General features: G+C 43.7%; 1 pseudogene; it reads left to right on the top strand.

The window, feature by feature from the left end:
- Positions 1 to 36,974: 36,974 nt before the first annotated feature.
- On the top strand, positions 36,975 to 71,500 carry LOC121282441 (annotated as a pseudogene).
- The last annotated feature ends 589 nt before the right edge of the window (positions 71,501 to 72,089 follow it).

Genomic DNA, 72,089 nt, shown 5'->3' with positions numbered 1-72,089 from the left:
CACTGTGACCCCACCCCCTCTCCTCAGCTGATGAATCAGCACTCCACCATGTTGAAAACCACTTGGAGGAAGCACTGAGGGTAGCAAGGGCGCAAAATGTACTCTGGGTGGGGGTCTTCAAGCCCATCACCAAGAGTGGTTCGGTAGCACAACTACAGACCGAACTGGTCGAGTTCTAAAGGACAAAGCTGCTAGACTTGGTCCACAGCAGGTGGTGAGGAAACCAATGAGAGGCAAAAACATACTTGACCTCATCCTCACCAACCTGCCTGCCACAGATGCTTCTGTCCGATGACAGCATCGGTGGGAGCAACCACCACACAGTCCTTGTGGAGATGGAGTCGCACATTCACATTGTGAATACCTTCCTTCGTGTTGTGTGACATTACCACTGTGCTAAATAGGATAAATTTTGAACAGATTTAGCAACTCAAGACTGGGCATCCAAGAGGTGCTGTGGGCCATCAGCAGCAGCAAAATTGTACTCAACTACAATTTGTAACCAAGTGGCTATTATATCTCCTGCTCTCCCATTATCACTAAGCCAGGGGATCAACCGTGATTCAATAAAGAGTGCAGGAGGCCATGCCAGGATCAGCACAAGGCATACCTAAAAATGAGGTATTAACCTGTTGAAGCTACAACACAGGGCTACTTGTGTGCCAAAAAACATAAGCAGCAAGCGATAGACAGAGCTAAGCGATTCCATAACCAACAGATCAGATCTAAGCTCTGCAGTCCTGTCACATCCAGTCATGAATGGTGGTGGACCATTAAATAACTCACTGCAGGAGGAGGCCCCACAAATATTTCCACCTTGAATAGTGGGGTAGCCCAGCACATCATTGCAAAAGATAAGGCTGAAGCATTTGCCATAAGCTTCAGCCAGAAGTGCCGAGTGGTTGATCCATGTCAGCATTTGACTGAGTGTGGCATCAAGGAGCCCTAGCAAAACTGGAATCAGTAGGAATCAGAAGGAAAACTCTCCACTGGTTGGAGTCATATCTAGTACAAAGGAAGATGGTTGTGGTTTTTGGAGGTCAACTATCTCAGCTCCAGGACAACACTGCAGGAGTTTCTCAGGGTAGTGTCCTCAGCCCAACCATCTTCAGCTGCTTCATCAATGACCTTCCTTCCATCATAAGATCAGAAGTGCTGATGATTGCACAATGTTAAGCACGATTCACGACTCCTTAGAAACTGAAGCAGTCCATGTCCAAATGCAGCAAGACCTGGACAATATCCAGGCTTGGGCTGATAAGTGGCAAGTAACATTCATGCCACACAAGTGCCAGGTAATGATCATCTCTAACAAGAGAGAATCTAACCATTGCCCCTTGACATTCAATTACATTCCCATCGCTGAATCCCCCATTATCAGTATCCTGGGGCTGCCATTGACCAGAAACTGAACTGGGCTAGCCATATAAATACTGTGGCTACAAGAGTAGTTCAGAGGCTAGGAATCTTGTGGCGAATAACTCATCTCCTGACTCCCCAAAGCCTGTCCACTATCTACAAGGTGCAAGGCAGGAATGTGATGGAATACTCTCCACTTGCCTGGATGAGTACAGCTCCAATAACACTCAAGAAGCTTGACACCATTCAGGACAAAGCAATCTGCTTGATTGGCACCTCATCCACGAACAATCACAGTGGCAGCAATGAAGTTGCACTCCTGGAATTCATCAAGGCTCCTAAGGCAGCACCTTCCAAAGTCACAACTGCCATCACTTAGAAGGACAAGGACAGCAGACACATGGCAACATCACCACCTGGAAGTTCCCCTCCAAGCCACTCACCATGCTGACTTGGGAATATATCACTGTTCCTTCACTGTCGCTGGGTCAAAATCCTGGAACTCCCTCCCTGTTAGCATTGTGATGTACCTGCACCACTTTGACTGCAGGGGGTCAAAAAGGCCACTCAGCACCACCTCTCAAGGAATGGGCAATCAATGCTGGCCTGGCCAGCGATGCCTACACCCATAAATGAATAATAAAAACACACCACAGCCAAACACATGCTGATCAGTAATCTGGACTTGTGGTTAACATTCAGATGCTCTACTTCACCCTCAATTTTCCAAAGGTGCCAGCCTCACAACCAGCTCTTACTGCTTTTAGCTACTTAATTATGGCAGGCTCATTAGTCAACTATATTCCAAAACATTCAGGCGGCTGATAACCAAAGGTAGCAGCAGAGAACTGGTGGGGTACCGGCATGCCTACATTGATGGTGCCCTCTAGAGGAGGCAATGCTCAGCATTGCAGGCCGAGCTGTTCCTAGGGCCATTGCATCTGGCTTTGCTGACATAGGAATTAAGGGTGTCAGTGACATTGGTGGCCACAGGCATCATTGTCCTTACCCTGCTGTGAGGCAGAAGGTTGGATTGTAGAGGTTACATAGTTCAGTGCCCACCTCCTTGAAGAAACACAGGTATCTCACACATTGGTCCTGGCTGACATGGAGGTAGGAGAATTGTTCCCTAAAGACCCTTTGGGGATAGGGCCTCTTATTAAGAGCCCTCCTTCCTCTATGCACCACTTCCCCTCTTTGTTGCCAGTGCTCCTTTTTCAAATTATACTGCAACCCAAGAGGGCCTGCAACTATAGTTCCCATCACTGAGAAGCAGACTTTTCCTGACAGGCTCATCCCTCTGACCTACTTAACAAGATCCAGTACCACTCTCATGAAAATCCAAAGTTAGTAAAACTCCTTCAAAGACACAGAACACAGTACTTTCATTAACTCTGCATCAATATAAGGAAGTCAAAAACACCTGACCTGGACGTGGGTTAAAGTAGCAATATGAGGGGTCCCTCATGCATGTACAGCTGGAGGTGAGTAAGAGAGGACATTAACTGGACCTGTGCAGACCACAATGCCAGATTGTATGTCAAATCAGTTTTAGAGGCTGTTTGACATTTCTTTTCCCCAATTTTGTATGCTTCCATCGCACACAATGCATGCTATGGTAACACCCTATCGGTCAGGGAGCTCCATGCAGGGAATGCTGGAAATGTCTGGAAGCATTACAGCGATCACTTTGAGCTTGGAGCTTCCATAGCATGGGCATCAGCAGTAATGTAAGCCGAATTTCTTGGCTCACATCCACAAGCTGGAAGTAGTAAGTTTCCAAATATCCCATTCACAAGTTAAGACTAAGTCTTCCTCATGCACCACATTTATATGGAGGAACTAAACATTTCTCACATGCTGCATCCATACGCTTCAGAAAACACACCTCCAACATTACACACCTACTTATACACCAGGATTAGTTTCTCCTCATATACTACACTCAGACATCAGGAGGCAGATATTCAAAGGACTCAGGGTGAATGGTGAAATTGAAGGCAGCCTTGATTTGGGCCTTGCACTCATTTCCATCAAACTGCAGGGTGCAAATAGCTCACTGGTGTAATGTCAGCAAAGTTCAGGCTGCTGCTCAGTGTGACAATCTTCAATCGGTGAATCAACCGGCTGCGAGACTCCTAACACCTGTTTTAGACATGAGGCGTTGTTTCCCAATATGGCAGGGGAGACACTTCTGCCTGCTTTATTGGGGGCTTGGAAGGCCAGTTAGCATTTCTAGCATGGGTACTACACAACCGATTTTATTGATTAAAAGGAATAGCTGAAACTTTCACAGTGCATCCACACACCATAGACTAGTTAACTTTCACTCATGTCCACACACCGAGAGTTAATCACTTGGAGGCATTTTGCCTACTTGTAGGGCGACTAATTATTTCTCACACATGATATCTCTACTCCAAGAGAACTTCAATAAGGACTATATTCAAATAGAAAAACTAGTCATTCCTTTCACACTGTTTCCACATGCCAGAGGCTAATTTTTCCTCACAGGCTGTACTCACATATCAGGACTAATTATTTACTCAGCAGTGTATCCACATGCTGATGGAATAATCACTTCTAACTCACCATGTTCACCAATTAAACTATTGATTACCATTAATGTCTTGTATTCATACGTTGGGACCAATCTATCTTTACACATCATATCCATGTATTGGGGCTAATCAATCTTTATGCATCTGTTACTTGCATACTGCTGTGTGCTTCAATCACAGAGTTGAAAGACCCTGAACCTGACCAGAAGAACTACACCAAGTTCAAAATCACTCAGAAAATCTCTGTATCTTTTTACCCTCCAGTCTTTCTTGAAAATTTGGCTTTATTTGTAGAATTCAACAAGACATTTACAGAAGATAAAAAAGGAAAGTTTGAAATCAAAGACTTTTTGACATACCCCAGTCACCAGCCAGTCAAAGCCACTTAGAAAAGCAATAATTTGACCCAAAATGAAACATCCGACAGACTTCGAACCACAAAATAAAAGGGATACTGCTTATCTAAGATTGATCTAAAAATGTGGAGCTGTAGAGGAAATGGCTGCCTGCAGTGCTACCATTCAGTTCTTCCAGCACTATTAATTTCTGTGCACAGCCAAAAGGCAAAGTTTTCTATGAACTGAAACCTCAAACCTTATCCAAGTTGTGGAAGGGGATAGCAGTCCATTGGAGTAAATTGCCCTCTAACTACAGAATAACTCATCAGATGCCCTCCTATTTGTTCCAAAAGCTGGTAATCAATGGCACAAATAATTAGATCATAATAAGGATTGAGTTAGTCCACAAAAAGTTAAAATGGCATGGAAATATTGCCTGCTTGCCCGCCAATAAAACATTCCTCCCATCTCCTATGCCTCTGCCATCAGGCAATACAAGATGCTACGTGCCTCTTTTTGTGGGGGATCAGTTTGTTAATATTAGCCAATCCAATCATGGTGGACTTTTTCTCCCTGCATTGTGCATAGTATTTTCCACTCAAACAAACGTAGACAATATTTATTGTCTGCAGCTTTCTGTTCGTGGGTGAATTTGGCTGGGGACTGAGTAACTGCCTGAATAATAGAGGATTTATGACTTTAACAAGGAGGGAGGGCTGACACTGAAAGTTGTAGTTGAGGGTATGTTTGGGGCTGATGATTCAATCTTTTGCAATGATGTTGATGGAGTCATATGTGTGTGTGAGCATCAGTGCTTCAAAATATACAAACTGGCATGGTGAGAGACTGGTTGTGTCAAAAGGGCATCACACGTGGTGAAATTGCCAAGACCTTTGTTGGTGTTGGTGGTAGACTTACATTACTCATTCTGATCAGTCCTTGATTTTTTGGGGGCACTGAGCATCTGATCTGAGCTTATGAAGGTGGGACTCACTTCTTCAGCAACCTTGCTCCATTATGTCTTCACCAAACCCTGTGAGCCAAATAATCCTGATCACTTTGCCTTCATTTTTTTCCCCCAAAAGTAGCTCCTATGGTGCTTCAGAGAAATTGAAGGCCCTTCCTTCTTCAGGTCTTCCAGCAACTATAATTTTCAGTTTTCTTCTGTTTGAATTGTTCAGAACCCCTTTAAGCTGTTACAGGACTTTATATATTGCAGCATCATATCAGTCTTCACCCCAAAGGGCAAATTTGGCCTATTCTTTCTGGGTCTTCAACGGCTGTCCACTGACCGTTATGCAAACTGTTATGATCACCGCAGAGACCAATAACTTAAAAAAAAAAAATTGAATCCCCAATGACCAATTTAAAACTTCAAATGTCATATGGTTCTTTTAAGTCTTTTAATATAACAAACTAAAATCAACTTCAATTAAGCATTACTTGGTACACAACTAATACTCTGAACTACAAAAAAGATAATGCTTATTAGAGTCTCAGCATGAGTGATAACCCCACACCGCATACACATTCCTAGAAGAATTACAGTTTTTACAGGAAACAGCCCAAAGTCACTCTCAGCTTTTAATGGGTTCCCTTCTCTCCATTTTGCTGAGTCGTAATCTCTAGGGTCCTTCGAAGACCCTGTCCCTCAGTCTTCTGAGAATTCCAAAACCATCTTTCAGCAACAAGGTTCACTCTGGAGTTTAATTCTCCTGGCCTCACTAGCGTGAATCTTCCAGTGACCTTAAATCTCTGCAGTTTCCTTCTCTTTACCCAGAGGACAAGCTTTCACTAGCATGCTGCCTAGTAGCTAGCAGAAAACAGCTTTCTCCTGGCTGCTCACAATTGCTGCTGCTTCCCTGTCTCTCTCTCTCCCTCTCTCTCTCTCTCTCTCCCTGTGTCCAGGGTTTCTTTAGTCAGAAAGTTTGCACAAAGCAACAGCAGCTGTCTGCGGGTATGTACTTCTACCCATGGCAAAGCCAAATGCTCTGTTCTTTTGGATGTTAAACCTGGTACATAGGTTTCAAAGCAGTTGATCTGTCCCCATGGTAACTAGATCACATTAGTTTATTGCTGGGCAGAATTAGCAGGAGGTCACATGTCCCTTTTCATTACATCATTTTACCTTGAATTTAAAGAGACAATTCAAAACATAAACATCGAATAAAACCTTGCATTTGTGACAAAACTGGTTGACCATGGGAAATTTATCATATTCAGTTGCTTGACTATAGGGTGAACAGAAGTGCAAGTCTCCTGCCCTACCACCAATGGAAAGGAAAAGCAAGGAATCTCTGCCAATATTGTTAGAAGATTTTTCTTGATAATGTACAAGAATTTTTGGAGGAAATTTATAGACTTACTAATGCAATTGATAATATGATTTCATACATATTAATGACTTGGACTTGCATATAGAGGGCATAATTTGCACTTTTTAGCAGTTTGATAGTTGCTTGTATTTAAGAGTCAACCAGATTACTGTGGATCTGGAGTCACATGTAGCCCAGACCAGTTGAGAACAGAAGATTTCCTTCCCTAAAGAACATTAGTGAACCAGATGGGTTTTTATGACAATGGATTTATGGTCAACATTAGACTTCTAATTCCAGATTTTTATCCCACCATCTTTGAACCCAAGGTGCCTAGAGCATTACCCTGGGTCTCTGGATTACCAGTCCAGAGACAATACCACTATGCCACTTTCCAACCCCACAAATGCTACCATCTAGGAGGACAAGGGCAGCAGATACATGGGAACACCATCACCTGGAAGTTCCCCTCCAAGTCACTCACCATCCTGACTTGGAAATATATCACCATTCCTTCACTGTCGCTGGGTCAAAATCTTGGAACTCCCTCCCTAACTACTGTGGGTGTACCTACACCTCAAGGACTGCAGTGGTTCAAGAATGCAGCTCACCACCACCTTCTCAGGGCCAATTAAGGATGGGCAATAAATATTGGCCCCGCCAGCGATGCCCACATCCTGTAAATGAATAAAAGAATAATTTCAATGTTTTCAGATGACAAAAAATTCAGAAATTCAGTAAAAGTAGACAATAGTAATAGTGGACAGACATGGCAGATGAAATTTAGCAGAGAAGTAAATGGTACATTTTGCTGGGAAGAAGGAGGAGAGGCAATATGAATTGAATGGCACAACTTTAAAGGGGGTGTGGGATCAGTGAGACCTGGGGTGTATGTACACAAACCTTTGAAGGTGGCAGGACAAGTTGAGAGGCTGTTTAAAAAAAACATTGTATCCTTTGATTTATTATTATAGGATTAGAATGCAAAATCAGGAAGCTGTGCTATACTTTTTTAAAACACTGGTTAAGCCTCAGATGTGTTCATTTCCAAGCATAGCACTTTGACAAGCCTTACAGAGGTTGCAGAAGAGATTTACTAGAACGGAATCAAAGATGTGGGATGTGGAAAAACAAAAGAAGCTAGGGTTGTTCCCCTTAGAACAGAGAAGGGTAAGGGAAGTTTTGATAGCAGTGTTCACAATTATGCATGGTTTTGAAAGAATAAATAGGAAAAACTATTTCCATTGGCAGAAGGGTCAGTAACCATAGGACACTTATTTGAGGTAATTGGCAAAAGAACTAGAGGTGACATGAAGGAACGTGTTAGGGGGAATATAGGGGTACAGTAAGAATTTATTATAAGGGAATGATACTGTTGGAATCTCCAAGAAGCCAGTGTCTGCAAGTATACAAACAGTTAAAAAGCACCACATGAACCTTGTACACCCTCAGAGCCTGTGATCATCAGCAAGGTCCTGGGAACCAGGCTGGACATAGAGGAATGCAAATACAATAGATTAGGTGTCCTAGGAGCTATACTGGAGACTTGGGTTGTTAAAAAATAACTAAGATTGAGCCTGTTTACAGCAGATAGGGAAATAACAGATGGTCCTAGTTTAGGTAGGAGGGAAGGTCTCTGCCTGGGTGAAAATAGGGACATACGATGCATATACCTGTTACCAGAGATGTTTGTTTAATGCAAACCTATATGTTGATGGGATCAGAATCTGGAAAATGTTCTTGTACGTGACCAATAACGTATAAATATGCTGAACACTTGTAATTTAGCAGAGTGCTATCTCAAGCTGCCTTGAGATGGTTCTCTCCTTGCAATTGCTCGAATAGACAATCGTGACCTGTACCTGAGCCTCCTGTGGTCTGTTTGTCAAAGTTACCACAACAAACATACTGAGTTAGTCCACTATTGTGGTCAGGAATGCATCAACTGAAAGGATGGTCGAAGCAAATTTAATAGTAACATTCAAAAGAGAATTGGATTAATGCGTGAAGGGATTTTCTTAAGGAGCTATATGAAAAGATCAGGCAAGTGGAACTAATTAGACAGCTCTACCAAAGGACCAACACAGACATAATGGGCCAAAATGGCCACCTTCTGCACTGTGCTATGATTTTTGCAGTGGGGAAGCAAACTTCAAGTGCCACAAATTCAATAAAGCCCAAAATCGAGCATGGGCTTTGTGATGCATGATTCATCTGCACTTGATCCTGTATGTAAATTTCATGCTTCCTGCCCATTACAACAATTATAGCAGCAACCAGCATGAATTGCACTGCTGAGGAATTTTCTCTGAAATTTCTGCCTTGATGAATGCTCTTCTCCCTACATGTGGGACATTCAATTGCCTAGAACTAATTGTAGCCCCTTCCACGCTGGGGATGATCACACATCACAGAAAATATTTTTGGATTTCTCGCATAGATCAACTCATACGCACTATAGCCCCAAGCATTTGAAATTAATTCTTCACATGGACTGCCCACACCAGAGCAGATGTTAGCTTACAATTTGACTGGTCCAGCTCAGATCTTATGGAGTTTCTGATCAATCACTGTGTAATTCCCAGTACTCAAGGTACTTTCAGCTGCACTATTCGCCACTACAATGTTCATATTTCTGCACATCTCTAAATTTGTCAGGTGCAAATTCCCCCCCCAACCCGCATTGTCAGTTAGGAATTTAGCTGGTGCCCCCAGTCCAGTCGCTATTCATTTTTTCATGATTTTACCCACTATCACTCTTTTTGTTACCATGTATGACTGCAGAAAGACAGAATTGTGTTGCTTTGTCTATGAAATGTAAAATGAAAATGTTTCTGTCCTTGTCCCACACCTTTAAATCCATAGCTACTACTTCATTAAAGTCTCATGAAAATAGGCTGTTTTGGTGTCTTCTTTGTACATATCACATTTTTCACTAATCTCTGCAAAAAGCTTTGTGTACTCATCATCAGCTACCCCGGCATCCTTTAGTAGGATTTTTAATCTGTGACAAGAGGGATGAGCAAATTGTCGATGTAACTTTAAGACACTTTTCTTTTTTTCTCTTAAATTCCTATCACCTGATGACATTAACACTTTCTTCATATTCTTATTAGAGATGCTAGGTTTTGTTAAAAGGATGCAATAAAGCCCTGATTGGGTAAATTGCAAATCTACTGATTTTTCAAGGAAAATTGCTTTATCATATTCCATGCCTACTTTCATTTGTGTCTTTTTAATGGCTAGCTTGCTCAGCAGCAAGAGTATCTCACAAGATACAACATCTGTACCAATAGAATGGTTTACCTCAGCCATTCTACATGGAATCCCTATTCTTTTCAATGACCTTAACGTGTCATCCCTAAGCCTGAAGCAAATAGAACTTTCGTATACCTTGATATTACTTCAATCCTTACTACTGAATGAATCCATATAACATTTCAACTAATCCATTCCACATACTGTGAATGTGAAATCACTGCCTAACATGGCACAATTAAATGAAACCACACTAGAACAATCATTATTGAACTGAAATTTCTTGTGACCGGTACAATTATCTCAGATTGATCAATATTGTCATCTCCCCCTACTCAAAACTTCCATTTTGTGTGTCGCCTCAAAAACCCCACTGTTCCATTTTGGACAATTTACCGCATAATAATATTTTGACACATCTGAAACAACTGTTAATAATCCCAGGGCATTCCCGGGGTTCATTCTCCTATAATTATTACTCCATTCGTGTCATCTGCCAAAAATCTCTCCAACTTCATTTCTTTTGTCGGTGGTTCTTCTGATGTATTGACACATGCACCCCATATCTTGATGGTCTCAAAATGTCAAGAACTTTGAATTCTCCATCTTGTGAAACTGCTGAATGTTCCATTTGTGTGATGACTGATTTCCCAGGAACTTTTTAAAGCATCCAATATCTGTTCCACAAACCAGTCTTTTTCTGAGAATCTAACTCCAGTTAAGACCAATGCCAGGATTTCACATTGCCCCACTGTTGGGATTTTAGGTATTGGGGGTGGGGTAGGGGGGGTGGGTGGTGGTGTGGTGGTGAGGGGGGAGCAGGGTGTGAAATTGAAGGAACGGGATTCCCTCCAGTTTCCCACCCGTCCTGACCTTGCAGCGATTTTATGCTGAGACGGGCAAGGCCTCAGGTGGGAAGCCCACTCTTACCCCAATTGAGGCCTTTAAATGATCAATTAATGGCCGCTTAAGGCCATTTCCTGCCCACCCTCAATTTTTAGGCTGGTGGGAGTGTTTACCTAGCTTGGGGGAAGCACAAAAAAGCCTAGATCTCAGATGGGAAGAGGGTGGTGCCTCAATCAGAAGCCCCTTTCTGACTGTGGACACCCCCCTTAAGGTCCACTGGCTGATGGACTTCCCTCTGCCAACACCCACTACCCCCCCAAGTCTTTTGCCTGACAACCCCTTTGTGCCCCCCCTCCCCCAGGCCATCACTACTCTCCTTGCCCTGGGATGCCTTAAACTTGCCTCTTCATTCCGTCGTTCCTCTTGTCGCTGCAGGGACTGGAGAGCTGTTGGACAATCTAACTGGCGGCCAGCTCTCTAAGGCGGGCTCTTCCTCCAGTGTGAGGGTCAGAAGTCCTGCCTGCAACCACTGAATCCTCATTCGAGCATGAAATGGCTGCAGGGCACTCAGAGCTTGTGGGGATTTGTTCCCCGTCAACTCTTTGGATGGCAGGAAGGGAGACCCTGCATCCAAAAAATTCAAGCCCAGGAGTCAATCCACACGCGACACTTAGCACAATCCAACAATTTGAAAGCAAGCACTGAAAAAGGAATTTCCAAATATAATTTCTGTAATTTTTTTTATATAGTCTGTTAAATTCCATGATGTTTTCCTATATTGAATTACTGTTCATCTTTCTAAATTTGTCAAAGTCTGACCATGCCATACACGTATTTAATAGATCATCTTTCTTATAAACTTTATCCATAAAGCTTAATAGATTACCCAACCCACCCCCAGTGTCCATTAGGCAGGCCTCTAGCTCAGAAAAATACTTTGCATCTTATCTTGCTCTTGTTCGGAAGTGACAGTGCAAAGGCCATAATCCTGTTTTCTTTTTGGTAAGGACATAACTCATGTCCATACATCTACTTCATTTTCCATTGGTCATTCGGTTCAGATTCAGAGACCAATGGGGGAAATCATACCCTGACACTTTACACTTGGTTCCAGTTATTCTTCTCAAAAGTAACACAGATTACAACCTTCTGTCTGAAAATAAAATTCTTAGTTTCCAATCTTTACCTTTAGGGAATCATTCTCTGCTACGATGTTAAATGGAGCCAAGTCAGATGGTGAAGTACAAAGCAAGACACAGATATTTTCCTTGAGAGTAGGTTTAATCACAGGATGCAGCATTACAGATCCCTGCCTCCTAACTACCCACCCAGTGACCGGCAGCATCGGCGGAGAAGAAAAGAGTTGACGTTTCGAGTCTTCATGACCCAAGACTTGAAACGTCAACTCTTTTCTTCTCCGCCGATGCTGCCAGAGCTGCTGAGTTTTTCCAGGTAATTCTGTTTTTGTTTTGGATTTCCAGCATCCGCAGTTTTTTGTTTTTAACCCAGTGTCCCAGCTGACTCTCTTTATATGTACTCAGTCTTCAGTCAAACAATGCCCATCACCTGTGTACCTTTAACAATCTCAACAACCAAATATTAACACTAAGGGAACGCATGAAGATAATTAGTTGACTTTTGTATGAAATATTGAATGATTCGCTTTGTAAAGTTGTTTGGAGTTTTTATTTTGTGTTAGTTTTATTTCAGCACTATGGCCAAGAGGAGTAGCAGAGGAAAAGTGAGGTATGTGACTGTTGATAAATGTACAATTGGGGTTGCATTCACTGTACTGCAGTCAGATGAGCTGATCACAGACAGCCCATCAGAAAGGACCATATTGGTTGTCCCCTCTCTTCTTTCTCCTCCCAGTTTCCCTCCTCATGCTCTTCCTCCTCCTCAGCTAGTTGTCATACACCTGGTGGCAAGGGCTGTGCTCTCATGATGGTGAAGTTGTGCAGGATGCAGTAGACCATGACATGCTCATTCTGCCTGCTTCACTCGTAAGAGAGTATAAAATTTATTCATGGAGGTATCCAGAGCCTCAGTGACCTCGTTTACACAACAGTGAATGGCTCGCTAGGAGATGTTGGAAATATCGCCCGCTGCAGTCTGGAAGGAAGTTGGCACAAAAAAGTTAAGGGAAATGATCACCTTCACAGCCACTAGCAATGCTGTCCTCATCCTACTTTCTGGATGCAGGTCTGTTTTGCCTGCAACAGGTGGCAGATTTCAGTGAGCACCTCTTCAATGAAGCAGAAATGTTGCACACACTGGGTTGAATTTAACATTGACCGGGAGGGTGTGTGCCCGACCTGACCGGGTGTGAAATTGCATGAGATGATGTCGGGCGAGTGTTCCAACATCATTGCGCACTCGTGCGATATTTCACTCGGTGGGCACGCACAAAAGTCAGGAGTGCACCCGCTGACAATTAAGACGGCAATTAAACCCATTAACAGCATAATTGTCTGCTACTTTTCATTGCCCATCCAACCTTACAGATGGTGGACAGGCGAATCGGCCAGGCGGCTTTTACATCTTTAATGAGATCTCATCCAAGGGTGGGATGAGGCTTCCGTTGTGAAATATCATCCACCCTGCTCCCACCCCAGGCAGGAGCTGAGGTTTTCACGGTCCGATAGCGTACACGGTCCGTTTCCTGGCAGATCCTGGGCCTGCCGATCACGTCCACCTGCCGAGCCAAAAATTCAGGCCACTGCTGCTTGCTGAGGTTGAGATAGGAAAAATGCTCCTGAAGACCCTGAGTGGATATCGCTTGCTATAATAGCCCTATTCCCCGTCTTCCTTCTTCAAGCAGCTTTTTGTCTTCTGTGTCATCTCTATTCATTCTCCTTTCCACAATACAGGCTACAGGGAGTATCCAACCATCTCCCCTTGACATTCAATGACATTAATATCACTGAATCTCCCACTATTAACATCCTGGGGTTGCCATTGACCAGAAATTTAAGTGAACAGTTAACTGCCATATAAATACTGTGGCTACAAGAGCAGGTCAGAAGCAGGGGCAGATTTACAATGAAACACACTGTGCCATGGCATGGGGCCCCCAAGTGACAGGGGGCCCTAAAAATAGTAGGTCAGATTAAAATATAATGTTTAAAACACAGTGGAGCTGATATTTGCCAAGATACATTTGAAATATCAGAGCATTTTCCAATCTATATTTGAAGCACATTGGATGTTTAAGGTTTCACATGAACTCATTAATAAGGCATCATACTGTTCTGTACAGAGTGCAACATTTGCTTCTTACTTGTTTACTAGTGAACTTTTCCATCATGGCGCTAGTGGCAATTAGAGCTGTCATCACTGAAAGTTAAAGCTTCCGAGACCTAACAAAAAATCCACTTTGCATTAGAGTTCCTATTTTCAAAATGACAATTGCCTTGGGTTCAAAACTTCTGGCTATCTTAATTGTCGTTTTTCCTGTTTTATTAAATATTTCATCTCAATCATATCAGGATAGTTGCTAATCAGGTAGCCCATTGGAATGTGCTTCCAATACACTGGGTATTGATGTTTCCTGACTTCAAACATTATTGAAAACTGGAAGTATTTTGTTAGAAAAGTAACTAAAACTGTGACAACCTTTCGTAATATGTGCTTTGGTCATATTGATATATACAAGGGTTGATATCTAGATTGCAATTCCAAAATTTAAGTATTAAAGTTCAAGCATGATGCTTACCACAAGGACAGTGCTGAGCATTTTATTGAAAGTTTAGATCTTTACCTTATTGAAAACATACCAACAATTAGTTTTAAAAAAAATTTGATCTCATGAAGCTGTTTGTGGCAGGTTTGTGTGATGTGATATCAATAGTTTGATGGTAGAGAATACAGAATAGCTTTATGGTAGAATAGTCGACTGTCAGGTGCAGGAAGGACAAACAAGCCTTGTGGATTCACTGTATAGCCAAACATGACAATGATAAAAGTGACCAGGGCTGCTTGTCATTTAACATTGACCAGTCACGTTTCACCTCTTTTCCTAATATTTTTGTTACAATCGGATGATCTCAGATCTTTTTAAGTATGCAGTATTCTAAAATGTTGGATTTTTAAAATTCCTCAAGAGTAACTTCCCATGAATCGTTTCCATCATCAGTAGTTAAAGAAACAATGAGATAATGACCTGTTCAGGTCCTGGGGGCGTGGGGGGGAATGGGGTGCAAAAATGAAGCTGAGCGCAGGGCCCCACTAACTGTAACTCTGCCACTGGTCAGAGGCTGGAAATTCTGTGGGGAGTAACTCACCACCTGACTCCCAAAGCGTGTCCACCATCTACAAGGCATAAGTCAGGAGTGTGAAGGAATACTTTCCACTTGCCTGGATGAATGCAGCCCCAAGAACATTCAAGAAGCTCAGTACCATCCAGGACAAAGCAGCCTCTTGGTTGGCACCTTATTCACCACATACAGCATTTGTTCCCTCCACCACCAACACAAAGGGGCAGCAGTGTGTATGATCTGCAAGGTGCAGTGCAGCAATCCACCAAGGCTCCTTCGAAAGCACCTTCCAAACCTGCGACCTCCACAACCAAGAAGGATGAGGGCAGCAGGTGCATGGGAGCACCACCTGAAAGTTCCCCCCTAAGCCACTCACCATCCTGACTTGGAACTTTATCTTCATTCCTTCATTGTCACTGGGTCAAAACCCTGGAACTCCTTTCTTAACAGCACTTTGGGTGTACCTACACCACTTGGGCTGTGGTGGTTCAAGAAGGCAGGTCACCACCAGGTTCTCAAGGGCAGTTAGGGTTAGGTAATAAATGGTGGCCTAGCCAACCATGCCTACATCCTGTGAAAGAATAATAAAAAAAAACATTTGCAGGCGTGACTGGGAGCTAGAGGCTTGAACAGAATCCTTGAAGTCAGAACCAAGACCTTCATCATGTGCAACACCACTTCCTGTTGATGTTATCAACTTCAAATAGCACAAAAAATATTTACTAAGTCAACAACAGCTATTAGAAATCAAACAACTAACCTGAAAGTGATCCTGTTGGATAGTGTGAGTCCTTCCTGCTGCTGACTATATTTTCAGCTGTGCAAGGTTAAGAGAGGGCGTTAAATGGGGTCAGTTCAGCATTATATGATGACTGACATCACGATCTGCCTGCTCTGCACACTTCCAGCAAGTGCTCCCAGCACCCACACTAATGACATACCCAAAATGGTGTCCGGCATGGTCCAGTAACAAAAGTTTGAGCATAGCGCCAATGCCATTTTTGACCCAAAACAGCAGCCACAGAATGGAAAATACAGATTTACACAACCAAATATTGTGCCAAATGTTTAGCTATAGAAACTGAATCAAAATAAGTTGAAGATATTGAGAGAAACCTGCAATATAGATCCCAGTCCAAACAAATCTAAATATCTATCACTTAACCAGAAGCAATTCAAACTCACTCAGCACTTGCATTTTACTAATTTTTTGACTAAGTACAATTAGATGAAAATCTAAGGCCACATCCTGGCTCATAAAGGTATCTATGAAACTGCCCGCTTTGTTGCAAACAACTTGACATTGATTTTAATTCCAAACCCACCATTCATTGTGGATGAGGTGGGTGGGTCTAGGGTTAAAATTATTGCCAAGCTGTCTGCAACAAAGAGGGCAGCTTCTTTGACATGTGTATGAGTCAGGATATGGTAGTTCTACCTTAGATGTCAAGATTTAAGTGAGGGGGTAAGTTTCTGAAGAGCAAGATACTGCGACCAAGCCTCTGCTTTTCTGGCTGTCTCTGAGTCAGAAGGTTCTGGGTTCAGGCCCAGAAACTCTAATGCATAATCCAGGTTGGGACCTCAATGCAGGACAGAAGGAATGCTGCACTGTTGGAGGTGCCATTTCCAGATGAAATGATAAATTGAGATTCTGTCTATGCTTTCAGATGAACATAAAAGATTCAAGGCACTATTCAAAGAAAAAGTGGAGAGTTCCCCCCAGTGTCTCGGATAATATCTATCACTCAACCAACAATAGAACAGATGATTTTTGTTCGTTATCACTTTACTATTTGTGGGTCTTGCATCTAGGCTACTGCATTTCACACATTATAACTTCCTTCCTCCCTTCCCCTCCCCATCCTAGCTGAGAAGCTAAAGGAACGGAACAACTCCTTGTTCCATCCCCTTGCCTATAAAACATCTTCTGCTTGTACAATATGACAATAAAGTAATGTGCTATACATCCACTCATGCGAATGAGGATCCAACGTTGAGATCACTGCACCTACAATATAATAAAATGTACTCAGTCACGAGCTGCCATCAGATTTTCCAGGATTATCACTGTGTTCTAACTTCTCAGGTATTGCCATTAACATCTGTATTTTTTATAACAATAGCATTTTTCTTGAATTCTGAATTTCTGCAGGATCTGGGAGATAGCAGTGACATGATAGGATTGTTGTTAATATGCCCCATATTTATTTTTAAATATATCGAGACTGTCTTCTCATTAGACATGCCTGAGTAAAGTGTTTATTGTGGTACTATTATGCCATTTCTATGTACTGATTGAATCAAGGCTGGAATCACAGAACCTTGGTTACTGTGGCAACAACTCTCCTTCTAACTTCAGTGACCAGTTTTGGTCAGTAAACTGTGAAGCACATCCAGGAGTGCTACTTCCTGTTGGCAGCAAAAAAGTAGAATTTCCTTTTCACAACTGAATTTTTTCTCTTGTAGTTAAACTATCAGCCAATTAAGCTCATCTCTATGGCTCACTGACTACCACATGGCTCATAGATTGCAGGATGGGAAGGGAGATACAACTGCAATTGGAAGGTCAAGGTACTCGGGCCTAGCAATGGTCTTCAGAACTGAGGCAGCAGGTTTTTTTGAAAAAAGAACATCTTTAGCATACCTTTCATTAACAGAGTGAGGGGGCATTTAAAAATCCTAAACTGAGCAGAATCCCAGCCATCAGATACAGGTTTAACATTAGTGACCCTATTAACGAGCCAGGCTGGCTGGTCAATCATGAACAGTGCCCTTAGTACAATGACCCTGCCTGATTTAGGTTCTAATCTCTCATTGCTACAAGTGCATTCTTGGAGTCATCTTGATCCCACTGTAGAGTGCCACGTCCTGCATTTAACAATCGATCTGCTTTCCAGTGTGCAGACTGTTACACTCAAATTGTACTGCAACATATCTTTATAAATTTCATGAACTGAAGTATACTTTTGAAGCAAAAATACTATGCTGAAAGACACTTGGTGCAATCACCATAACTTACCTTATAAGCATGGAAACATTAGAAAATGACGGGCTAGAAACATGTCAATCAAGCCTACTTCAAACCAACCTCATGATGGCTCAACCAACATGACTAAACATACACAACAAAAACAGAATTACCTGGAAAAACTCAGCAGGTCTGGCAGCATCGGCGGAGAAGAAAAGAATTGATGTTTCGAGTCCTCATGACCCTTCAGCAGTTCAGGGTCATGAGGACTCGAAACGTCAACTCTTTTCTTCTCCGCCGATGCTGCCAGACCTGCTGAGTTTTTCCAGGTAATTCTGTTTTTGTTTTAGATTTCCAGCATCCGCAGTTTTTTGTTTTTATGACTAAACATACCTCCCTTTTCTCCTCTCCCTGTCCCACCACCCACTCCCTTGAACCCACTCCTGCAGCCATGTAGTTTCCTAGGAGAGGGAAAGAAACAGAAAAGAAATTGTAGAATCAGAATCCCCTCCAACTGGGAAGTTTATGGAATATAAAACCCAAACCCACGGTTGTGTTCTGACCTCATGTTTTGTACCACACAATGCAGAAACCCAGCTGCAGCCAACAGCACAGGGCTGTGCAACAAGGGGTTAATCCAGACATTTAATAAGATAGTGGCTCATCAAAAGGGTTTGGACATTGATTGATTGCTATCATGGAACAATGGTACCAGGGAAATGCCATTACCTGCCATTGACTAAGGCAATTAAGAGAATGATTGCCTGATACAATGGTGGAAGGAACATGCCATTGATATTCAAACTTTCATTGACCTAGGAACCAGGTGCTGTTACTGTATTGCCTCAAAACAGGAGGAGAATTATTTAAGCAATGTAAGAGCTGATCATATTTGTCTGGACTTTGAGTAGAATAAATTAAGGGTGCAATGAAATGAGTTGGCCAGGCCAGCAATAGAAAGGATCTAATTGGGGACAGAAATCGTAGGATGCCACTGTTTTTTACAGGCTATCAAGGAAGTTGGTGGAGTTTGGTCAACTCCACGGGAGATCTACACCATTGGAAGACCAACAGAGAGGTGATTGTAAGTATTAAATTAGAGTATAAAAAATTAAGAATTAAGTTAGGAACAAGGTGGGGTTTTGGCTCTGATGGGACAGGATTCTGGGTAACTGTAATTGTAACTGTGTTTCATGATTGCTGAATGCAGCCCTTTTCTGAGGACGGTAGATAATTCAGTAAAGCAATTATGAATTATCAGAAAAAACTTCTCTCACTGGTCATTCCTTTCAAGCCATACACTTGTGGATCTGGTGTCACGAAATTGAGTGTGGGGAGCGTCTCTGAGGAAGGAAGGAGGCACACTCTACAAAATAAGGAAAAAAATACACTGTAAAATTCCTTTGACTTCTTCAAATGATTGAAACCATTTCAGGAGATCACATGAACTAAGTATTACCTATAAAGTCATTTCCATGTGATATAATCTCTGCCCAGTCAGGAAGCAGTCCAGCTGCCTCTTGAAGCTGCACAGAGTCAGCACCTGCCAGACCAGCTAAAAATACATTCTAGAGGCTCAATATTCTCTGGGAAAAGAAGAACCACCTAATATCCAGTCTATTCCTACTCTCACAGCGTTTAATCTCATGTCACCTGGTTCTCCACAATCTGTTAAATTGGAATAATCTATGAATAGGAACACTATCCAGCCCTTTTTATTATTCTTTCATGGGATGTATAGTTTGGGACAAAATCAATAGTCACTTAGACAAGCACAGGATAATTAATGAAAGACAGCATGAATTAATTAAGGAAAAATCATGTTTAACTAACTTGCTGGAGTTTTTTGAGGAGGTAACAGAGGAGGTTGATAAAGGAAAAGCTGTTGTGGTGTGTATGGATTTTCAGAAGGCATTTGATACAGTGCCACACATCAGACTTGAGCAAAATTCTAGCTCATGAATAAAAAAGAGAGTAGGCACTTGGATAAGAAATTGGCTGAATGACAGGAAACAGTAGTGGTTAATGGATGTTTTTCAGATTGGAGGAAGGTTTGTAGTGGAGCTCCCCAAGGGTCAGTGTTGGGACCTTTGCACTTCCTAGTATATATTAATGACCTAGACTGTGGTGTGCAGGGCATGATTTCAAAATTTGCGTATGATACAAAGATTGGAAATGTTGAAAGTTGTGATGATGATAGTCTTAAACTTCAAAAGAACATAAGCATGTTGATGGTTTGGGCAGACCATTGGCAGATGAAGTTCAATGCAGAGAAGTGTGAAGTGATTCATTTTGACAAGAAGAATATGGAGAGACAGTATAAGATAAAGGGGAAACTAAAGGAGGTGCAGGAGCAGAAGGCTCTCAGCGTGTATGCACGTAAGTCATTGAAGGTGGCAGGGCATGTTGAGAGAGCAGTTAATAAAGCACCTTGGGCTTTATTAATAGGGGCACTGAGTACAAGAGTAAGGAGAACAAAAACAGAATTACCTGGAAAAACTCAGCAGGTCTGGCAGCATCGGCGGAGAAGAAAAGAGTTGACGTTTCGAGTCCTCATGACCCTTCGACAGAACTGGGAACTTTTGTTTTGGATTTCCAGCATCCACAGTTTTTTTGTTTTTAACAAGAGTAAGGAGGCCATGTTGAACTTCTATAAGACACTAGTTCTCAACTGGAGTACTGTGTCCAGTTCTGGGCACCATACTTGAGGAAGGATGTGAAGGCATTGGAGAGAGTACAGAGGAGATTCACAAGAATGATTCCAGGGATGAAGAACTGAAGCTATGGGGATAGTTTGGAGAGGTTGGGACTGTTTTCCTTGGAGAAAAGAAGGCTGAGAGGAGACCTTGATAGAGTTACTGAGGATCTTGAGGGGTATGGACAGGGTAAATAGTGAGAAACTGTTCTCACTCAAGGGAGCATCAAGAACCAGAGGGCACAGATTCAAAATAATTGGCAAAAGGTGGAGGCAGGTTTGATCAAGGTATTCAAAAGGGAAATGGATGGCTATCTGAAAAGAGAGAATGTGCAAGATTACGCAGGTAAGGCACGGGAATGAGACGAAGTAGAATGCTCTTACATAGAGCTAGTGCAAATGCGATGGGCCGAATGGCCTCCTTCTGTACTGTAAAAATTCTGTGATGTGAGTGTTGCTGACAAGTCCAGAATTTGTTGCCCACCCTAATTGCCCTTGAACTGAATGGCTTGCTAGGCCATTTCAGAGGGCAGTTAACAATCAGTCACATTGCTGGGGATCTGAAATCACATGTAAGCCACACTGGGTAAGGATGGCAAATTTCTTTCCTCTAAAGGACAACAGTGAAGCAGATGGGTTTTTGCAACAATCAGTGATAGTTGTCTTGGTCACCATTACTTACTAGCTTTCAACTGCAGATTTTATCAATTGAATTTTATTAATTGAAAGTGCTGTGATGGAATTTGAACCCATATTTCCAGAACGTTAGCCTAGGCCTCTGGATTACTAGTCCAGTGACCTCACCACTACACCACCATCTCCCCTTTAAATTATTTTACAGACTGCAATCAGGCTTCCTGTAAATTTAAGCTGTCAAGGTCCTTGAGCTGTTCTGAATAGCTGAGATTCTAAACCAAGGCTCATTCTTATCAACTGCCTCTGGTCTTTCCTAAGGCTGCTATATCACATACCAGGTGGAGAGATGATAGTGGTGGGTTGGGAGTGGAAAAACCAGGCATAATATTTCGATGTGGTCTGACCAATGATCTGTATAGTGCCAAAATTGTGTCCTTTAATTTATATCAAATGGTTCTTATAATACAATCTAAAACCTTATTCTCTTTAGCTACAATTTCTCTACATTGGTCAGGAATCTTCAGTGATCTGTGCACAATAACCCAAAGATCTTTGACTCTCGACCTGCTTCAGTTTTGTTTCCTGCAAATGATTCATGTATTCTCTGTTGGCCTGACCAACGTGCTACATTTCTCTAAATTAAATGCCATCTGCCTTTGTGTTACCAACTACCCTAGCACAAAAAGATATTTTTGGATTTGTTTGCATGCCCCTACCATCTTAAAACTTACATAGATTTTGGTGTCATCAGCAAATTTACTTCCAATAGCCCCACACTGCTTCCAGGTCATTAATAAAGACAGTGAGCAGAATTTTGCCCTTGTTGAGCGGGTTTGGTGGGGGCGACTTGGGTGGTTGGGAAGTCATCTGACACCTGTGATAGGAGCCGGACTGCGATTTCACGCTGGTGGGCCAATTAAAGCCCGCCCAGCATGAAACGTGTGCGGCAGTGCTCAGCGCTGCATGTATCCCGGGGGGGAGGAGGGCAAGAGTGCACATTTGCACAAGCACAGGAATGCCTCAGGGAGATGAAGAGTTTTGAACACTAAAAATAAAGATTTTTAAAATGTTATAAAACATGTGCCCTGTGACTCTGTCACATGAGATGGTGTTAATATGTCAATCACTTTGTTAAAACCAATTGCTAGTTAACAGGTGATGGGCATTGATTATCCATCTAAATAGAATAAAAAGATACAGCTGGAATACTTTATGTGAAAGCTACTTGGAGGTCAGTACAGGAATGGTCTTGAAAATAAACTAGCTTGAACCAAAAGACCAGCCTGGATTAATTCTTCCACCACAACCTCTTATTGTGAATAACACAGGGACTTGCTCTTAATGAAATGTTAAAATGTTTATTTTATTTTTATTTGCTCTTGGAAACTCTTTGCAATTTTACTGTTGTTTGATCAATTCTCAAAATTCATGTTTTGGTTTTTAAAATACATTTTTTCGCAACCCCCAGAGAGATCAAAAAGTGTTTCCAAAGTCAAGGTGTGAGGTGCCTTTTGAATAACCAGGAATGGGTAATGAATTATCTATTGTTTGGGCCCATGAGCCAATTCCCTATTTTACCTTGGAATTCCCATTCATCTGCCAACTGTTCCACAATTTGGCAAGAGGTGCTTTTGAGAAACCCACCTTCATAAAGGTGAGTTCCTCAAAAGCTTTTGATACAATAACGTGTGTTAACATAGCTCATGCCCAAATATTTTCCATGTAAAAAATGACCAATGAGCCCCAAACTGTGACATGCATCATCGGGGAGGCAGCTTAGCAGTAAATTGCTATACTGTGTTCCTAATAAATTTATTTCCCTCCTCAAACTTCCAGCTATCAAGCATTACTAGCCCAGAAAGACAAAAATTACTATCCCTTTCACTTAAGAAGGAACAATAGATTCCATCCATCCATGGAATAGAAATGGACCATGTCTCTTTAGTGACATGGGAAATAGCAAGGTTTGAATTTTAAAGTTTGGATTCACTTGTGTTGGAGCAGGCCAGCAGTGGGTTGGGAACCCAAAGGTTTGAGGGGCGATTTTTTCAGTGACCCTTTAACTTAGCTACCGAATTATTATCCCACTTTTTGGAGTCCTGACCAATTAGAGCAGGCGTGATCATGACGTGCACCTGCCTGTTGAAGCCTCAATATTTAAAGGGATTTTGGTCAGGGGCAGAGTGGAATCATTCTACAACTGGCAAGTCAGAGACAGCAGCTCTAGTGATGGAGTCTCAAAGAGGGTAGGCTGCCTCATAGTTCCTGAGGCAACACTGAAGATCATCTTGCAGAATAAAAAGGTCTACAGAGACACTTTGATCCCAGCAGATGGGAGGAAGAAATCTGTCTTGGAAATGATGCAGGTGTAGCTGGAAGTGGCTGAAAGGGGGAGCAGCAGGATATTGGCCACTTGCTCATGGATACAGTACAGGTAGATTTTCAATGGCCTCATCAAAGCAGGAAAAGTGAGTGGCATGACACGTTCTTCTTGTGCCTCTGCTTCAAGTGTAAATTGCCTCACTCTGACCTCCCCAGCCTTTTCCTACACAGCACTGGCCATGCCAACACATCTTGCAGCTCCATCTATTCCTCCCGCTCATGGCTTTACCCAACATCCCTATCTGAATAGCCACCACCGAAATTCACTCTCATCTTAATGCCATCTTACACAGCTATCTCCCACAAATGTTGTCTTTCCATTGTCTCAACATAGTCCAGTCCTCACATCCATAACTCTCTTTTTGTTTCCCTTGCAGGAGAAGAGAATGCAGAGCACTGGGAACAGGTAGAGAACAAGGGGTAGCCCTCCAGACCCTGGCCACAGAGGAGGAGCATGTACTGGAGATAAGCAGTCTTGGCAAGGGTTCTGTCAGAATTTCAAGAGGCACTGCACATGATTGGAGAGAGATTGGAAAAGTCCATCTCCAAACATGCCATAAAAATTTACCTGGCAATTAGAAGCGAAGGTGTACATAGACTGAACATGTCAGGATTAACAGAAGATGAGCTAAAGCCTCCCCAAAAGATACAGATCATGTTGGAAGACTGGTTCAGAATCAGTTTAAATTTCCATATTCATCGACTGGAGTTCATATCATTTCAACATCAACCTACAGAATCCATAGACTACTTCACAGCAGATGCAGAGAAAAGAGTACATACTGTGATTTTTCAAACACAGAGCTAGCAGACAGAATTGTTGAGTTGGTGATCGCATCCACTCCCATGGAAACACGCCAGAAGGATCTGTTAGACAAGCCTAAATGTATAGCATCAAAGAGCTACTCAGTTGGGCCTAAGTATGAAGTGATCCTCACAGGTCGATAAAGCTTACAGGCCCTAAGTGCAACTCCATTGTTGGTGCACTCATTAGAACACCCAAACCTAGCAAGACATATGGAACGTGTGGTCTTCTGCATGCACCAAGGAACTGCCCAGCTTTACATCAATTCTGCAAGGTTGTGGCAGAAAGGGCCATAGGCAGCAGCAGTGCATTAGACCAAAGGCTGATGCAGGTACAAAGAACCGGGCACTGATCCAAACATACTGTACACAACGGGTATCTTCCAGCAACAAGAATGACCATCTGGTATCCCATCAGAAACACATAAATGAGGTGATTGACAAACCAGAAAATAACGAAGATGTGCACAATAAGACAAAAAGCAGTTAACATGTTTCACACTCAATTTCGTGGAAAACGTAGATGCCATCACAACGTCCAAAGTGTTTGCCAAGATTCAACTTATCTGTCCTAAGTAAGTTGGTAACTATTCCTTATTGGTCAAGATTGACATAGGGGCATGTGCCAACATATTATCTCTGCAAATTTGCAAAGACATGTATCCACAGACGTGGAAGGCCATGGTAAAGTCTACTATTGTAAAATTTTCAGCATACAACAGTTCACTAAATCTATATGCATGATCCAAAGTCCTGGAGTGCAAGTACAATCAATCTTCCTGGTTGTCACAGATGTTCTACATCATGGAAACTAAAGGCCCAGCGATTGCAGGTCTACTGATATATTGTGACCTCACACTAGTAATAATCCACGGAATCAGTCAGATGTCACAAGGCAGATCAACCTCAAAAACTACTCCTATCACCTCAGTTCATGATCTAACATACCCAGAATGTTTCAGCGAGATTGGCAGTTTCAAGGGAGCTATAACATTACATTTTCAGGAGAAAGCAAATCTGTCAATTAATTCACTACATAAGTGCAGCATGCACATACAGACAAGTTGAAGGTCAAACTAGACAAAATGGAGAAAGACAGAATCATTAGAAGAGTGCAAGAGCACATAGGTTGGTGCAGTTTAATCACATTTTTCATGAAGAAAGATGGATCATTGAGAGTATGTTTAAATGCAACTTTGACATATTGCCCTTACGAAATAACCCATTACAAAATGGGTTTCCCACAGGTGCAGGGTGCGATTGACTGGACTCAAGTAGTGCTCAGGTCTTCGTCTCAACACGTGGTCAACTACATCAACCGTAAGCGATGTTATTCACTGAATGTGCAGTTGGTGTGGGACCACCAGAAACGCATCCTACTGTGTGCGCACGGTTTCCAGGGAATGTACATGACTCCTACATTCTCAGTCGGTCACAGATCCCTGAAGTCTTCCAGGGTCCATAGAAGCTGCAGGGCTGGCTCCTTGGGGACAAAGGCTACCAGCAGAGGACGTGGCTGATGACACCCGTGCGGTGGCCTCAGACTACAGCAGAGTGAAGGTGTGATGCGGCTCATGCTGCAGCTCGCAACATGGTGGGGGAGACCATCGGGGTGCTGAAAATGAGGTTCCAATGCCTGGACCAGTCTGATGAAGCTCTGCAATACAGTCCACAGAGGGTGTCGTGCATTGTTGTCATCTGCTGTGCCCTTTACAACTTGGCACCCCAATGGTGAGAGGAGCTGGCTGGGGAGGAGTTGGGGGAGCTGAGGGTTTCCTGTGATGAGCAGGATACCAAAGGAAATGAGGGTGAGGAAGTCCTCGAAGACAATGATAACAGGGATGAGGCCCTTGCCCTGGCTAGCTGAGGCAGGCATGCTCAGGAAGCCTTAAATCTGCTAGATTTAGGAGGATGATGATGACATGCAGTGGGGAGACCCCATAAATCCTCACATTGCATCTGTGAACGCTTGGCTCCAGTCTGGCTTATGGCAGTGTGTATATCTTCTGTGATAATGCTCCTGTCATGAGACGTGGTGGAGGCCCTAATAATTGCTCAATTGCAGGAAGATGATGACGACATGCAGTGAGTACACTCCATAGATCTTCACATAGACTTGAGAAAGTCTGACTCCTGCCTGGCTGAGGGCAGCCCTCTTGCGCTCCGTGATCAGGGTCATATCATAGAGATGCAGCCATGAAACTTTAGAAGCATCTGAACCTTTGTCCGTCTTCAGCACCTGAGCACTTCAGGAGCACAGCGTCACCCGTCACAGATGCTGAAGAGATGGGAGCCAGCCCCACCATAAAAGTGCTGAGAGCACACAGAGAGAATGACGGAACTCTGTGGCGCCTGCCCATTACATTCTGGCAGCAATGACAAGCACCATCGAGGTGCAGGCATCAGTAATGTGCCCAGGGAGTGTGAGGCCGGGCCATCACTCTGGTCGAAAGCTGCACAAAGCACAGGGAAGAGGCCCTGGACTGAGACACCTGCCTTTACCTTGTGCAGAAAGGTTTCACATCTGAGTGACACAGAACAAGGAGCCATAGGCAGGGGACATTCTTGAGAGTCTATTAAACAGTATGGGCAAGTGATTAACGCCTGCGTCTCGGCTGTGCAACTAATTCTTTTTAACTGTCCTAACCCTGCTGCTATGCCTTGGTTCTCCCCATGCATCTACAGCGGAGATGGAGGCAGCCTGCTGACTGCAATGCCCTGTCTGTGCTGATCTTGGCGGGTGTCCTCTGGACAGCCAAGACCTGGAGGGCCCCGGCTTATTTTCGGTGTCCTGCTGTGTGGCAGAGGCACCCTCCTTGGCTTGTGGAATTGGAGCTGCTGAGGTCCCAGGAAGAGGGGATTCAGATGGGCCAGGCACTCCCAGAGTCACCTGGATGGATGACCCCGGAGTGTGCACCTGCTGATCCTCCTCCCTATGGGTGCCCGAGGGCCCCAGGCTGACTCCTTGAGGAGAAGTAGTAGCTGGAGTGAGATCGAGCTGCCCAGCACCCCTCTCGTGTTCACACTGTTGGAGGACAAGTATGACATCAGTGATGGAGTTCAGCCCGCGCTGCAGTGCATGAGCGGCATCCTGGGCCAAGGTCTCCGTGGCGGCTGCCATCCTACCAGTGTTGACTTCAGTGTGTTGGCATACCAGTGCTAACAACTCAGAGTGAGGGTGGACGGACTCCTTCATCATGCCTTGCAACCTGAGAAGTGCAGTGGATATCCCTTCCTAATGTTCCCTCGCTTGCCTTTGCAGCCCCAGCAACTGTGACACAACTGAGTGCAGAGGCTCATCATCTGAATTGGACTCAGCAAATTTCTGGCCTCCAGCAGTCCTTTGAGCGCCGGGCACTTGGGAAATCCTTGCTGCCGCCTGCTATGGATCAGACAGTGCGATGTGCTCACCAGATTGTGTTCCCAAAGCTATTCTGAAGCTAAGTCTCGCTGAGTTTTGTGTCTATGCCCTTTGGGAGGACGTGGGTGAGTATGTGATGGTACTTCAAGGAAGGTGCCTCCAGAATCTTCTTTAGATGTTTCTTCGGGGCTTGATTGGTGGCCCTTTGTCATGAACTCTGTCGGCTGCTTCCCAGATGCGCCTGAGAAGTGAGGGGAGATAATTAGTGCATGGCAGTGGCCTGTGAAAGAGGACACATCACTCATGGCATGGTTGTCGGATGGATGTTGCACTGCTGGACCATCACTAGGTAGACCACCACTGATTTCACCGTCAACACAGGACTGGTCCAAATTGTTGCCAGCCAGTTGGATGGCTCTGTTTTCAAAATCTGTGAGGACTTTGATTTTAGGCATTCCTTCACTGGCTTGTGACCTCTCCCTGTTGTTGTGTGCCAGCTTGTCCTGCATAGATAGAGATGGAGAAAGTGTAAGCAGGATGCCTGCCAGACCAGATGATGTATGCCTGGCATGTGTGGGTGGTGAGTGGCCCCATGGATGGGATGAGGACAATGATGGTGAGTGTAAGAGAGTGAATGGTGATGTCCCTTGAACTGGCATTGAGTGGGGGCCCTGTGGATGTGTGTTGGGTTTTTGAGTGTGTGAGTCGAGCATGGTGAGAAGATTGACTTTCCCTGGCAGAGCGGAGGAGACTATTCATCTTCGAGCGGCACTGGGTGGCTGTCCTTTTTTGAAGGGCATTGGCGCTGACCACTGCTGCCACCGCCTCCCAAATTTGGTTGGTCATGCCGCTGCTCATCCTCTGGCCAGACCGATGGTAGAGGACATCCCGGCGAGCCTCCATGGCATCCAAAGGGTCTAGTGATGCTAAACCTGGAGGCTGCAGTCTTTTTGCCTTTTGTGGACATCTTCTGTGCAGCAGTCATTGGCTGGAAGTAATGAGATGTGTTGTGGACTTTAACTATGATGTCTGGTGTGATGAAGCAATGAGGTGATGGCAGGCAGTTGAATGAGATCTTACCTGCCATTGTAATGCTGTTTTTCCCAGGAGTGTATAAATAATGTGGCGGGTTTGGGATGATATGGGGTGAAAACTCGTCATCACGGCCAGTGAGTAAAATGTCATTTTACCAGTCTGCTACTGCACTTAGTGCAAATTTGGGATGATTCCATCCAAGGTTACCATGACAGGATCTGGGCATACCAGCAAATTACCTCTATGCATTAGAGACCCATGGATTCATCATCCCTATGCACTTACATATTGGTAACTAAACATGAACATGTATTGTAAATATTTATACTTTTTTGGAAGGGTGCAAGTATCTTGAAAAGGAAAGGGGATGTTGTAATATGCCTTTAAGGGATATCAGCATGATATCACTATAAAGGATGTTGTAATATGCCTTTAAGGGATATCAGCATGATATCACTATAAAGGAAATGTGTGATTTTGCTTTAAGCTGAGCACACATACAGCTCTGATGTCTTCAAGCTTTATACCTATGCTTAACTGTTCTCATGTGTCTAGTCTTAATAAATGAACCCACAATGTGTTTATCCAATCCCTTATGAGTGAATGGTGCCTTGTGTCTTGTACACTAAATAAGGCCAAGGTATTCTATCATTATAATAACATGACAGTTACTTAACCAAAGGCAATATAGGTCAATGAGCACAGGGGGATTTGGGCAATAGGACTTGGTGCAGTTCCATGTCTCCCCCAATTTTCTGCCCATGAAGAAATGAATCCCATTCATAGATGAGGGAATCAAAGTTGATCTGTCTGTAGGCAAGATGGACAGGTATGTGTTGCTGGGAAGAACAGGACTGAACTGGGCTTGAGATTTGGCTTGTTATCAAATCTGCTATTATTTAATAGTCGCCAAAGGATTAGGATGCCAATGTCTCTTTCTCCCTCCCAATTTTATACTGGTAATTACAGTATCACCTCACACGGTAATTGCAAATAAAATATACTACATGCAATCTGCACCATCCCCACAACTATAAAGTTCCCTTTGTAGCATGTGAGCTGGGTTATTTTCATTGCTCTGGCTTGTCACTTCCGAGATGAGGCTGACCTTTGTGTCACTGGTGAATGTGCAGAAATCTCTGAGCCCCAGCGCTTGATTGGATGAGCGATTATTCTGACTCAGGCTGAAGTGTACACTTGTGCAATGAAACCCCAGAAGAAGCTAAGTCAATATAATTCACTTTTTGGAACCCTGGTCTCTTCCTTCTAATTTAATTGACTGGGATCTAACAATTTTACATCGAAGCAACAAACTGAGTTTGACTAATTCCTCATTTTGCCATTTTGGGAATTTCTGGAATGACTCCTGTGTAATGCAGTATAGATCTGCATTACACACTTTTAGCTCACTCTGCCGTGGTGAGTTAACTAACAGCTGTAGAATGAGACTGCAATCATTTTCAGTTAGTGCAGACATTGGTGTCTAGTATGTATAATAAAGGTGTCTGTGAAAAGTTCCAAAGCTGACAGCAAAACCTCTTCACAAATCAGGAGACATAGCCATTTGGTGAGTGCAATTTTTATATGTTCTGCTCCCTGAACTGATTTAAACTACCTTGGATCAGTGACCGTCTCTTGTCTGGGACAAAGCAAGAAAGTACCTCAGACATTTTAACGCTCTTTACAGCCAATTAATTAACTTAACTATAGTCATTGTAATGTAGGAAAATATAACTGCCAATTATATGCAACTGCAAGCTGCAATGAGACAAAGGACCACAGAATCTATTTTTTGCAGTGTGGCACAAGGGATACATGTTGACTATCCCTAAGAGAACTCCTTTATTCTTCTCTGACTAATGTCATAGAATCTTTAATGTATATCTAAGAGGTCAGACAGAGCCTGGTTTAATGTCTCATCTTAAAAGTGGCTCCTCTGAAGGAACAGCAATTCCTCACTAATGTAACAGCTTATTATTGATATTAGATTTTAAAGTGATCCCAGTGAATGGAGCTAAGGACATTGAATGGCTTCAAGCTGCAGATTTGGGACAGAAAATGGTTGAGCTCAGGTTGAAAATGAATAAGAGTCTGTGGGAATATATCTATGGACAATATCAGTTTCGGAAAGCATCAATCACTTAAAGTCAGAAAATGCACCGATAAGCAAATTTGATTTACCTTTATCTCATATTACTCATATCTTTGGGCCAAAATTACATATCAACAGTAAGAGGCCTAATCAGAAATCAATTTATATTCACAACTAATTGCTGAGTTTCCCACTTTAGTTCAGATTGTTAACAATAACACATATTTTGATCCTGCATAGATGTAGGTGGGTAACAAATGCTCAACCATCAATATGAATATATTCATAAAATAATAAAAGCTTTGGTTAAGAAGGAGGTCATTTTGCTCAGCATGCCAATGCTAGCTCTCCCAGCCATGTATTTTTTTTAATCTTTCCTATTCTTTCCCTGTGCTCTGTAATACTTTTCTTCAGGTGATTATCCAATGGCCTTTTTAAGGGTTGTGGATTATTTGATATCAATAGTCACTGATGGCAATGTATTGTATATTCTAATATCCTTGTGTGAAAAAAATTCTCTCACCTCTTACTTCTTTATTAATTCTAAGTTTATTCCCTCTTGTTGCCAAATCACTAAGTATTGGAAATGATTATTCATAACGATTTACTTTCCATAATTTGAAAACTTCTACTAGATCCTCTTTTAATCTTCTCTACTTCACAGAATGCAACCTTAGTTTTTAAGCCTTCCCTCACAATTATATGTCTGGTACCATACTATTGAATGTTCACTGTACTTGATCCATGGATTTTTCAACATCCCTTCTGTAATAAATGACCAGTTAAGCCATGAGCTTGTTGTTAGCTCATTAAGGGCCAGTTTGAATTTTTTTGTTAAACATGGGGTGTAGAGCCAGTTAGCTCAGTTCTTTAGAGCATGGTGCTTAATTAAGTAGCTTGGCTTCAGTCTGCGTACTGGCTGAGGGGGTTCTTGGAATAGGGATGTGTGGAGAGCCATGATCAGCAACCCTCCAACATCTGAGGATGCTACATGAAAACAGAGAGAGAAAGCATGGGATCCATACAGGATCTCAATGACAAAAGTGGGAAGGAGGCGCAAACATAGTGGGGAGCAAGTCAAAATGGTGGAAGAACTGCAAGATACACCATTAAAGAGGGAAGGCTCAGAAAAAGGTCCTTATTTGCAGGCAACCAGTTGTACAGAGTCAGGGGTATTACCTGCCATACCTCTTCACTCTTGATAAGGGCATTTTGGGTGGTGAAATGACTTTGAAGGATGGGGTAGATGGGTCCCTTGCTGCCGGGTCTCATGGGCTCATGAGAGGGGGTTCAGGGAGACTGCACATTCCAATAGGAAGGAAGGACATAACAAGAAATGGGATTAGTCATTCTGAGATAAGATCAACCAGCAATGAGGAGTTGCATCTGCAGAGGGCAATGCAAGGGTCAGGAATGAGGAGCAGGAAGACAATGAAGGCAATACCCTCAGCATAGGGACTACTGCCAAAGGAGAAGCTACATGGACATGTTAGAGTGTCAATGCTGCAGAAGGCTGCATCTGTCCAGGCAGATAGTTGTTGACTAGTGTGGTCTTGTTGAGGGTCTTCTGAGAGTTTATTGGAACTTCGCCATGGCCTTCCCATGGCTGTAAAAGTCACAATGGCCTCACACCTTTTGCAACTGGGTTCTTCCAGGCAATAGTAACAGCAGACATCTTGCAGGCAGCAACACATCATTATATCATGGAGTTGACAGAATGCACTTTGAGAGGACAGGGGATTACATTGAATTCAAGGTGAACAGCAGCACTCAATCTCAAAGTCAGTGAGATCTGACTCGGTTGCCAGATTCCCTTAGGTGCCTCATCGAATGTGCCCATGTGACCAGCCATGGAGATTCCTCAACAGGAAAGGACACCACTGCCTAAGCAGTCAACTGGCCTGCCACCACAGCAAGCACTTTATGTAGAAGAGTGCACACTATCCTGGAAGCTACTATGATGCCTTCATTTTTTGGCAATGACAGGTGCTGCAGCTCTTCATGGAGCAATTGGAAATCTGTGGATGGCTGTTAATAGATAAGGCCTATTCCATGAGGAGATGGCTGATGACCCTGGTGCATAACCCTGCTGCGGAGGCTGAGAGGCACTACAAAAGATGCCACCTGATCACAAGGGTCACCATTAAGCAGGCTAAAGCCCTCCCGATGTTGATATTCAGGTGCCTTGAATAGTCAGGTAGCACCCTCCTATACATTCCCTCAAGGGTCTCGCACATTGAGGTGATCTGCATTGCACTACATAACAGGTGGTGTGGACCTTGAAGAGGGAGGAGAGCCAGAACAGCTCCTCAGAGGAGAAAGAGCATGAGGATGAGGGAAGGAGAACTGGAGAAGTTGCTTATGCTTTGCAGTGATGTCGCCGTGCTAGGCTTAGGAGGCAGAGCGCTCATCAGAATGGCAGAGACATTGGACCACTCTGATCTAGACAGGTTTCACTTGTGTGACGCCAAGGCAGTATGACCTTTGGAGAGGAGATTCATCTCCATCTGAGTGACAGCAATCATCCATTAAGAACAAAAGGCAGTAACCTTCCAATGGAACAAACACTGCAAGGCTCCAGAGTCTCCACCTGACACTCTTCCTCAGCATGCTCCTTTGCCCTGCTAATCCTTTTTTTCCAGTCTCCTGCCTTTCATCATGTTGAAATGAAAACACCAGAAGTCTGCCTTACTGCAACAGCATGCCTAGTGTTTTATTGAATAACAGTTTGATGTTGTGTACAACATAAACACCCAAATGACCCACAAAGTGACATTACTTGCACAGTGGCCTTCACTCAAAGCCACCTCTATGAGTTGCTTCCCTTGTGCCTGAGGGTGAGATGGAAGCAGACTGCTCACTCGTGTCTGTCTGGGACTGAGATGGTCGGCCTCATCACAAAAGTGCTGGTGGATATCTCCAAAGGCTGCTGTCTGGCATTACTGCAGGGGCAGTCTCTGCCACAGGACTTAACTCTACAGATGCTTTATCCATCGAAGAGAGCAAGGAGGTGGATAATGGTGACGGAGCCCCATGTGGGGTGGCCCCCCTCATGACTATCTGTTGTGACCTCAGCCCATTCATGGCACACTTGTTTGATGATGTATCATTCAAACACCCAAGTGGGCCAAAGACTGCCACTTTCCGACCTGAAAAGTGCCCAGTCTATCTTAAATTACCCTGGAAAGGCAAAGTACTACAAAAATTTGTACAGCAGGTTACCGGAGTCGTTTCATGCTACCACTACATAGTGGCTACATGGGTGGTATTTTCCACTAACAGGGTGCTGCTGTCAGTCCAAAAAGACTTTCTGCCTATCACACAATTGAGCAATGTTGTATATGAATTTCAATGCTGGTGCGATGCCAAGTACATAGCTGTATGTCTCAGTGATTGGTAATCAAATCAAACAGCATATTCATTCTGAAGAAGAGTCATACGGACTCAAAACGTTAACTCTGTCTTTCTCTCCACAGATGCTGTCAGACCTGCTGAGTTTTTCCATCAATTTTTGTTTTAGTTGTAGCATATTCCTTCGGTTGTTGTTATAGGCAGAAAAAATACCTTACTCAGCTCGCACTTGCAAAGCCAAAACAAATTGTCTACTATTAGATGTTATTCAGCAATTATGAAGCACTCACTGAACAATCCTGAGTGTGCTAATAGCTACACTAACAACCAACTGAAGATAATCAGTCGTGCTCATAACATGGCTCATTTATGCTTGTTAGAAGTGACATAGATTTATACGCTGGGACCTGTTCCCTGCAAACAAAATGAATATGTTCAAGCCTTGTGCCTTTTCTGCATTAACTGGGAGCTTGGGGAACCGGTGTTGCTTTCTCCATGGCAATGCATCGGCCATTCAGAGTCAACTTGCCAACCAATAAGCACCCCTTTCTCCTGTAGCATAAATAGTTGTGATCGTTTGAAATTTGTCCTGATGAGTGAAAGATGAAAAGCTTCAGCAACATGTCGCTCTTTTCAGAAATATTCAAGCTGTCATTGTTTGATCTGGCCTATGTGTAACTCCAATCCCACACCAACATAGTTGACGAGTAAGTGCTCTCTGAAATAACTTAACACTATATCAAAATAGGTCCACCACTCTGGGAAACTCAGGAAAAGCAAAAATCAAACCTCAACAACTAATATTAAAAATAGATAAAAAGATCGGGTTCTTTTTTAAAAAGGGATTATTAGAATATAAAATACATTGCTACATGTGATTCTTAATAAAACTTTATGTCTATCCTCACAAAAGAGGAGATGCTGCAGATATTGTAGTTAAGGAAGAAAAATGTGAAATATTGGATCATATAAGCATAGTGAGAGAGGAAAGATTAAGATGTTGAGCATCTTTAAAATTGGATAATTCACCAGGCCTGGATCGGATGTATCCCAAGCTGCTAAGAGAAGAAAGGGGGGAAATAGTGAAGGCTCTGACCATCATTTGCCCATCCTCTCTGGCTACAGGCATGTTGCCAGAGGACAGGGAGACAACAACAACTTATATTTATATAGCACCTTTAACGTAATGAAATATCCCAAGCTGCTTAAGAGGAGCATTATAAAACAAAGTATGACACGGAACCGCAAAGGAGATATTAGGTCGGATGACCAAAAGCTTGCTCAAAGTGGTGGTTTTAAGAAGTGTCTTAAAGGACGAAAACAAGGTAGCGAGGTAAAGAGGTGTGGGGAGGATTGGATGAGATGTATGACCGCAGTGATTCACTTTTTGACCTAGTACTGAGACCTGCAGAACCCCATTAGAAACAGCCTTCCTGTCACAAAAACATCTGTAAACCATTATCCTTTGCTTCCTGCCACAGAGCCAATTTTGCATCTTATATGCCATTTGCTCTTGGATCCCATTGGCTTTTACTTTTCAGACCAGTCTGCCATATGGGACCTTGTTAAAAGCCTTGCTAAATTCCATGTAGGCCACAACAAACTCACTACCCTCATTGACCCTCCTTGATATTTCTAGAAACCATATACAGAGCTACAGTATGAGCTTGGGGCCTAGGCAATTGAAGAGCGGCTACCAATTGTGGAGCAATTATAATTGGGAATACACATGAGGCCAGAATTAGAGGAGCGCAGATATATTATAGGGTTGTGGGATTGGAGAAGATTACAGAGATAGGGAGGGGCAAGGCCATGGAGGGATTTGAAAACAACTGCTTAATGCCATTGTTCAAAAAGGGAAGAAGGGAAAGATTGAGTAATTACAGACCAGTCAGCATAACCTTGGTAGTGGGGAAATGATTTGAAAAAATTCCGAGGGAGCGTATAATTGTCATTCAGAAAGTTAAGCCAGCACGGACAATTAGCATGGATTTGTTAAGGGAAGGTTGGGGCTGATTAACTTGCTTGAATATTTTGACAAAGTATCAAGGAGCGTCAATGAGGGTAGTGAGTTTGTTGTGGCCTACATAGAATTTAGCAAGGCTTTTAACAAGGTCCCATATGGCAGACTGGCCTGAAAAGTAAAAGCCTATGGGATCCAAGGGCAAGTGGCATATAGGATGCAAAATTGGCTCAGTGGCAGGAAGCAATGGATGATGGTTTACAGTTGTTTTTGTGATAGGAAGGCTGTTTCTGATGGGGTTCTGCAGGCCTCAGTACCAGGTCAAAAAGTGAATCACTGCGGATGCTGGGAATCTGAAATAAAAACAGGAAATTCTGGAAATATCAACAGGTCTGGCAGTATCTGTAGAGAGAGAAACAGAGTTAATGTTTCAGGTCATAACTTTTCATCAGAACTGTTCATGATCCAAATCAATGATTTAGACTTAAATGTGGAGGGCATGGTTAAGAAGTTTGCAAACAATATGAAGATTAGCTGTTTGATTTATAGTGAGGAAGAAAGCAGGAGACTGTACAAGGTATCAATGGATTGGTCAGGTGGGCAGAAAACTGGCAAATGGAATTCATCTGGAGAAGTGTGAAGTAATGCATTTGGGGAGGGCAAACAAGGCAAGGGAATACACACTAACTGGTAGGATACTGAGAAGTGTAGAGAAACAGAGGAACCTTGGAGTGCATGCCTATGATCACTGAAGATGGCAGAACAGGTCGATAAGGTGGTTAAGAAGGTATACGGAGTGAAGTACCACCAACACAGTGATGTAAGAGAACACATGACCCGCACCTAGGGGTCAGTGTAGTGTTGGGGAGAGCCCTGTGCAGAAGCAAGAATGGAGACAACTCCTAGCTAGGACCTTTACTCTACCTATGTATATAGTTTCTAGTAGTTAATAGATACTTACTATTGAACTACCTAAGACTACAAATATCTTAAAAAGACCTACAAAACTATACCCAACACCTTACAATATGGTGACAGTGAATGGAACAGCTCAAAACATCACAGAAACTACAGAAGAAAACTAAAATTCTGGAAAACTGAAGGAAAAATCAAAGAAGCATTCTGACCTGAAGAAAAGTTCAAGAAACAAAGGCACACAAGAAAATCACCAGAGAAAATCTCCAAAGGAAGGCTTGGAAGCTTTAGGCAGAACTTAAATTCCTCACTGCAGCAGAAGACTCCATTGAATCCTGTGGAAGTCCAGCTTCAATACCCAGAGTGTGCAGAATCAGCAGACTCAGTTGGGGTGAGATAAAAATTTAAAACTCCTAGACAACACAAGTTCTAAAAAAACGCTAAATACCGCAGTGGTCATAAATTGCCGTTTAAATTGCCATCCGAGAAACCTGATTCCCGAGTCAGCGCTTGAACACTGACCTCACTCTGCACAAAGAAAAAAATGTATTAAAAATTAATTGTGACTGAGTAGGCAGCTTTAAACACCCAGCAAGATCTGGAATTCATCACTTCCAAGACCTGAGAACTCTGCGCTAAAGTGGAAAGACTCTAACGAATCGATCCAGGCAGTCATTGTTGGAAAAAATTAAATGCTGAGATCGCGAACGCCATTCCTGCGGGAGTCCACCAAAACTGGCAAGCAGGCAAAAATGTTTTATGGAGAAGCATACAGCATGGCCATCTTCGATTTTTGGAAACCTCTTCAAGCTGAACCTGCAGTTTATAAATTTTGGATCAGATATTCACTCTTCCAGGTCAATTTGGATGTATCCAAGGCCCAGATCAATCACAAAACTGGGGACTTAGGGGAAAGAGATTCTTTAGACACATGAATGTTTCAGGTCTGGATAAAAAGACAGAAGCTGAACAAGATAACACCCTAACCGACCAGTAAAGTGACCAATGCCAGTGCTGTGGAGTAAAGCGCCCCTACAGGCATGATCAATGTCTGGCAATTTCAGTCAAATGCTTTTGATGTAACCAAATAGGACACTTCGGGAAGGTAAGCAAAGCTTAAGCATCAAAACGCACAGAAGGTCCCAAGACGATTCATCTGGTAGAGACAGCGCACCATGAGGACACACAACTATGCTTGATGGGTGATGTCAAAGATCCTGGATTTTCAATCTGGAATATGAACATCTTTGTTAATGGCCATCTCACAAATTTTAAGTTGGACACGAGAGCCAGCGTTATGGATCTAGCAGGCAAGGATCCGTGGCTGAAATATCTCTGGCTATGAACAACAGGCACACCATTTTATGGGCCTGGAAGAATCTGACTTCCAGTCATAGACATGATTCTTGAACCATTAAGGTATGGCGGCAAACAAATCTTTGAGTTCATGCATGACATCCGTATCCAGTCTTTTTCTCTCTAGCGCAGAAATGCCTGTGTAGCCCTGAATCTCCTCAAAACGGCGGAAGATGTCACGACAGCCACTATCATAAATTGTACAGAACTGCAAATTCCCGAGAGCTCTAACAAGAAAGATTCTCTCAACTGGAACTTCAGCTCTGAATTGTCTTCTCTCTTTGCAGAGCAGGTTTGTCCATTTTCGTTACAGGTGCCAGAAGCCCCTCATTGGTCAGACCAGCCAACCACTCAGATGGTCACCACAGCACCTTGAGTAGAAGACAGTCAAGAGAGGAAATAGCAATGAGAAGAGCCGCAACTTCCGACTCCGATGCCAGTTGGAGAGATAAACCCTGAGACCACAGAGCAAACACTGCAATCCCCAGCCAGCATGACAGTGCGACAAAAGATGCTGGAACCAAGTAGCAGCCATCCATTGACAACAGCACACCACACAGCCAGAAACAAAAGTAATCTCACTAACAAGTCACACCCTCACAACAGGAAGAGCCACCTTCCATCCCAACATGAATCATGGCAAGCTGCATGGTGAAAGAAAAGAAAGAAAACACTATAGAGACAAGCCCAGAGTTCACCTGCCCCATAAAGAGCAGGATAAACCAACCGTCAACTATCACTTCAATTGGGGAATTAACAAAGAGCAATTCAATGCCAAAGAATGGAAAAAGAGAATGAACAGACACCCAGATGCCAGAACAACCTCTGATTCAACAAAGTTTACCTGAAGTAACAGAGATTACCACTCCTCAGAGTAGTAAGAACAAGATATGGAAGGGCTATAAGGACTCCATACCACCTGAACCTGTGAACTCAGAGACTTGAGGGGGGAGATGGGGTAGTAGGATAACTTGTAAATATGTTGGATAAAGATTTTGGAGGAGGTGTAGTATAAGGGTCTGGTACATAAAGGGTTAACGTGGTCCTGAGTACAGTTCCACCCACTCAATGATGTAAAAGAATACATGACCCACACCTAAGGCCAGTGTAATGTTGGACACAGCTGTGTGTAGAAGCAAGCATGGAGAGAGCTCCTAACTTGAACCTTTTCTGTTGCTGTGTATATAGTTTTTAGTAGTTAATTAATACTTATTGCTGAACTACCTAAGACCGCGAATACCTTAAGACCTACTGAACTATATCCAACACCTTACAACAATATCCAGCTTTGCTGAAAATTTTATGAATTTTATGAACTGATTGTCATTGATTGTGTTTCAGTTATCTGCCTCAGTCAGATTCAAAGGTATGTGTTATTGCTAACAATTCTGAACAGAATTGGGGAATTCAGAAATTAGCAATGAATATAAATTAATTTTTATCACTGTTTACCATGCCCCTAGTTTGATGTTGTCATCAAACTTTGATATAATTCCTTCCATGGCAAAATTTATGTAAGAGAAGACAAGAAAGCGCCAGAACCCTGGGATAGATTTTCAACCATTTTTTTACTGACCAGAATTAAACTCTATTGCATTGAAACTATTTTTTCCAGTTCTAGTTACTGTGCATGGTGTGCCCTCACTACTCCTGCTGGAGAATTAGTGTTTGATGATTTTGTATGGTCTGAGTCAATGGCTTCAGTTTAAGGGCCCATCACTTGTCATAATTTATATAGTTTGCTGTCAATAATTTATCCCGTAATTCATTTGGTAGAATTTGTCCTGATGCTTTTGATGCTGTGATGACCCTAGTCATCTACTTCTTTAATATGAATTTGAGCCAGGCACTTGGAATCGCTGGAGAAAGCAACAAGAAAAATCCGGATTAGCAGGTTTCCACACTATGGTTTGGCAATTAATCAAACCCGAGAGACGTGCAATTCACAACAACGTCAAGAACGATTTATATTTAAATAGTGACTTTAATGTAATAAAATGCTTCACGGTCCTTCACAGGAGCATTATGAAACAAATTGTGGCACCAAGTCACACAAAGAGAAATTAGGTCAAATGAAAGAGGTGGGTTTTAAGGAGAATCTTAAAGGACGAAAGTGATACAGGAAGGCAGAGAGGTTTTGGGGGGTGGGGGGGGGGGCGGTGGATTTCCAGAGCTTAGGGCCTAGGCAAATAAAGGAGTGGTTACCAATGATTAAAATCAGAGATGTTCTAGAGGCCTGAAATAGATGAGCACAGATATGTTAGAGGATTTTGGGGCTGGAGGAAATTACAGAGATGGTGAGGGATGGTGACAAGATCAAGACGTGTTTGACAGGAAGCCAATGTTGGTAATGAGTGTGGGCTGATAGGTGAACAGGACTTGGTGCGAGTTTTGGTTCATGTTCATGGATGGTAAAATGTTGGAGACCAGCCAGAAGTGCTTTGAAGTAGACAAGCCTAAAGGTAATGAAAGCATGAATTAGGGTTTTGGAAACTGATGAGCTGAAGCAGGGGCAAAGTCTGGCGATGTTGTGGAAGTAGAAATAGGTGGTCTTGGTGACGATCCGAATATGTGCTTGGGGTCAAATATGATACCAAGGTTGTGAACAGATGATTTAGTCTTAGGATGTTGCCAGGGAGAAGGCTGGAGTCGATAGCTAGGGAATGGAGTTTGGAGCTGGGACCAAAAACAATAGCTTCAGTCTTCTCCATGTTTAATTGGAGAAAAGCTCTGCTCATCCTGCACTAGATGTCAGATAACAGTCTAATAATTTAGCAACCATTAAGGAGTCCAGAAAGGTGATTGTGAGAGCTGGGTTTGTCAGCTGTGAAAATGTAAAGTGTGCTTTCAGATGATTTCATTGAGGGTTGGCACGTAGATGAGAAATAGATGGGGCCCAAGGATGGATCAGGAGACACCAAAGGCAATGGTGCAGGAGCAGGAAGAGAAGGGGGAGGTGATGGCATAGTGGTATTGTCGCTGGACTGGTAATCCAAAGACCCAGGGGAATGCAGGACAGACCCAGCAGGGTAGTGGCACAGTGGTATACAGTCGGGAGGGAATTGCCCTAGGAGTCCTCAACAATGACTCCGCACCCTATGAATTTTCTTGGCATCAAGTCAAACATGGGCAAGGAAACCTCCTGCTGGTTATCACGTACTGCTGATGAATCAGTGCTTCTCCATTTTGAACATCACTTGGAGGAAGCACTGAGGGTGTCAAGGGTGCAAAATGTACTCTGGGCAGAGGACATCAATGTCCGTCACCAAGAGTGGCTTGGTAGCACCATTACTGATCGAGCTGGCCGAGTCTTAAATGATATAACTGCTAGGCTGGGTCTGCGGCAGGTGATGAGGGAACCAACAAGAGGGAAAAACATACTTGACCTCATCCTCACCAACCTGCATGCTGCAGAGGCATCTGTCCATGACAGTATCAGTAGGAGTGACCATCGCACTGTCATTGTGGAGACAAAGTGCCACCTTCACATTGAGGATACCCTCCATCGTGTTGTGTGACACTACTACTGTGCTAAATGGGATAGATTTCTAACAGATCTAGCAACTCAAGACTGGGAATCCATGAGGTGCTGTGGGCCATCAGCAGCAGCAGAATTGTACTTGAGCATGATCTGTAACCTCATTGCCCAGCATATCCCGCACTCTAGCATTACCATCAGGAGCAGCACCAGGCATACCTAAAAATAAGGTGTCAACCTGGTAAAGCTATAACACAGGACTACTTGTGTGCCAAACAGCACAAGCAGCAAGTGATAGAGAGAGCTAAGCAATCCCACAAGCAACGGATCAGACCTAAGCTCTGCAGTCCTGCCACATCCAGTCGCAGAATGGTGGTGGACAATTAAACAACTCACTGGAGGAGGAGGCTCCACAAATATCCCCATCCTCAATGATGGAGGAGCCCAGCACAGCAGTGCAAAAGAGAAGACTGAAGCATTCGCAGCAATCTTCACATAGAAGAGCCGAGTGAATGATCCATCTCGGCCTCCTGCAGAGGTCCCCAGCATCACAGATGCCAGTCTTCAGCCAATTCAATTCACTCCACGTGCTATCAAGAAACAGCTGAAGACACCGAATACTGCAAAGGATATGGGCCATGACAATATTCCGGCAATAGCACTGAAGACCAGAACTGGCCGTGCATCTAGCCAAGCTGTTCCAGTACAGCTACATCAGTGGTATCTACCTGGCTATGTGGAAAATTGCCAAGTATGTCCTGTACACAAAGAGCAGGACAAATCCAACCCAACCAACTACCGCCCCATCAGTCTACTCTCCATCATCAGTAAAGTAATGGAAGGGATCATCAACAGTGCTATCAAGCAGCACTTGCTTAGCTATAACCTGCTCACTGATGCCCAGTTTGGGTTCTGCCAGGGCCACTCAGCTCCTGACCTCATTACAGCCTTGGTTCAAACATGGACAAAACAGCTGAACTCCCGAGGTGAGGTGAGAGCGACATCAAGGCAGCATTTGACCACGTCATTAAGGAGCCCTAGCAAAACGGGAGTCAATGGGAATCAGAGGGAAAACTCTCTGCTCGTTGGAGTCATACCTAGTACAAAGGAAGATGGTTGTGGTTGTTGGAGGTCAGTCATCTCAACTCCAAGACATCATTGCAGAAGTTCCTCAGGATAGTGTCCTCGGCCCAACCATCTTCAGCTGCTTCATCAATGACCTTCCTTCCATCCTAAGGTCAGAAGTGGGGATGTTCACTGATGATTACACAGCGTTCAGCACCATTCATGACTCCTCAGATACTGAAGCAGTCCATGTCCAAATGTAGCAAAACCTGGACAATATCCAGGCTTGGGCTGACATGGCAAGTAACATTCGCGCCACACAAGTGTCAGGCAACGACCATCTCCAACAAGAGAGAATCTAAACATAACCCCCTGACATTCAATGGCATTACCATCACTGAATCCCCAACTATCAACATCCTGGGGATTACCATTGACCAGAAGCTGAACTGGACTAGCCATATAAATACTATGGCTACAACAGCAGGTCAGAGGCTAGGAATCCTACGATGAGTAGCTTACTTCGTGAACTCCCCAAAGCCTGTCCACCATCTACAAGGCACAAGTCAGGTGTGTGATGGAATACTGCCCACTTGCCTGGATGAGTGCAGTTCCCATAACACTGAAGAAGCTGGACACTGTCGAGAACAAAGCAGTCCACTTGACTGGCACCACACCCACAAAAATTCACTCCCTTCACCACTGACACACTGTAGCAGCAGTGTGTACCATGTACAGGATGCACCTTCCAAACCCACAACCACTACCGTCTAGAAGGACAAGGGCAGCAGACACATGGGAACACCCACCTGGAAGTTCCCCTAACTTGGAAGTTTGTTTCTGTTCCTTCACTGTCACTGGGTCAAAATCCTGGAGCTCCCTTCCTAACTGCACTGTGGGTGTGTACCTAGACCACATGGACTGCAGGCGTTCAAGAAGGCAGCTCACCACCACCTTCTCAAGGGCAGCTAGGGATGGGCAATAAATTCTGGCCCAGCCAGCAAAGCCCACATCCCATGAAGGTTAAAAAAAAGTGATACACTGGCTACAATTAGATAGTTAAGAATGGAACCAGTTGAGTGCAGTCCCATCCACTGGACATATTGGAGGATGATGGTGTGGTCAAATGTCTCAAAGAAGTATTTGGATGTGCACTTGCGATTCCATGGCATACAAGGCTATGGGCCTAGTGCTGGAAAATGGGATTAGAATAGTTAGGTACTAGTTTGACCGGCGCAGACTCGATGGGCCGAAGGGCCTTTTTCTGTGCTGCCATCCTCTATGACTCTATGAGATTACATACAGGTTGAGAAAGATAGAGTACGTTTGTCACAGTCACAAAAGATGTCATTTGTGACTTTGATAAGAACTGTTTCATGACTTTGGCTGGGGCAGGAAACTGATTCGCGATATTCAAACATGGAGTTCTGGGAAATATGTGCATGGATTTTGGAGATGACAACACACTCAAGGACTTTGGACAGGAATGGGAGGTTGGAGATGGGGCGGTAGTTTGCAAGGGTGGTGGGGTCAAGGTTGGTTTTTTGAGGAGATGGTTGATGAATACTGGCTTAAAGGAGAGATGGACAACACCTGAAGAGAGAGAACTGTTTACAATATCAGCTATGATGGGGATCAGCAAGGGAAATTAGGTGGTAAGCAATTTTGTGGGAATACAGTCAAGGGAAGTAGGTGGTGGATCACATGGCCAAAATGGGCTTGGAGAGGGCATGAGGGCAGAAAGGAAAGAAATTAGAGAAAGATGCAATTTCAGGGCTAGGACAGGGAGAGGAAATTACACCCAGTGAGCAATTTCAGCAGTCGAGATCAGAACCCAATGGTGCCTTATGTGGTCCAGCCAAATTTGACATTGGGTGGCAAAACCAGTTGTATGCCATTTCATTTCAAGTCTGCATCTCTTGGACTTATATGAGCAGAGATGAGGGTTATTCCAGGGTAAATGGCAAAGGTGAGAGAGAGTAATGGTTTTATTGGGGTCTAGAGCTGGAATCTTGGAGAGGGTTTTTTTATTAATTCATGGGATGTGGGCATTGCTGGCTAGGCCCATCCTAATTGCTCTTGAGAAGGTGGTGGTGAGCTGCCTTCTTGAACTGCTGCAGTCCATGTGGTGTAGGTACACCCACAGTCCTGTTAGGGAGGGAGTTCCCGGATTTTGACCCAGTGACAGTGAAGGAATGACGATTTTTTCCAAGTCAGGATGGTGAGTGGCTTGGAGGGGAACTTGCAGGTCGTGGTGTTCCCATCTATCTGCTACCCTTGTCCTCCTAGATGGTTGAGGTTGTGGGTTTGGAAGGCGCTGTCCAAAGAGCCTTGGTGAGCTCCTGCAGTGCATCTTGTAGATGGTACACACTGCTGTTACTGTGGGTCAGTGGTGGAGGGAGTGAATGGTTCTGGGTGGGGTACCAAGTGAGCAGGGTGCAGTTGAGAAAATCAATAGTTGCTGAAATTGTGTGGCAAATTGAGGGCCAAAGGCTAGACAGTTGGGATCTAGCAATTGTAAGTGTATTGGTGAATAGTTTATTTCCAGTGATGGGCACAGAGGAAGTAGGGCTGGAGTGAGGAAGGAGGATGTGAGTGGTGGGTGATACAAAGAAGTGAACAGGGAGGAAAGCAGTGGAGACATCTCAGTGAGAAAATTTTTATTGTACTTAGCATAGTTAAGAGGGCGGTAGGAAACAAAGATTTTGAGATGAGAGGGGTGGAACAACATGAGGTTCTCAAAGAAGAAGGGAGTGCCAGAGGAGTAGGACCAGGTGTGATCTAGTGACAAACATCACACCATCTCTAAGATAATGCAAGTGGCAAAAGATACAAGAAAAAGTCAGTGACCACAGCTGAGACCAACCCTGGACTCAACTCAAAGTATGCAGATATCTGCAAAAATGAATCGTGTTTCATAGTATCACCACTATATGCCATTGCATATTAATTTTTTCATAATACAATGAAGACTGCAGGAGGGCATGTCTAAAAATGAGGTGTCAACCTGGTGAAGATACAACACAGGACTACTTGCATGCCAAACAGTGGAAGCAGCATGCGATAGACAGGGCTAGGTGATCCCACAATCAACAGATCAGGTCTAGGATCTGTAGTCCTACCACATCCATTCGTGAATGGTGGTGGACAATTAAACAGCCAACTGTTGGAGGAGGTTCCACAAATATCCCTATCCTCAATGATGCAGGGGCCCAGCACATCAGTGCAAAAGAGAAGGCTGAAGGATTTGCTACCATCTTCAGCCACAAGTGAATGATTCATCTCGTCCTCCTCCTGAGGTCCTCAGATTCACAGATGCCAGTCCTCAGCCAATTTGATTCACTCCACATGATATGAAGAAACAGCAGAAGACACTGGATACTGCAAAGGCTATGGGCCCTAACAACATTCCGGCAATAGTAATGATGACTTGTGCTCCAGAGTTAGCCATGTCCCTAGCCCAGCTGTTCCAGTACAGCTAAAACACTGGTATCTACCTAGCAATGTGGAAAATTGCCCAGGTATGTCCTGTACACAAAAAGTAGGACTAATTCAACCCAGCCAATTACTGCCCCATCAGTCTACCGCTGACCTTCAGCAAAATGATGGAAGGTGTTGTCGACAGTGCTATCAAGGAGCACCTATTCAGCAATAACCTGCTCACTGAAGCTCAGTTTGTGTTCCGCCAGGCCCATTCACCTCATTACAGCATTGGTCCGAACATGGACAAAAAAGCTGAACTCAAGAGGTGTGGTGAGAGTGACTGCCCTTGACACCAAGGCAGCATTTGAGCAAGTGTGTCATTAAGGAGCTCTAGCAAGACTGGAGAAAATGGGAATCAGGGGGAAAACTTTCCACTGTTTGGAGTCATACCTAACACAAAGGAAGGTGATTGTGGTTGTTGGAGGTCAATCATTTCAATTCCAGGGCATTGTTGCAGGAGTTCCTCATGGTAGTGTCTAGGTTCAACTATTTTCAGCTGCTTCATTAATGACTTTCCCTCCATCATAAGACCAGAAGTAGGGATGCTTACTGATAATTGTGCAATGTTCAGCACCATTCGCAACTCCTCAGATACTGAAACAGTCCACGTCCATAAGCAGCATGATGTGGAAAACATTCAGGCTTGGGCTGGTAGAGTCATCTGGCTTTGCCGGCATTTCATAGCGCCTGCTGTTTCCTACGTTGTCCCTTCCAAGCACCAGCTCGGCAATATCTCCAATAGAGCTACTAGAGAGTGATCCAGAGTGCAGTGCACTGGGTGACGCACTGATCATGCAACCATGCTGAGGAAGGCCATAACATTAAATCGCACAGACCCACAGCCCATCAGAAAGGCTGAGTTCTCATGTTACTTGCAGTAGAAAGAGTGGAATGAGTCATGATACGTTTACTGACAGTTAATGTGGAGCAGAATAGAATAAGTAAAAAGCAGGCAGATTGCACATGCCTTTTTAAATACATGTCTCTGATGCAGTGTAAAGCCTCCTCACCAGGGTTTGCTGTGCTTAGCCTTCATATAAGTCAAAGGTTGAGGGGCCACCACCTGCTGTTGCTGTCATGGAAAATAAGCTCACATGTTGAGAATTACCCTTTATTTCCATGACTTACAGTAAAACCTAATGGTGCACCCTGACCTTCCCCTCTCTGATGCTGAACATTCTGTACTCAGCAAAGGACTCAGTTTCATACCCTTACACCCTCATCTCAATGAATTTTGGGCTCGGCATGATGCTGAACTCTTCTTCCGCCGCCTTTGTCTTTGTGCTCACTTTTTTGGGCAGGAGTCCTCTCCATTCCACGGATCCTTTCACCTGCCTCCAGTATTCTCCCTCCACTTGAACCTCCTCCCTCTGGCCTCTTACCTGCTCTCGATCTTTTCATTGAGAACTGTCAGCGTGACATCGGCCATTTCAATTTCTCTGCTCCTCTCACCCATTCTAGCCTGTCTGCTTCTGAACTTGCTGCACTCCGTTCTCTCAGGTCCACACCTGACTTTGTTATCAAACCTGCTGACAAGGGTGGTGCTGTTGTTGTTTGGCATACTGACCTCTACCTTGCAGAGGTTGAGCACCAACTCTCAGACACTTCCTCCTACCTCCCCCTGGACCATGACCCCACCACTGAACATCAAGCCATTGTTTCCAGGACTGTCACTAACCTCATCTCTTCTGGAGATTTTCCCTCCACAGCTTCCAACCTCATAGTCTCCCAACCACGGACAGCCCGTTTCTACCTCCCCTCCACAATCCACAAACAGGACTGTCCCAGTAGACCGATAGCGTCAGCCTGTTCCTGCCCTGTGGAACTCTTTTCTTCATATCTTGACTCCGTTCTCTCTCCCCTTGTCCAGTCTTTTCCCACCTACATCCGCGATTCCTCTGATGCCCTACATCATATCAACAATTTCCAGTTCCCTGGCCCTAACCGTCTCCTCTTCACCATGGACGCCAAATCCCTCTATACCTCCATCCCCCAACAGAACGGTGTGAGGGCTCCCCGCTTCTTCCTTGAACAGAGGCCTGAACAATCACCATCCACCACCAGTCTCCTCCGCCTGGCTGAACTTGTTCTCTCACTGAACAATTTCTCCTTAAACTTGTCTCACTTCCTCCAATTAAATGGTGCAGCTATGGGTATCTGCATGGGTTCCTGTCTCCTGTTATGCCTGTCTCTTTATGGGGTATGTGGAACATTCCTTGTTCCAGTCCTACTTAGGCCCCCTTCCACAACTCTTTTCTTGGTACATCGATGACTGTTTTGGTGCTGCTTCATACTCTCATCTGGACCTGGAAAAATTTTTCAATTTTGCTTCCAATTTCCACCCCTCTATCACCTTCGCATGGTCCATGTCTGACACTTCCCTTCCCTTCCTTGACCTCTCTGTCTCCATTTCTGGTGATAGACTTTCCACCAATATTCATTACAAGCCCACCGACTCCCACAGCTACCTCGACTACAGCTCCTCACACCCCGCTTCCTGTAAGGGCTCCATCACATTCACTCAGTTCCTTCACCTCCGTCGCATCTGTTCCGGTGATGCCACTTTCCAAAACGGCACTTCTGACATGTCTTCCTTAGCCGAGGACTCCCCTTCCATTGTGGTTGACAGGGCCCTCAGCCATGTCTGACTCATCTTCCGCGCCTCTGCCCTCACACCTTCCTCTCCCTCCCAGAACCTTGATAGGATCATAGGATCCCCCTTGTCCTCACTTTTCACCCCACCAGCCTCCACATTCAAAGAATCATCCTTTGCCATTTTCCTGCCAACTCCAGCATGATGCGACCACTAATCACATCTTCCCCTCACCACCCGCCACCCCCACCGCCCCCGGCAGCATTCCTTAGGGACCATTCCCTCTGGGACACCCTGATCCACACCTCCATCACCCCCAACACCTCATCCCCTTCCCACGGCACCTTCCCATGCAATCACAGAAGGTGCAACACCTGCCCCTTTTCCTCCCCCTTCCTCACCGTCCAAGGGCCCAAACACTCCTTTTAAGTGAAGCAGCACTTCATTTGCACCTCTTTCAATTTGGTCTACTGCATTTGCCGCTCCCAATGTGGTCTCCTCTACATTGGAGAGACCAAACGCAGATTGGGTGACCGCTTTGTGGAACAACTCCAGTCTGTCCGCAAGCATGACCCAGACCTCCCTGTCGCTTGTCATTTCAACACACCACCCTGCTCTCATGCCCACATGTCTACCCTTGGCCTGCTGCAATGTTCCAGTGAAGCCCAACGCAAACTGGAGGAGCAGCACCTCATCTTCTGATTAGGCAATTTACAGCCTTCTGGACTTAACATTGAGTTCAACAACTTCAGATCATGAACTCTCTCCTCCACCCTTACCCCCTTTTTCTAATCCCCTTTTTTCTACATTCATTTTTATTTTTTATCCACTTATTTTTATTTTTATTCATTTATCTGTGTTTTTATCCCTCCTTCTATCCCATTTTCTATCTTTTTTTCCCCCCTTCCACCGCTTCCACCCCCCACCCCATCCCCTACAGGGCCATCTGTTCCTTGTTCCATGTTGTTCTTTCACACAATGCTACCCTTGTTCTGCTATTGTCACATTCTGCTTCCTTACCTTTATGCCACTATCAGCACCATTTTTTAGCACTAACCACTACCATTAACACTCCCTTTGTCTTTCAGTTCATGACATCTTTGTCAATCCCACCTATCGCTGGCCGTCTATCCAGCTCCACTTCTCCACACACCACCCCCCCGCCCCACCCCCCCACCTTAGTATAAATTTCATCACATTTCCACTTCTCTTCAACTCTGAAAAAGGGTTATATGGACTCAAAATGTTAACTCTTTTTCTCTCTCCAATGTGCTGCCAGACCTGCTGAGTTTTTCCAGCATTTTCTGTTCTTGTTTCAGCAATTCTGGATATTAACACTGGGACTGTGAAGAGGGATGGGACCTGTCCAATGCCTTAGCCATCAGTGCCAGGAGTAAGTCAAGTGCTGATTGCTGTCAGTAAACTCTGACATGTTGACATTGAAACTCATATCCAATTGTTAGCACATATCTGAAATCTGTGAGTTTCTCATGGTGGGGGTGGTGGTGGGTGCAGCAGGCCTCCTACTGAGCTAGCAATTAGAAGGAGCAGTAGATTAGGAAGTAGAAGGCAGATGTTGTAAACAGTAATAATATATGCACAGAAAACATATGGGTATAATAAAATAGTTGCATTTAGTTCTGGGTGCTTTTGAGAAGGGGGATTTGAAGGTGTAGGGCAAAGGGTTGATATGTATTTATAGTAGTTAAACTACTGATGTTCATAAACACGGTGTATTGTGTTTAATCCATGAATTGCTTAGGGGAAGTTCTGTCAATCAATGATTAACTGCAAAACAAAAACAGAATTACCTGGAAAAACTCAGCAGGTCTGACAGCATTGGCGGAGAAGAAAAGAGTTGACGTTTCGAGTCCTCATGACCCTTCAACAGAACTGAGTGAATCCAAGGAAGGGGTGAAATATATCAAATATCATATTTCACCCCTTCCTTGGATTCACTCAGTTCTGTTGAAGGGTCATGAGGACTCGAAACGTCAACTCTTTTCTTCTCCGCCGATGCTGCCAGACCTGCTGAGTTTTTCCAGGTAATTCTGTTTTTGTTTTGGATTTCCAGCATCCGCAGTTTTTTTGTTTTTATCTCAATGATTAACTGCATTTCACCAACCATTTCTTCCTCCTCCCCCAATGTTTGACTCTGCGCCTTTTGGTTCTCTAGCTCCCAACTGTTGAAACCTAACACCATAATGCTACTGTGATAAAAAAATCTTCTAAACAGGCAAATTCATTCTTGATGGATCATGTCACTGGGCTCTATGTGGGCCTTGGCCAGGTTTTGTTCATAAATTTTCAGATCAGTACATAAGGTACTGGTGTGGGTGAGTAATGTACATTTTATAGTGTTTAGTTAACAGGTGGCTCTCCTGTACAGTCTTGTTTACGTAGTTTTGGATTAGCATTAACAGAGGGCAATCCTTTTCCATAGCTTTATGTCCAGTTGTAATATTTTTTATAATTATTTACCCTCCTGATTATGCCAATAAAAACTACGACAAACAAGAGATTTACAGCATTTGAGCTAAATACCCTATCATGTGGTATAGATCCCAGGCCAAACCCTGATTTTTTTCCACAGTTTAATCATGAACTATAACCATAGCATTGACTGCAACCTTAACATTAATCCTGACACTGTCCTTAAGGCTAAGCTTGACATTAACTCTGACTTCTGTGTTAGACCTGACCAACCATCACGTTCACGTGAACACCCCTCTTTCACATTGCTATCATGCTCCCTGTGTACAGCTAAATAATAGAATCTGCAGTGAGGCATCATGCAGACTGATCCATTAGACTTACGAACTTAAGAACTAGGAGGAGTAGGCCACTCGGCCCCTCAAGCCTGCTCTGCCATTCAACAAGATCATGGCTGATCTGAATGTAACCTCAACCTTACATTCCTGCCTACCCTGATAACCTTTCACCCTCTTGCTTATCGAATCTATCTACCTCTGCCTTAAAAATATTTAAAGACTCTGCTTCCACTACCTTTTGAGGAAAAAAGGCATGACCCTCTGAGAGAAAATAATTCTCCTCATCTCTGTCTTAAATGGGTGACCCCTTATTTTTAAAATAGTGGCCTCAAGGCTGGAATTTTACGAGCCACAATCGGACGTGTGGCCGGCCTGAACTTGCGCGAGAAAACTTTGAGCGTGCGTCCTGACGTCATCAATATTACGGTTGGTGGAAGCGCGTGACAGTCAGAAGCGTGCCCGCTGACAGTTAAAGTGGCAATTAACACAATTAAAAAGACAACTAAATGAAATTTTATGTGGCCCGTGCAATTTAGCAGTCAGCGCATGGGCCACTATGCCAGTGGCTCTAAAGGTTACAGTGGTCCTCAGCTTTTTCACTTCCGGTTCTTTTCAGGGATCAGTGGAGGATCTGGGTGGCATGTCCCAATCTGCTGCCCACAGCTGTGCCAATCTGGTCATTGATGCTCTCTTCAGATGTGTTAGTAACTTCATTCATTTCCGGATCAATGAAGCCAGCCAGGCTGAGCGAGCCAGACGCTTTGCAGCAATAGCTGGCTTCCCCCGCATCCGGGGTGCCTTAGACTGCACACGCGGCCATCAAGCAGCCAGTGGGTGAGTCGGGCATCTTTGTGAACAGAAAGGATTCTGCTCCATGAATGTTCAGATAGTTTGCAATCACAAGACACAGATTCTGCAAGTCTGTGCAAGGGACCTGGCAGATCCCATGATGCCTACATCTTGTGACACTCCCAGGTGCCAAGGCTGTTCATGGCTCCAGCTCTGTTGGATGGTTGGCTCCTGGGTGACAAAAGATATCCCTTGAACAGGTGCCTCATGACACCACTCCAGTAGCAGAGGAGAAATACAATAGAAGTCATGCCTCCACAAGGGCGGCAATTGGGCTTCTGAAGATGAGGTTCAGCTGCCTGAACCAATCGGGGGAACACTGTAATATTCTTCAGAGCGCTTGTTGCACATAGTTGTCTGCTGCATTGTGCGCAATCTGAGTCTGTCAAGGGGGGACCCATTGGAGGATGAAGACAGCGAGGCAGCTCCACAGGCTGCAAAGGACGACTCAAGTGATGGTTCTGATTAGGAGCCAGGTAGCCCAGGGTGCAGATGTGGATGCAGATGTGAGGAACCTTCAGGGAGGCAGGGACACCTGGGACACCTTAATTATCTGCACATTCAGCTAGGCATCGAAGGCATGGCTTGAAACTTAGGCCAAGGGTGGAACCTCCTTGCTGAACATTCCTGATGAGGCCATCCTCTAACCCCAATGTCAAATCACAACCTCTGAAATAAAGTTTGCAGCACCTTCTGTCTATCACAAGCCAATCCCATGCCCAGAAGCTATGAAAAACATAGAGCACACACAGGCCATGAAGTAATATTCATATCTTGGTAATGGTGACACAAAATGAACATCGAACAGTTATCAAATGAAATAATCTCACCCGTGACAGCCCCATCTTGTGCTTACAGTGCCTTAAACTTACATTTGGGTGCCAGCAAACCACCCACCCCCCCCCCCGCCCCGCACCCCGCACAAAAAGACCTCACTGGCAGCGGCATTGGAGGCAGCCTGCTGACTCGTTGTCCAGTCAGCCCTGTTCTCTAAGTGGCTGCCTTCTGGCTGGCGGAGCCTGTGCGATGCTGCTTGGTAGGGTGTGTCCAGCACCATGATTGAGCACTCCTCATAAGATGTGACAGTCACTGGTGGAGGGTTGGAGGAGCTGCTGCCGTTGTCCATAGCACCCTGAGAGGAGCCCGCAGAGAAGACAAGCAGCTTGCTCACCAGCGTGAAGTCGGTCTGAACCTCCCTGCTCACCGCAGATGGATGGGCACCTAGCAAATAGACTAGGTGCCTCATTCATCTCTCACACTGGCAGTGACCTCCTGAGGTCATAGCCAGTGTGTGAGGGTTTGCAGGTCTGACTGAAACCCCAGAAACCCCTGATTCTGTTCCTGGAGGTGCCACTCTATGAAAGCCACCACTCTCTATGAAGGAGGTGGTACGGTCGGAGCTCCAGGTCAACGCAGTGCTCACACTCCTCCTGGACTCCTCCACGGCAGACCATGGGACATAGATCGTCAGGGATCTCTATCAGATTTCCCTGCACATCCTGCTGGACATCCAGCATCTGCCGCCTGATTGACAGCTCCAGAGGCTCATCGTCTGCCTGGTCTGCAACAATCCTCTGACTGCCAGTGTCCTGGGCACTCTCTGCCTCCGCCAGCTCCTCATGTGAAATTGCAGTGCTCTCCTCACTGTGCACTGCCATCTGAACTATTGGTCTAATGGCCACCAACGTGCATATGTCTCTGCGGGTGTCTGATTCCAAGAGAGGATGTGATGCAGGTGGATCTGTCTGTGGGTCCTCCTCAGGTATTAAGGTGGGGTCCTTGGGGTCTCTGCAGCCCCTTGAAGATGGTGCACCTGAGGGAGGAAGAGAATATATCAATAGTATCAATCATCACTTGTTAATATGCATGCAAGATGGGCTGCTGAGAACATGGACAACTGCCTCAAAGAGGCATTGTGATTGGACAGTCAGTGGGGACTCTTGGTTAGAACTTGTCATTTGAAATGAGACGACCCTATATTTATTGCACTCTCCGCCAGTCTCGTACCTGTCCACTGGACTTCTCTCTTCCTCTGAGAATCCTGCCTCCCCATGACCTGTGGACCTTGCTATGAGATGGCACTCGAGCTCCAGGATTATGGGGTTGGCCATCCCACCGTCTGTTTGCGTTCGCTTAACAGTGTTGTGGCTTCTCTTCTTCTGAACAGGCAGAAGAGAATTCATTGGTCCACTCTCTACATGTAGCACCATTTCAGGGTGGCCCACCCCCATGAGAACTAGGTTGTAGTGCACGTCAAATTAGCACTCCCCATCCTTTGAAGCATCCAAGGCAAGAGGCCAGAGCTCCCAGCCTTGGCTGGGGCAGGTTTCAGTGCCATTTGGCACACAGACTCTTTCAACCTTGAGCGCCACGAGGAGCGGCCACCCCTTAACTCATCTATACACAGCTCCATGCCCAAGGGGAGGTGGTGGCATAGTGGTATTGTCACGTTGGGCAGCTCATAATTGGCTATCTAGTGTGAAATCGTATTTCTTCCCTGATGGGTAAAGACAACCCACCTATTCCAAGTATTAGCCTAATAAACCTTATCTGACTGCTTTCAATGCACTTACATCCTTCCTTAAATAATGAGACCAATACTGTACAGAATACTCCAGTTGTGATCGCACAATGCCCTGTATAATTGAAGCATAGCTGCCCTACTCTTGTATTCAATTCCTCTCAGAATAAATGATAACATTCTATTAGCTTTTCGAATTACTTGCTGTACCTATATATTAACCTTTAGTGACTCATGCACTAGGATACCCAAATCCCTCTGCATCTCAGAGCTCTGCAATCTCTCACCATTTGGATAATATGCTTCTTTTTTATTCTTCCTGTCAAAATGGATAATTTCACATTTCCCCACATTGTACTCCAATTGCCAGATCTTTACCCACTCACCTAACCTATCTATATCCCTCTGTAGCCTCCTAATGTCCTCTTCAAAACTTACTTTCCTACCTATCTTTATGTCAACAGCAAATTTAGCAACCATACCTTTGGCCCCTTCATGCAAGTTCATGCAAGCTTTTACAATATAAATTGTAAAAAGTTGAGAACCCAGCACTGATCCCTCTGGCACACCGCTCGTTTCACCTTGCCAACCAGAAAATGACCCATTTATGCCTAATCTGTTTCCAGTTGGCTAACCAATCCTCTATCCATGTCAATAAGTTACTCTCTACACCTGCTGCAACAATCTTTGTTGTGGCACCTTATCAAATACCTTCTGGAAATCCAAGTACAGTACTTCCACCAGTTTTCCTTTATCCACTACACATGTTACTTCTTCAAAGAAGTACAATAAGTTGGTTAAACATCATTTCCCTTTCACAAACCATGTTGGCGCTACCTGGTTACCTTAAAAATTTCCAAGTGCCCTGCTATAACATTTTTAAAGATAGCTTCTAACATATTTTCTATGGCAGATGTTAAGCTAACAGGCCGGTAGTTTCCTGCTTTCTGTCTCCCTCCCTTTTTGAATAAAGGAATTGCTATTTTCCAATCTAATGGAACCTTCCCTGAATCTAGAGAATTTTGGAAAATTAAAACCAACACATCAACTATCTCATTAGTCACTTCTTTTAAGACCCTAGGATGAAGTTCAACAGGAACCCATGGACTTGTCAACCCGCAGCTCCAAAAATTTTCGAAGCACCATTTCCCTGGTGACTGTAATTTTCCCAAGTTCCTCTCTTCCTTTCACTTCCCGATTTACAGCCATTTCTGGAATGCTACTTGTATTCTCTATAGTGAGGACGGACACAAATTACTTGTTCAATTCATCTTCCATCTCCTTATTTTCAATTATTAATTCCCCAGACTTACTTTCTATAGGACCTACGCTCACTTTGTTAATTTTTTTCTGTTTGAAATATCTATTGGAACTCTTACTATCTGTTTTTGTACTTCTAGCTAGTTTTCTCTTGTACTCTAATTTTCGCCTCCTGATCAATAAATGGTGGGGAAGGTTGGCGGGGGGGGAGAGTTCTGGAAAGGGGATACGTAGGCTCACAATGCAAAAGGATATGGCAGCCTTGCAGGGCAGCTCTTTAGGTAATGGTACCCAGAGTGTGACAGGGAGGGATGGAGTGTACAAACATAAAAAAACAGCAGCAAATAGGGTCAAAGGGAGAAAAAATGGTAAAAAGGCAAAATTAATGGCCCTTTACTTAAATGTTTGTAGTATTCGGAACAAAATAAACAAATTAATAGCACAAATAGAGGTTAATGGGTATGATCTCATAGCCATTATGGAGACATGGTTACAAGGAGATGAAAACTGGGAACTAAATATTCAGGGGTATGTGATTTTTTGAAAGGACAGGCAGGAAGGAAAGGATGGTGGGGTAGCTTTGTTACTATGAGATGCAATAAGTATAATAGCAAAAAATGATCTTTGATCAGAAGATGTAGAATCCATATGGGTAGAGGTAAGAAATAACAAGGGGAAGAAGACACTGGTGAGAGTAGTCTATAGGCCCTCTGACAGTAGCTACGCTGCAGGACAGAGAATAAATCAGGAGATAATGAGGGCGTGTAAAAAAGACAGTATGTTAATCATGGGTGACTGTAATCTTCATGTAGATTGGGAAAATCAAATTGGCAGAGTTAAACATGAGTAAGAATTCATAGAGTATATTCGGGACAGTTTCCTAGAACAATATGTTATGGATCCAATCAGGGATCAGGCTATTTTGAATCAGGTAATGTGTAATGAGGCAGGTTTAATAAATGATCTCAGAATAAAAGATTCCCTAGGAAACAGTGATGATAACATGGTGCAAATTAGCATTCAGTTTGAGAGTGAGAAACTTGGATCGGAAACAATTGTGCTAAACTTAGAAGACAGTCATAGCATTTCAAAAATATTAAATAATCAAGGGGCAAAAGAGGGGAAGGAAATACATTCAATAACTATCACTAGAGAAAAAGTACTAAGGAAACTAGTGGGGCTAAAGGCCGATAAGTCACCTGGACCTGATGTGTTTCATCCTAGGATACCAAAGGAAATAGCAGCAGGGATAATGGATGCATTGGTAGTAATCTTCCAAGAATCCTTAGGTTCTGGAAAAGTCCCAGAAGATTGGAAAACTGCCAATGTAACACCCTTATTCAAAAAGGGAAGGAGACAAAAACAGGTAACTATATGCCAGTTAACTTAACATCCATCATTGGGAAAATGTTAGAGTCTATTATAAAGGATGCAGTAGCACAGCATTTAGAAAAGAATAATATAATCAAGCAGAGTTAGCATGGCTTCATGCAGGGGAAATCATGCCTGACAAATTTATTAAAATTCTTTGTGGAACTAACAAGCAGATAGATAAAGGGGAACCAGTAGATGTAATATGTGTGGGTTTCCAAAAAGCGTTCGATAAGGTAAAACACATAAGGCTACTTAATAAGATAAGAGCCCATGGTGTTGGGCGTAGTATATTAGCATGGATAGAGGATTGGCTAATTAATAGAAGACAGAGAATTGGGATAGGGGGACATTTTTAGAATGGCAACCAGTAACTAATGGAGTGTCAGAGGGATCAGTGCTGGGTCCACAATTATTTTCAGTATATATTAATGACTTGGATGAGGGAAATGAATGTACTATCGCCAAGTTTGTGGATGACACAAAAAAGGTGGGAAGGCAAGTGGTGAGGATGACACAAGGAGTATACAGAGGGATATAGACAGGTTAACTGAGTGGGCAAAAACTTGGCAGATGGAATACAATGTGGGAAAATATAAGGTTATGCACTTTGGCAGGAAGAATAGAGGAGCTGAATATTACTTAAATGGAGAAAGACTGAAGAAAGCTGCAGCGGGGATTTGGGGGTCCTCGTGCATGAATCCCAAAAAGCTAGCTTACAAGTTCAACAGGTAATAGGGAAGGCAAATGGAATGTTGGCCTTTATTTCAAAGGGAATGCTGTATAAAAATAGGGAAGTCTTGCTAAAACTATGCAAGACACTATTTAGATGACACCTAGAATACTATGAACAGTTTTGGTCCCCTTATCTAAGGAAAGGTGCACTGGCACTGGGGGCAGTCGAGAGGAGATGCACTAGGTTGATCGTGGGGATGGAGTGATTTTCCTTTGAGGAGAGGTTGAGTAGGTTGGGCCTGTACTCATTGGAGTTAAGAAGAATGAGAAGTGACCTTATTGAAATATATAACATTATTAGGGTGCTTGACAGGGTGGATGCTGAGAGGTTGTATCCCATTGTGGGGGAGTCTTGGACCAGAGGGTATAATCCCAGAGTAAGGGGTTGTCCATTTAAGACAGAGATTAGGAGGAATTTCTTCTCTCAGAGGATTGTTAATCTGTGGAATTCTTTACCACAGAGGGTTGTAGAGGATGGGTTGTTAAGTATATTCAAGGTTGAGATAGACAGATTTTTAATCAGCAAGGGAATCAAGGGTTATGGGGAAAAGGCAGGAAAGTGGAATTGAGGATTATCAGATCAGCCATGATCTCATTGAATGGCAGAGAAGACCTGATGCGCCGAATAGCCTACTTCTGCTCCTATATCTTATGATTTTGTGGTATTAACCTTTTCATCATGCTTTGCTGTTTTATATATTCTGTCTAATCTTCCAACCTACCACCCAGCTTTGCACAATTATATGCTTTTTCTTAAGTTTCATGCTATCTTTAACCTTTTTAGTTAACCACAGATGGTGGGTCTTCCTTTTGGAATTTTTCTTGTTGGAATATATGTATTCTGAGTATTCTGTTATATCCCCTTAATTGTCTGTCACTGCATCTCTATTGACCTATCCCTTAACCTAATCTGCCAGTTCACTTTAGCTAGCTCTGCTTTCCTGCCCTCACAAGTACCCTATTTAAGTTTGAAATACTAGTCTTGGACCCACTCTTCTCTCCCTCAAACTATATGTAAAATTCAATCATATTATGATCGCTGCTACCGAGGGGCACCTTCACTATGAGGTCATCAATTAATTCTTTCTCATTACACAATACCAGGTCTTATATAGCCTGCTCTCTAGTTTGTTGCAGAACATGCTTTTCTCAGAAACTATCCTGAAAACATTCCATGAAGTCCTCATCTGGGTTACCTTTGCCCGTCTGCTTTTTCCGGTCTATATATAGATTAAAACCCCCATGATTATTGCTGTACCTGTCTGACAAGCTCCTATTTCTCCTCCTTTATATTCCATCATACTGTATAGTTACAATTAGAGGACCTGTACACCACTCCCACAAGTGACTTCTTGCCTTTATTATTTCTCATCTCTACCCAAATCACTTCTACATCTTGGTTTCCTGAACTTAGGTCATCTCTCTCTATTGTGCTAATACCATCATTAATTAACAGAGCCAAGCAGCAAGGTGGCACATTGGTTAGCGCTGCTGCCTCACAGCTCCAATGACCCAGGTTTGATCCTCACCTCAGGTGTTTGTGTCTGTGGAGTTTGCATGTTCTCCCTGTGTCTGCATGGGCTTCCACCAGATGCACCAGTTTCCTCCCACTGTCCTAAGTCGTGCTGGTTAGGTGGATTAGCTATGGGTAAATTGATCCAGTGTGAGTGTGCGTATGAGTGATGGACTGATGTCATGTCCTGGGGGTACCCTGCCTAGTGCCCATTGCCTGTTGGAATGGGCTCTGACTTCCCATGATCCTGAATTGGATGAAGCATTTCTGGAAAAGTGAGTGAAGTGTGAATTAACAGAGCCGACCTTCCACCTTTTCCTGTCTTCCTGTCATCCCCAAGTGTCATGTATCAATATTCAGGTCCCAATCGATGTCATCCTGTAGTCGTGTCTCTATAATGGCTGTCAGATTGTACTTATTTATTCCTATCTGATCTATCCAGTTCATCTGTTTTGTTTCAAATTCTACATGCATTTAGATACAGAGTCTTTAGTTTGTCCCTTTTATTATTTTTGTGACCTCTAGCCTTATCTTCTGATTTACTCTTAGGTTTGTTTTCTCTATCCCTTCCTGTCACATTCTGTTTACCATTTCCCATATTAATACCATTCTTTCTTACCTTGTGTTTACTTTTCGATTTACCACACCTTCCCATTTGATCCCTTGCCCTCACTACTACTTCCCTACTAATTCTTAATGCTAGAACAACAGCCCCAGCATGGTTTAGGTGTAAACCATCCCAATGGTATGGCCCCCACTTTCTCCAATACTGGCACCAGTGCCCCATGAACCTGAACCTACTTCTCTGACACCAGTCTTTGAGCCACTATCATTTTTCTAATCTTATTTTCCCTATGCCAATTTGCATTTGGCTCAGATAATAATCCAGAGATTATTAACTTTGAGGTTCTACTTCTTATTTTTTTTATTCATTCATGGGATGTGGGCTTCGCTGGCTGGGCCAGCATTTATTGCCCATCCCTAGTTGCCCTTGAGAAGATGGTGGTGAGCTGCCTTCTTGAAATACTGCAGTCCATGTTATGTATGTACACCAACAGTGCTGTTAGGAAGGAAGTTCCAGGATTTTGACCCAGCAACAGTGAGGGAACGGCAATATATTTTTAAGTCAGGGTGGTGAATGACTTGAAGGGGATCTTCAGCTGGTGGTGTTCCCATCTCTCTGCTGTCCTTGTCCTTCTATGTGGCAGTGGTCATGAATTTGCAGGTGCTGTCTAAGGGGCTTTGGTGAATTCTTGCAGCGCATCTTATAGATGGTATACATTGCTGCTACTGTTCATTGGTGGTGGAGGGAGTGAATGTTTTATGGATGGGGTGCCAATCAATTGGACTGCTTTGTCCTCGACAGTGTCTAGTTTCTTCAGTGTTGTGGGAGCTGCACTCATCCAGGCAAGTGGGCAGTATTCCATCACATACCTGACTTGTGCGTTGTAGATGGTGAACAGGCTTTGGGGAGTCATGAGGTAAGTTACTCATCGTAGGATTCCTAGCCTCTGACTTGCTGTTGTAGCCACAGTATTTATATGGCTAGTCCAGTTCAGTTTCTGGGCAATGGTAATTCCCAGAATGTTGATAGTCAGGGATTCAGCGATGGGAATGCCATTGAATGTCAAGGGGTGTGTTTAGATTCTCTCTTGTTGGAGATGGTCATTGGCTGGCACTTGTGTGGTGTGACTGTTACTTGCTACTTGTCAGTCCAAGCCTGTGTATTGTCAAAGTCTTGCTGTATTTGGACATGGATTGCTTCAGTATCTGAGGAGTCCCAAATGGCGCTGAACATTGTTTAAACATCAGTGAACATCCTACTTCTGACCTTAGGATGGAAGGGACGTCATTGATGAAGCAGTTGAAGATGTTTGGGCCGAGGACACTACTCGGAGGAACTCCTGCAATGATGTCCTGGAGCCGAGATGACTGACCTCCAACAACTACAACCATCTTCCTTTGTGCTAGGTATGACTCTAACCAGTGGAGAGTTTTCCTTCTGATTCCCATTGACTCCAGTTTTGCTAGGGCTCTTTGTCGCCACATGTGGTCAAATGCTGCCTTGATGTCAAGGGTAGTCACCCTCACCTCACCTCGGGAGTTCAGCTCTTTTGTCCATGTTTGAACCAAGGCTGTAGTAAGATTAGGAGCTGAGTGGCCCTCGTGGAACCTAAACTGGGCATCAGTGAGCAGGTTATTGCTGAGCAAGTGCTGCTTAATAGCACTGTTGATGATCCCTTCCATTACTTTACTGATGATCGAGAGTAGACTGATTGGGTAATAATTGGCCGGGTTGGATTTGTTCTGCTTTTTATGTACAGGACATACCTGGGCAATTATCCACATAGCCGGGTAGATGCCAGTTTGGTAGCTGTGCTTGAACAACTTGGCTAGGGGCGCGGCAAGTTCTGGAGGACAAATCTTCAGTACTATTGCCAGAATATTGTCAGGGCCCATAGCCTTTGCACTATCCAATGGCTTCAGCTGTTTCTTGATATCACATGGAGTGAATCGAATTGGTTGAAGACTGGCATCTGTGATGCTGGGGACCTCCAGAGGAGGTCAAGATGGATTATCCACTTGGCACTTCTGGCTGAAGGTTGTAGCAAATGCTTCAGCCTTATCTTTTGCACTGATGTGCTGGGCTGCTCCATCATTGAGGATGGAGATAGCTCATCATACTGAGTATGCAGAAACCTCTTCCTTGTCCTGCCTATGGTACCTACATGGACCACAACATTTGGATCCTTCCCGTCCCACTGTAAGTTCCTCTCCAACCCTGAGCAGGTGTCCTGAACCCTGGCACCAGGCAGGCAACGCAGCCTCCTGAACTCTTGTTCTTTGCTGCAGAGAACAGTGTCAATTCTCCTCACTATACTGTCCCCTACAACCACTACATTTTTTTTGCTCCTCCCATTTGAATGGCTTCCTGTACAACAGTGCCATGGTCAGTTAACTTATCCACCGTGCAGCCCCCACTCTCATCCAAACAAACTGAAAGAATGGCAAACCTGTTGAACAATTGCAGAGTCTGAGGCTCCTGCACTCCTACCCTCTGGGCTCTCTTACCTGCCTCAGTTGCACATATCCTGTCCCCTGACCACATTCAAAATCAGAAGACCCTATCCTAATATATGAGACCACCTCCTGGCACAAATTATCCAGATAACTTACCCCTTCCTGATGTGTCACCGTGTCTGCCACTTGGCCTCCGGCTGAATGACCCTGAGCTGAAGTTTCTCAAGCCACAAACACTGCCTGCAGATCTGTTTGCCCTGGATCACACAGGCATGATGCAGTCGAGACACATCACCTGTCCTGCCATCCTTAATGTTTTAATTATCTGCTTAATTATTTTATTCAATTACTTATTTTCCTTTTACGCATTTTATTAACCTTTCCACAAGTTCTTTTACTATTTTAAACCTTAGGAATAGAATGGACCTTAACCATCTGCCAGATACTCACCAAATAGCTAGCTTCTTCCCCTGCAGTAAAGCAAGATCCAATTTCTACAGGGGGAAAAGAGTTAGAAAAAGCAATGGAGCACGACCTCCCCCTAACTCCCCCAAACACCCAACTCCCAGTGCTCTGTTCAAGTCACGTTCCAGTCTTGTTTCTGTGTGTTTAAGTTTCAACAATTTTTGCTCATAAAGTTGCTGAAAGTACGAGTTGACAGTGTGTGCCACAGAGAATTTGGAACATTGCTGAACAATAGACAAACAGAGTCCTCCTTAACCAATGAAATTAATCTTTTGAGAAATACACAGAGAAAGGACTGAGATGGAGGGTGAAATTGAATGGGTGAATTCATTGCCAAATCAGGTACAAAACAAAATAATGAGAGAGAAAGAAGGATTGGATTAAGAAAAGAGATGGAATGGAAGAGTAAGAGAAAAACAATGCAAATTTAAAATTTGGCTGTTTTAAGATCTCCGACAGCAGGTCTCAACCTGAAGGCATAATTCTCCACATTCCTAATTGTTCACTTTCTGGTGAGAGGCTGGATAGACTTGGGTTGTTTTCGTTGGAGCAGAGAAGACCGAGGGGCGACCTGATCGAGGTGTACAAGATTATGAGGGGCATGGACAGCGTGGATAGGGAGCAGCTGTTCCCCTTAGTTGAAGGGTCAGCCATGAAGGGACATAAGTTCAAGGTGAGGGGCACGAGGTTTCGGGAGGGATGTGAGGAAAACCCTTTTTACCCAGAGGGTGGTGACGGTCTGGAATGCACTGCCTGGGAGGGTGGTGGAGGTGGGTTGCCTCACATCCTTTAAAAAGTACCTGGATGAGCACTTGGCACATTATAACATTCAAGGCTATGGGCCAAGTTCTGGTAAATGGGATTAGGTAGGTAGGTCAGGTGTTTCTCACGTGTCGGTGCAGACTTGATGGGCCAAAGGGCCCCTTCTGCACTGTGATTCTGTGATCCTGGACAAGAAGTTTTGTTTAGCAGCCATTAAGAATTAACATGCTTTTAAAAAAGAACTGCTGTTAATTACTAGACTTAACTTTCTGTGGCATGTTTAATGAGCAATTAATTGGCAAATGCAACCATTTCATGAAAATCATGGGGAGGTTAAGGACAAGATGCTGTTTTTCTGGCAATTTGCAATTCATGTGGCAAGTCTTCCTTGCCACAAAGTTGCTGGCAGGTTTTCACATTAACAGACGGTCATGTCATTCACATGCTGTTAATTTTTTCAGCAATTTCTGAGCAATTGTTTCCTTTGCCTTCTCAATACAAAAACTTGAGCTCTGGGTTGCGGAACATGAACAGCGGCTGGAGTCACTGTGCAGGGCTGCAGATTACATGGACAGCACATTTAGAGAGGTGGTCACGCTGCAGCTAAGAAGTACTCAGGCAGAGAGGGCCAGAGTGTCTAAGAGAAACAAGCAGATAGTGCAGGAATCCCCCAAGGCTTTCTTGCTCTCTAAACACCTTTCCATTTTGGATTCTGGTTAGCGAGATGGTTCTTAGAAGACTGTAGCAAGAGCCAAGTTCATGGCACCACCTGTGGCTCAGCTGCCCAAGAAGGGAGGTGGAAGAGTGGAAGTGCTATAGTGAATCCCATAGTTAGAGAAGCAGACAGGCATTCCTGCGGCCACTGACGTGACTCCAGGGTAGTATGTTGCCTCCCTGGTGCCAGGGTCAAGGGTTCACAGTGCAGCTGCAGGACATTCTTTTGGGGGAGGGTGAGCAGCCAGAAGTCGTGGTCCACATTGGGACCAATGATATAGGCAGGAAAAGGGATGAGGTCCTGAAAGCAGATTTTAGGAAGTTAGGAAGGAAATTGAAAAGCAGGACCTCAAGAGCAGTAATCTCAGGATTACTCCCAGTGCCACGTGCCAGTGAGCATAAGAAAAGGGAGATTGAGCAGTTCAATACCTGGCTGGAGAAATGGAGTAAGAGGGAGGGCTTTAGGTTTCTGAGGCATTGGGACTGGTTCTGGGGCAGGTGGGACAAGAAACATGGGTTACATCTTAACAGGACTGGGACTAATGTTCCTGTGGGGAGGTTTGCTCATACTGTTGGGAAGGGTTTAAACGAGATTGGCAGGGTGATGGTAACCCGAGGGGAAATTGAGAGAGAGGAGAGGAGAAAACTGGCAGTGAGAAATAGTGAAGTATTAAATGATAAGGAGGATGTATCAGAAAGTAGTTTCAAGGTAAATAGAATGCATGGAGAGTTTGATAGAACTACAGTAGGCTACAGTAAGTCATTAGATGAGGTCAGAGCAAGGGGAAATATTAAAAAGCCTAAATCAGGATTAATGTGCATGTACATGAATGTGCTGAGTGTGGTTAATAGGATTGGTGAACTACAGGCACAAGTTGACAAAATGGAAATATGATACTATTGCTATAACAGGAACCTGGCTCAAAGAAGGGCAGGACTGGGCGTTAAATATTCCTGGGTAGAAGTTAGATAGGAGAGACAGGAAAGGAAGAAAAGAGATTGGGGAGTGGGTTGTGGCAGTGTTTATTAAGGATGGTATTACAGTACTGGAACGAGAGGATGTGCTAGAGGAGTCATGGACGGAATATCTCTGACTAGAGGCAAAGAATGAAAAAGGTGCAATAACATTAATCGGTTTAGTATATAAGCCACCAGCTAGTGGAAGGGATGTAGAGAAACAAATTTGCAAAAAAATTTACAGAGGTGTGTAAGAATTGTAGAACAATTATAATGGGGCACTTCATTTTTCCAAATATAGACTGGGATAGGAATAGGGCAAAGGGCCAAGAAGGGTGAGAGCTCCTAAAGTGTGTTCAAGTTCATTTTCTGCAGCAGTATATTTCCAGTCCAACAAGAGGGCAGGCACTGTTGGACCTGGTTCGGGGGAATGAATGGGGCCAAGTGGATCAAGTAACAGTGGGAGAGCATTTAGGGGACAGTAACCATTGTCTCATAGGATTTAGGTTGGCCATGGAGAAGGACAAGGAGCAATCCAGAGCAGTGATAATTCATTGGGGGAAAGCCAACTTCAATGGGATGAGGCTGCATCTGAGTTGAGTGAATTGGGGTCAAATGTGGCAGAAAAAATGGTGGCTGAACAATGTGCTACAGATACTATTGCAAGCAATGTCTAGGTATATTCCCTTGAAGGGGAAAGGTGGGACAAATAAATTTAGAACACCCTAGACAATGAGTGAAATAGCATTAAAGATGGAAAGGAAGAAGTGTGCGTATGACAGATGTCAGGTAGAAAATACAATGGAGAATCAGGCTGAATATATAGAAGGGCCAGAGGGGAAGTGTAAAAACTAATCAGAAAAGCAAGGAGAGGGCATGAAAAGAGACTAACAGCAAACATAGAAGAGAATCCCAAGGTCTTCTATAAGCATGTAAATAATAAAAGGATGGTAAAAGAAAAGGTAGAGCCAATTAAGGATAAAAGAGGAGACTTGCATGTAGAGGCAGGACAAGTAGCGGATCTATTAAATGAGTGCTCTGCATCTGTCTTCACAAAGGAAGAGGATGTTAACCAGACCAAGGTGAGAGAGGAGGTAACTGATACACTCAAGAAGGAGGAGGTATTAGAAAGGCTATCTTTACTTAAAGTTGATAATGCGCTAGGACTGGATAAGATGTATTCAAATAAACTGAACGAGGTGAGAATGGAAATTTCAGAGGCACTGACGATAACCTTCCAGTCTTCCTTAGACATAGGGCTTGTGCTGGAGGACTGGAGAATTGCGAGTGTTGCACCCTTGTTCAAAAGGGAGTGCAAGGATAATCCTGGCAATTACAGACCAGACAGTTTGACATCAGTGGCAGGGAAACTTCTGGAAACTATAGTTCGGGATAAAATCAATAGTCACTTAGACAGATGTGGGATAATTAAGAAAAGCCAGCATGGATTCATTAAGGGAAATCATGTTTAACTAACTTGCTGGAGTGTTTTTGAAGTGGTAACAGAGAAGGTTGATAAGGGCAATACTGTTGATGTGGTGTATATGAATTTTCAAAAGGCATTTGATACAGTGCCACATAATAGACTTGTGAGTAAAATTCTAGCTCATGGAATAAAAGGGAAAGTAGGCACTTGGATAAGAAATAGGCTGAGTGACAGGAAACAGAGAATAGTGATAAATGATTGTTTTTCAGATTGGAGGAAGGTCTGTAGTGTTGTTCCCCAGGGGTCAATGTTAGGACCCTTGCTCATCTTGATATATATTAATGACCTTGACTGTGGTATTATTTCAAAATTTGAGGATGATACGAAGATTGGAAGCATTGCCAACTGTGATGAGGGTAATCTTGAACTTCAAAAGGACATAGGCATATTGGTGGATTGGGCAGACAAATAGCAGATGAAGTTCAATGCAGAGAAGTGGGAGGTGATTCATTTTGGCAGGAATATGTGGAAAGACAGTATAAAATTAAGGGAGAAACTCTAAAGGAGGTGAAGGAACAAAGGGACATTGGTGTATATGTACATAAGTCATTGAAGGTGGCAGGGTACATTGAGAGAGCAGTTAATAAAGCATATGGTATCTTAGGTTTTATTGATAGGGGCATTGGGTACAAGAGTAAGGTGGCCATGTTAAACTTCTATAAGACTCTAGTTAGGTCTCATCTGGAGTAGCGCATCCAGTTCTGTGCGCCATGCTTGAGGAAGGATGTGAAGGCATTGGAGAGAGTACAGAGGAGATTCACAAGAATGATTCCAGGGGTAAATAACTGTAACTATGAGAATAGATTGGCGAGGTTGTTCACATATTCCTGCCAAAATGAATCACCTCCCACTTCTCTGCATTGAATTTCATCTGCTACTTGTCTGCCCAATCCACTAATATGTTTTCCTTGGAGAAAAGAAGGCTGAGAGGAGACTTGATAGAGGTATTCAAGATCCTGAGGGATATGGACAGGGTAAATAGTGAGAAACTGTCCACACTCAAGAGCACATCAAGAACTAGAGGCACAGATTAAAAATAATGGTCAAAAGAAGTAGAAATAAGGTGAGGAAAAATTTGTTCACCCAGAGGGTGGTTGGAGTCTGGAACAAGCTACCTGAGAGTGTGGTGGAGGCAGGTTTGATCGAGCTATTCAAAAGGGAATTGGATTGCTCTCTGAAAAGAAATAATGGGCAAGATGACGGGGATAAGGTAGGGCAGTGGGGTTAGGTGGAATGCTCTTTCAGTGAGCCACTCAATGGGCTATATGGCCTCCTTCTGTGCTGTAAAGATTCTGTGATTCTGTAATACAAAATATTGTAAAGTAGAATTAGAGAGTGAAACAGAGCCACAGACATATTTTGCACTTTCAGAATGAGCTGGGTTTTTATATTACTAATTGTTTGGAATTGGCATCTGAATCAGAAGCATTGGGATTAGTTGCCAGGTGAGCCTAGTACCTGTTCTGAATATTGGGTTGGCATTTGCTGAGGATTACTGCCTCTGATGGGAATGAGTGGGTAAAAGTTGGGTGGAGTCCTTAAGCCTTCATTGTGGCCCACATGATAGCCTGAAAGTAGAAGCCATGAGGAAGGCAAATGGAAACCATTTGAGCTACTTTTTCCTTGTAAGTAGTTGAAGAATCTCATGTGCGAGGTTTGTGTGTGACCTGCTCTAGAGCAGAACAAAACAGTTGGACTGAGACACGTGCTTGAAAAGAATTTGAGACTAATGTGTAACTGGTTGTGTTGTGCACAAGGATTGGTTTATTTTTCAACTGACTGCTGACAGAATACAAAGCTACTGCTGATTAATTGAATAAGACTGTGTGGCGTGGAGTGGCTAAGTCACCACCTCATCTGTGATCACTCACAGAATCCACCCTGTCAAAAGACGTAGGCTGTGAAATTTATTCATGCAGCATTGCTTCTAGTGTTGCTACACAGCCTTACTTGATTCCCGGGGCATGGGCAACTACTTGCATGGCTCACACAATGTTCAGCTGCATCCCCATGTGTGCCTGAGCATGTGGAAATGGTGGTATCCAGACATCACATAGTCCAATTAGCGATGTGATGTCAAAAAACTAAAATTTGCCTTGGCAACATCTACATTGTCCACACTTAAAAGAGAGGGCATGAAACAGCAAAGGGGGCCATACAATAGTGTTCTTTAAAGGCCTAGGCATCATGATTGCAGCTATAATTTATGGAAAACAAAAACAAAAATACCTGGAAAAATTCAGCAGGTCTGGCAGCATCTATGGAGAGGAGCACAGTCAATGCTTCGAGTCCCCATGACTCTTCAACAGAATGTTGATCTGGATACAAAATGTGTCAGTGTTCCAAGCCTGTATCATTCTGAAATATGTCTGGAGTGATTTAGTCAACAGTCAAAACACTTGAGGGGATTGCTTACAGTAACTTTCCCTAACAAAATAACATATATCCCTCTATGGCATTTCTAACCGTACTTGAGGAATTTAGCTTCTTTCCCAATTCGGGAATCTAAGCCAGTGAATAAGCAAAATGAAAACCACAATGAAAAATTGCATATATTTTAAAAATGTAGGGGCAGTATTTCCTCCCCAACTTGCACCTGGGCGCAGATCAAATAGAGGGAATTCTGAAGGCCCTAGGAAGTCTTTCATTTTGATTTAAGGTATTGTGAAACTCTATCTGTGACAAGATGTAGCTGGGACATACCAATATTACCAATGTCACTTGTACAACTGGTCAGAAGCACAAGTCTGTTATAAGGTTGATTTTTATAACCTTTTAGGCTTGAGCACTGTAGTACAGCTATTTTTACAGTGGGGCTGCTGGAAGGGGTCAGATTTTAGGTATTCTTCATGAGGTTTTCTAAGCAATATTTGTTGTTCTTTTCCCAGGTGTATCCCTGATCTTGGACCATATCAAATGGCAGCAAGAATAATATTGAGCTATCATCTGGCTCCTACTGTACCAATGTCCTTACCTTCTGGATATAGTGAGTCTGTACCCCAGGAAACTAAAACTGACAATGGTAGTGATTCTGGTAACAACAATAACAGTTGCCAATTCAATGAGGAGTTCAAATACATCTTATTGCCAGTGTCCTATGGAACTGTATGTGTGGTGGGCCTTGTTCTCAATGCCATTGCACTGTGGATGTTCCTGTGCAAGATGCGACCATGGAATGCAACTATAACCTATATGTTTAACTTGGCCCTGTCAGACCTTCTATATGTGCTATCTCTGCCACTCCTCACATATTACTATGCCAATCAGAATGATTGGCCATTCGGTGTGGTCCTGTGTAAGTTAACCCGCTTCATTTTCTATGCCAACCTCTACTCCAGCATCCTTTTTCTTACCTGCATCAGTGTGCACAGGTTCATGGGTGTGTGCTGCCCTTTCCAATCACTCAGGTGGATTCAAATGAAGCAGGCCTGGGTTGTGTGCATGCTGGTCTGGGTAGCAGTCATCATCTGCCTCATTCCCAGTTTGCTTTTTGTCACAACAAGCAAGATGATATACTTTGTCATGACACAACTCAGAGGGAAGATTTTCCCCAATACGTTTCATACAGTTCTGTAACCATGGTGATTCTCTTCATCATACCCTTCCTCATCATCATCTTCTGTTACAGCTTAATGACCAGAAAGATGAACAAGACCCAGGTGTTTGACTCCAACAGATCATCATCCAAAAGCAAAAGAAAATCGATTAAATTGATCATCGTTGTGTTGTTTGTCTTTTCCCTGAGTTTTGTACCTTTCCACATCACAAGGACAATGTACCATACCTTCAGGGTACTCATTAAGAGCTGTTATGCACTTAACATTGTGAACTTCACGTATAAAATCACAAGACCGCTGGCCAGTGTCAACAGCTGCATTGACCCAATTTTATACTTCCTGGCTGGAGGCAATTATCGAAGAAAACTTATGCATGCCGTGATGAGGAGAAAAGATTGTGTTCAGTGAACGGTATCAAACATAGGCAGCAAAATGAATGAACCATCAGTGCTTGGCACTAGTAGTGTCTTTTCTGTTACTCAGGGTCAGAAGTGAGGCTGACTCAGACACAAACATCAAGGAAATACCTTCTTTACTCCAATGACCATCAGAAAGGCTCACAATGATTCATTCGGGAACTAAATTAAAGTTTCTCTTTTGACGTAGAGCAATGTGTTCTGGGTATCACTGATGTTCAGAGTAATCTTGGCCCGAACCAAACCTTGCCAACTGAAGTGACCAAAGATAATCATAAGAAGATAATAAATTGTGTGGCTAAGTAATGCAATTCAGTGCAAATAGATCCCTACTTCAAACTGTTAGGGCAGCACCTTCCAAACCTGCAAACTCTAGCACCCAGAAAAACAAGGGCAGCAGATGCAATGGAACACCACTACTTGCAATTTCCCCTTCAAGCGACACACAATCCTGTCTTGGGGCTATATCGTCATTCATGCACTGTTGCTGGGTGAAAATCCTGGAACTCCCTCCCTAACAGCAATGTGGATCTACCGACACCACAGGACTACAGCATTCAAGAAAGCAGCTCGCCACCACC

Source organism: Carcharodon carcharias, chromosome 9, assembly GCF_017639515.1.
Source record: "Carcharodon carcharias isolate sCarCar2 chromosome 9, sCarCar2.pri, whole genome shotgun sequence".
Taxonomy (NCBI): domain Eukaryota; kingdom Metazoa; phylum Chordata; class Chondrichthyes; order Lamniformes; family Lamnidae; genus Carcharodon; species Carcharodon carcharias.
This window is presented reverse-complemented; position numbering and strand designations above follow the sequence as displayed.